Here is a 71512-nt window from a genome sequence, read left to right as displayed (position 1 = left end):
CAATTAAGAATAGGCGTGGTAAGTCAGATGCCCATGACTATTACAAAAATTAGGGGACTTGATTTTTGACATGCATGAATGAAATGATAATTGTCGGCTAAATAATTTAAATACAATAGAGTTGGTGAAATTGGATCCCTAGTTTTGTTTATTTGTGTTAATCCTTATTTATTTTGTTTCCATTGATAATTACAAAGAGTTGGAATTGCATATATTTTATATTCAGTCCCTGTGGGTACGACACTCGTATTTGCCACTTCTATACTACAATTGATTCGTGCACTTGCGAGTATAATTTGGGTTTGGAATCGCTATACTTTTAGCGGGTCATAAACCCTACATCACTCACCTTCTCCAATCCATCAATTGATTCTTCACTTGAAGACCAAACGCCATCTTCATCATCATCTTCTTCTTCTTCCATGTACTCCTCATCCGAAATCACGTTTCCTTGTAAAATCTCTACTTCACGCAAACCTGGAGGAGGGTCCACTTGATTGGAGCAATCGAGCGATGCAAGTGCAGCGGATGGAGACGAACTTAAAATACCGCGAGTCACCTGATACCATAACGAGACGTCTTGTCCTTGTGCGTTCAGAGCGTGAATACGAACATGGATTGTTTCATTGTTGTTGTTGCAGGTGGCTGTAAGAACAACTCGCTCCCATGAAGCTTTGGTTTCATCTTGGTCGCTTGACATATTGTTCCAGCTTGAAATTGCAATACAACAATAACTTTGTATTTGGAGTATTGAGCAAAGTAAGTCGGATGTGTATATATATAGGACAACGCGTATTATAATACCACACTGAGGTGATAATCTAGTGGCGAATTTTTCTAGAATCAAACCGTATGCACTAAGAAAGTTCATAGCTCGATTCTCACTAATAACAATACTCTTGCAAAAGCACGCTTTAACTGTGGGGTTATTATGACATGTTGCTTTAAAAAAAATGTGTTGTTGATGGTTAGGAACTGAAATTATCTATATATATATATATTAAAAGTTTAGGCCAATGTACAAATCACAAACTTGCATGTGCCTTTTCTCTTTTTTTTTTTTTGAGAAGTGCATGTTGTCTTTTCTAAGTTGCCAAAAAAGAGATAGGAGTATTCCACGGATTTGGGTGCTTTACAATTAGTTTAAATTGTAGAGTTTACAATTTGAATTCAATGATTTGGAATGTGTGTCATATCAAACTACATTTTTGTTTTTCCATTTTTGAAATTTGATTGACATTTTCTCCACCATTATATTAGAATTGTAGATGTTAGATATATACCACATCGATTGGTTATGTGAAACATATGCTGAATATGAGGGCAAGCCTCCTCTCACTTCAATATGATCTTTTGGGGTGAGTTGGGTAAGGGCCCAACTTTATAGGATAGTATCGGAGCATGCCGCCGGGGTTGAAAACTTCACGTGTGCGTGGCGTGAGGTGCCCAAGTCTGACTCACGACCCACACACGTGAGGGGCAGGGGATGTTAGATATATCCCACATCTGTTGGTTATGTGAAATATATGCTAAATATAAGGACAAGCCTTTTCTCACTTCAATAAGATTTTTTGGGGTGAGTTGGATAAATATCCAACTTTATAGGAGTAGATGGTAGAAAATTGCGGAACCCTTGAATCGGTATTTCCAACATTGATTAGAGATTTTGGATTAGGAAAGCGTTGTCATTGTGATCGGAAAAATCGGTCTGAAAAAAAGGGGGTCCACCACGCAAGGACGCGTGGCCGGCTTTGGGTTATGATGAAGTCCGTATGAAAAGACTTGTCCAAGGCCGGCCCGATTGATCCAAAGCCTTCTCTACTTTTGCTTAGAAACCAAGCACAACCATAACCCAAATCTGGGCTCGCCTAAAGACCCGTCCAAAATTATATTTCAAAGTAATGGGCTTAGCCCTTACTACGCAAACTTATTGAATGGGAGGAGCAGATAAAACATATCCATATCCAACACCTCAGCCCAGCCCACAAGGGAGCGATTTGCTTGTACGAGATCTGGATCACGCGCCGCAATTATTCTCATTCTCAAAGTAATGCTACGTCATCCAAAATAAAACCCCAAAGCTACGTGACATTGAAATAACTGTTGATTACAAATATATATGTAGAGTTCATTTAACATTCAACGCTCTACAATAATTGAAAGTCATATTTTGAAGATTTCAAGCATCATATTTATTCTCGCCCATCTGTTCTTATGATTTTCTGATTTTATATACATATCACGCAAGTGAAAACAAAATTCATAGTGTATGGTCAATTAATCAAATATTGATTAAGAGGAAGTAATAATATATATACCACGAGAAAGTGGAGAAAAAAAAAAAGGTGAATCCGAAACTACGATAAAAATGTCGAAAATGAAATACCATATTGATTACCGAGTGATTTATAAACAAAGCTCAGCTTCTCATATCGAATACATATTTTCATGGGTCTAAAAATCATTGACGATGGTCCATGAAAAACAAATATGATTCAATGTGTTTGGAATGTGAATTTGAACATGATATCGAAATTATGTCTCGGTCCAATTGGACGGGTCTCTACCTGTCCATTTGTTGAGTCTGGCATAAACCAGACCAAAAGTGTGGTAAAGTTAAGACTAAAATCTCACATCGGTCTGACATAAATTTATAATCATGCTCATCTCATCTCGCATCAAAGACACCTTTTTAGGGGCATAAGAATCATTGGTAAATGCCTATCAAGAACAAATTCGTACGGGCCCATAATCCATAGCATACAGTATATTAAATGTGTTTGGGTTGGAAATTTCAAATAAAAAAAGAAGAAGCGAACTTTCTATATTAGTCCCTAAGAAATCCTTAAAATGGGATGAAAAAGCAAACTTACTCAAATTAGGGTTTTAATACAGCATGTCAGTTAGTTCAGTAACTAGTCAAATCAATTAGATCACAAAGAAAAAAACTGATCATCTTCACTTTAAAGTTTCATAAGTTTCCAAAAATCATTCACACAGGTAATTAATTATATGGTGATGACCTCTGACTGGTGGGTAATATGACTAAAAATCAAATGTCTCTTGTGGTTGAGACAAAGCATGGCAAAGGCTGTGCTACACGAAAGAGGAAGAACTCAAGAAGATCATCAACAACAGTTGGTGTCGGTTGCTGAGACAGTGACTCTAATATAATGTCCTTCTGATGGGAAGCTTCTCTACTCTTTCCTTCCGTACGGCATGGCACCAAGGTCCCTGTCAAGAAGACAAAGGAATACTGACAGATCTGTATACCTAATCTAATCTATGACACACATTTCTGTGGATCTTGATCCCCGTATATGACCGTTTGATTTCACATCGTGTCACAAAACTACGCCTATCACATCTGCGCGTACATAAATTTCTCGTTCTTTGATGATAGAATGAGTTAGGTCAAAACTCATAGCTCGAAAATGATAAAACAGAAGCAAATAAAACAATGAGCACACATGTTCAGCAACAAATATTAAATTGAGATGAGAATCGTGAGGAACTTAGATGACACTCATATATGTGGTATCTCATAGAAATCTCGAATTCGAGCCTCATCATCCCCTATATTAAAAGATATATAAAATTGAGATGATAAAGCAGAAGAAGCAGATAGAAATAAACCACCGTAGAGCATCCACTCATAACAACCTGAAAATAAAAGCAAGAAAACAAACAACAAATTACACCCACTGCCTTGGTGAGAGAGTACTTGGAACAATATTGCAATTAATCTGCTACACCAAATTAGGTCTTTTTTAGTAATCGAGAATTTACCAGCCCAACATGTTCATCTGGACTAGCTCTAAACTCGGACAGTCAATCCAATCCACTCCACACTGGCAACATACACCAAATTAAATCAACGTTAAAGAATTTCCCAACGCACTACTACTCAGTCAAGTCTTGCTTACAACACCATTAAGTTGCATTATTTACCCACAGTAAGTAAGTAAGCAAACTCTCACATGGTGCTTTAGCTAGCTAGCTTCTACTGGTTTCCTCCTCTACTAAGCTTCAAACCATAGTCCTCCCACAAATTATTGGTACCTCCATCACTCATCAGAAACCTAAAGCAGCCATCATTCACATTTACAACATTGCTTGTGCTAGGGTTAGAAGGTGAAGACCCATCTTGTGAACTCATTTCACCATAACCTCCTCCTCCTTGGTTGTATAGAGACTGATGATTGCTTGGAAAATAGCTTGAACTCTCTCTCCTTCTCTTGTTATTACCCTTCCTCATCATAATATAATCATTTATACTATCCCATTTGTCTTTACAAACTAATGCACTTCTTTCATACCCAGAATGATCTGCCATCTTAGCTGATATTTCCTCCCACAAAACAATAACATGATCTTCAACACCACTTTGTTGGAACCTTGGTTCCATTACACTTCTCAATTCAATCAACCTTGTGATCTCGGATTCTTCCCACGGGTCGCAATCCACACCCTTGTTTAACATTAATTCATTGATATTTCCATTTTGATCATGGACATGATCAGGAGATGGAGCTTTTACTTCTACTGATCCAGTTATCTTCTGCAATGCCTCCATTAAAGCATTATCGCGAGCTTCGATCCACGCTCTCTCTTTAGCCCAAAACTTGTTATCTCTATCAATCCTTAAAGCCTCTTGTTTCCTCCATTCTTCTTCTCTAATAATCCTATCTTGCTCCTTTTGTTCAAGTGTCCTTGTCAATCTCTCTAACCACTCCTCTTGCTTCTCTACTAACTTTCTCATTTGCGAATCGATGAACTCCTTTATCTTCACCTTCCAACTCCTCATTCCTCCTCTTCTCTTCCTCCTCTTATCGGACGAATCATTTGCTCCGGTGCTGAGATCATTGTCGTCGGACGAAGTAGTATCGAAATCCGACGAATTGGAGAGGCTGAGGCTGTCACAAAAAAGCTTTTGAGAGTGAAACAATGTGTCTTGATTTGTTGCTGGAATGGAAGTGTGAAATCGCATAGTGTTAAAGCTGGCATCTTGAGTTAAGGTTGGAGTGTTTGTATTAGTGTTGTCTCCATATAGAGCTTCAAGTTGTCTAAAGAACCTGTAGTGTTTTCCATCTTGTCTTCCAGCTTTGCCTTCTTTGGTCTTCTTGTAATATTTGTACAAATTTTCAAACTTTTCTCTGCATTTCTTTCCACTCCTTTGGTACCCATATTCCTCAGACATTATCCTTCATAAAATAAAAAAATAAATTAATTCAGCAAAACCCTAGCTAGATAGAATAATTAAGAATCAATTGTGAATTTTAATGGAGTGAATACACAAATCAGAACAAAGATTAAAGGGTGTTTTGGGGGGGGAGGATTCAAATAGCTAGGAGTCTGTTCATTAGACAAACAAGTAGATATATAGGTATATAAACAACTCAGAGGGTCTACCATAATATCCAATAAATTTGCACATAAATGAAGGGAACAGTTTTTCAAATTAAGAAAACTGTTTCAGTAGTACTAAACCAAAACAAGCGATATAAGCCTCTCTTATTTTAGAAATCCAAACTAAAATTAAGTGAAAGAAAACCCAGTTGATGATAATTGAAAAATATATACAAAAAATTTCAAAAACACTGAAGTAGACAGTAGAAATTGTTGATTTTGCTTAAAAAAAGAAACTTAAAGAAAAAATCAGCTGAACTAGGAGCATGGCGGCAGACAGTACTGGTTCTGTTGCCACGACGGCGGCGGCGAAAACAGTTTTTGGCCACTACAGCAACTTAAAAGAGAGTTAGAGTGGTAAAATATGGAGTACCTAGAAACCTCATCCCACAAAGGACCCTTTTGATTAGCTTCCTTAAACTTAGAATCAAGACGAGATCTGATCTCAAGAAGTGTCAAAGTCTCTTGTCTCGGCCATCTCCCACTCCCTCCATCACCTCCGCCAAAACAACCACCGTCACTCATGTCCAACAACCCACCACCGCCGCCGCCACAAGGAGTGGTGGTGGTTTTAGTATCAGCTGAAGACACCAAGTCTTGCAACCCTCCACGTGGCACTCCCACCATCATCATCTCATACTGCGACAGTCCCCCACGATGCCCAGAAAACAACTCCCCGTGCTGAGGTGGCACTGCCGGCCTCCCATTCATCAGTAGATCCGCCATCCCAACAAACTGCTGCTGCTGTTGAACTTGATCCTCCATTTCCATCAAATTCTCAGAAACCAAAGAAAATGTAAAATTGAAGAGAGAGTACGCGATAGCGGCAGAATCGGATCGTGTCGCCCACGAAAGCCTGGAATTTCAAGCAGAGGACTGTGGACCCATGAATTCTGAATAAAGCGAGACTGACATGGTGACTCCACACAAAGTCCTTTTTCTTTCTATGTTGTTTGAGAGAGAGAGAAGAATAGAGAGAGAGAGTATGCAATGCAATGCAACGCAACGCAAGCAAAGGAACTGTTAAGCCGAGAAAGGCCAATGAATGAGAGACACGTTGGTCAAGAGTTGAGGGGAGAATTTGCCAATTTTTTGGTGATGACGTTTGTACAGTGTCTATGATCCTGCCCTTTTTGAAATTTGACCACTGTCTTCTCTCTCTAGCTAGGTGTGTGTGAGACTCATCTTGGCTTCTTTAAGGGTAAGGGTATCATCGACGACTCTCCAATTCCTTACAACCTGGAATTCGCATTCAACCATCTGTCAAATTTGATCTACGATAAATTACTCTTATCAGATTATTTATACACTGTCGATCTGCAAAGTTCCTCCATCCCCTTCAAAGATATACTATTTGTGGCGGTTTTAGCTCAATTATGCATTAAGAGAATTGAGGAAGAGGGCCCTTCTTGAAAGAAACCACCCGAAGAAGCCATGTGTTGTCCCAATAGGCCTGGGGGTATTGTCCAGACAATAATCGCAAATTTGCTATTTCGGGATTATTTATATAAATAGTAACTTCGTAGGGATTTTGTTAAACCCAATTAAGAGAGGACTATTGTTTGCAATTTCGAAACTACTCATATAAATAGTAACTTGCAGGGGTTTTGTTAAACCCAATTGAGAGAGTCACCGAAATAGAGAGAAAACACCTAGGAGAGTGAGAGAGAGCTTGAAATATTGTATTTGGTAAGTTTCCTCTCTTGTATTCTCTCCGACAGAGTGAAATCGATATTTATTGCTCGTGAATATAGGCATATACCAAACCACGTAAATTTCTTGTCTCCCTTACGTTTATTGCTTGACACTATTGAGTTATCTTGTTGGGTCAATTTATTGTGTTCATCCTCCGTGGGTTTGGTGATTTTGTACGACAACTATGCTATATCAGATTTTCAATTTTAATTTTAAGTGGCCGCCTTATTAGTCGTCATCATAATATTTGTGATTGTGTGCCATACACTATATCCCTAAACTCTTGTCAAATGCTATTATCATGAGAAAACAATTTCTAAACTTAAGAGATCAATATATGGCTTATTTCATCCACATATAATGTATTGTATATCACAAATGAAAATAGTAACATATATATATATATATATATACAGTGTATATATATGATATAGGCATGCATGGCCAGCCTTTTGATTTTCTTGTACGTTTGGTCAACATAGTGCATTTGTCAGGCTTTTTAATTAATGTGCCGAGTTCTCTACTCCAAGAGAGAGAGTACTGCGTACTGTTTAATTAAGGATTAAGTATTCATCTGATTGAACTTTCAATTGCCTGTTTATTCTTTATACAAGGCTGCCTGTCAACTTATTTCTCATATTCCCCCAAAAGAGACAATAGAGATATTATTTCCACTATAAACGTGATCCTACCGTCTATAACTCGGATGACGCCACAGAACTCTGAAATTATTTGGAGTTTACAATTCTCATATAATGATGGAGAATAAATTTGATGGAAAAAAAATACAAAAATGTAGTGTGATGTGTCACGTCTCTCAATCATTAGATGAAAATTATACAAATTGCATAGCTCCTAAATACCAACAAAGCAAGATTCAAGTCGAAAATTTTCGTATAATTGACTAACCGTGTATGAACATAAGTAGAGAAAATAAATTCAAATAATATAGGGTTCATTTGGCAAGCATTATTGGATAGCATATATAAGATTTCTCATATAAGGGTCTAATATAAGGGTGTAAGAAGAGTTACATTTTAATGGTGTGGATGAATGAGATGACAAGTGGGGTCCGCTACTCTAGGTACCATATGTTCTAAATCAATGGTATAAATATAAACCTTTATTTTATGCCCTTATATTATATCTTTATATGAGAATTCCTCCTATATATATATGTATATGTGTTATTGAAAAAAGTGTCTGTCAAACCAACTCATAGTCATCATAAGAATAATGTAAAGGCAGAATCACAAGTATTAGTAAAAATCAATAATTGACTAATTGTCTCAACACTATTGAGTACTACACCTCATAATTATGAGGTGGACCCGCACCGATCTTCCTCCAATACTATTATATACTTGCAACTCCGACAAAATATCAGGCGCCCATGTGATCATAGGAAGCAATGAGAGTGATCCATGTACTACGTATAAGCAATCCACAGTAGTATAAGTCGGGTGCCAGCCTAGTTGATTTCCATTCTTGTATTTTTATTCAGTAATCTTTGTGGATAACATTTGTGTGAATTATGTGAGTATATGTGTGTAAGTTGGAGGGATACATGTGTGATACATATGTGTGATTCTATTATCAAAAATTTTTTTTAAAAAAAGAGTTCACTAAATTAGAAGATTTGACATATTATATTTTGTAACTCTTTTTTGGGCGATCACTGTAAAGATTTATGGTCCCGTCTACTTGAGCTGGGTGATACAGTATAATGATGATCAGTCGCTAACTTAGGACAATAACAAATGAGAGAACAACTATTAGTTCATCAGGTAATGTACCATGAGGGTTTTTTTTTTTTTTTGTAATTTAGTTTTGAAACTGCAAATTAGCCTCTCTGTTGCCACTATAGGTGTACAATGAATGTTGACTAAACCTCAAAAAAGAAAAGAAAAGAACAAAGAGAAGGAAGAGAGAGTACAAGAAATTGTAATCAAAACCTTTTGACAATGTTTCATGGTATGCAGCTCTCAAACTCCCAAGTCATAACTAACATCACCTATGAATTATGTCATATCTGTTGTAAATATAATGTAATATAGAACTTAATTGATCTAGTTATTAAATGGAAGAGTAATGGAAGAGAATACTTCTTTCTCTTCTTTCTTCCTTCTTCAACAAATCATCATTACATGTTTTTATATACAAAATAATATCAAACGTAATGGAAGTATTAATTACTTATTAAAGACTAAATTGAATGTTATAATACATTCAGTCTTTAATGAAGCCGTTGTAGCTTTCATTCTCTTCAGTTGGGTCATCCACCTTAAATGTTTCATAACACTCCCCCTTGGATGACCACGGACCACGTACACAAAGAATGTGCCTCATTAAAACCTTTCTAAGGAAAAACCCAATGGGATGAAAACCTTAGCGAAGGAAAAGAGTACATCATTCTTGTGCATCAATTTCGATGTGACCAGTGTGGAGACTGCCTCATTAAAACCTTGCCAAGGAAAACCCTGTGGGAAAAAACCGTTGGTCAAAGGAAAAAGAGTACAATCCACACCACTGTCTTCACATTTTTACTTCCCCTGACTCAAGAAGATCTTTGAGTTGTCGCATGCCAATATTATAGACCAACTTCTTGAATGTTGTAGGTGGTAGTGCTTTCGTAAATAAATCTGCCAGATTATCATGAGAGCGAATCTGCCGAACATCTATATCACCACTCTTCTGGAGTTCATGTGTATAGAAAAATTTTGGAGAGATGTGTTTAGTTCTATCACCTTTTATGTATCCTCCTCGAAGCTGGGTTATACATGCAGCGTTGTCTTCAAACAGGATTGTTGGGATACTCTTAACTGATTGAAGTCCGCACTTTTCTTGAATATGAGAAATCATTGATCTCAGCCACACACATTCCCGACTAGCTTCATGAATTGCCAGTATCTCAGAATGATTAGAAGAAGTTGCTGTTATTGTCTGCTTCACTGATTTCCAAGAAATAGCTGTATTTCCATAAAGAAATACATAACCAGTTTGAGACTTTGCACTGTGAGGATCGGATAGATAACCAGCATCTGCATACCCAACTAACTGAGACTTGGCATCAAATGAGTAAAATAGACCCAAATTGGTTGTACCTCCTAGATAACGAAGAACATGTTTTATTCCATTCCAGTGTCGTCGAGTAGGGGCAGAACTATACCTTGCAAGTAAATTGACAGCAAATGCAATATCTGGCCTGGTACAATTGGCTAGATACATCAACGATCCAATTGCACTCAAATATGGTACTTCTGGACCCAATAGTGTCTCCCCCTCATCTTGAGGTCGAAACGGATCTTTCTTAATATCAAGTGAACGAATTATCATTGGAGTGCTCAAAGGGTGAACTTTATCCATATAGAACTGTTTTAACACTTTTTTAGTATAAGTGGTTTGATGAAGAAAGATACCATTGTTCAAGTGTTCGATCTGAAGGCCAAGACAATATTTTGTCTTTCCAAGATCTTTCATCTCAAATTCTTTCTTTAAATAATTACTAGCTTTAGTGAGCTCTTCAGGAGTCCCAACTAAATTTAAATCATCAACATAAACAGCGATTATAACAAATCCAGATTCTGATTTTTTAATAAAAACGCATGGACAAATCGGATCATTTGTGAATCCTTCTTTAACAAGGTATTCACTTAATCGGTTAAACCACATGCGCCCGGATTGTTTTAACCCATATAACGACCGTTGGAGTTTGATTGAGTACAATCCTTTAGGCTTTGCTTCAGGCAAATGAAATCCTTCGGGGATTCTCATATAAATTTCACTGTCTAGCGATCCATATAAATAAGCTGTTACTACGTCCATTAGACGCATATTTAGTCGTTCAGCGACTGTTAAGCCAATTATGAATCTGAACGTGATTCCATCCATGACAGGGGAATATGTTTCATCATAATCAATTCCCGGTCTCTGCGAGAAACCTTGTGCTACAAGTCTCGCTTTATATCGAGTAATTTCATCATTCTCATTTCTTTTTCTCACAAATACCCATTTGTATCCAATAGGTTGGACATCTTTAGGTGTATGGACTACAGGTCCAAAAACTTCTCTTTTTGATAGAGAATTTAATTCTGTTGTCATAGCCTCTTTCCACTTTGGCCAATCATATCTACATCGACATTCATCGACAGATTTTGGCTCAGGATCCTCATTACTTCTGGTAATGCTTGTAGCTACTGCATATGCAAATACATTGTCGACAATAGTCTTACTTCTATCCCAACTTTCTTCATGAGATATTGAATTCTCATTATTATCATTATCAGGTACTTTTATTTCTTCAGGAAATATTTGTTCAGAAGGTTGGGATTCAGCAAGTATATTCTCTTTAGGAGTAACCTCTGCACGAGTATTCTCTACAGGAGAAATTTGCTCTTCTGGAGTAAGCTCTGCCAAAGCTCTAGTAGAAATTTGTATATTTCTCTTTCGGGGAATTTTATCTTTAGCTCCCAGTGGTCTTCCACGTTTCTGACGTGGTTTCAAGACATCACTTGTTGTTTGTCCTTCAGGGACATTGATACGTGCACTTGAATTTCTAGCTGGAATATGTGATCGTAAAACTTGTGAAGTATCATTAAATGCATCAGGTAATTGATTAGCTATACTTTGTAAATGAACAATTTTCTGAACTTCAAGTTCACATTGTTTTGTTCGAGGATCCAAATGAGATTGTGTCACAGTGTTCCAAGTAATATCATCATGTTTATATGGTTCAGAGTCTTTTCTACCTAATGGAGGAAAAATATACTCATCAAAATGACAATCAGCAAACCTGGCTTTGAAAATCTCACCAGTTAATGGTTCAAGATATCGAATGATAGAAGGGGAATCAAAGCCAATGTAAATACCAAGTTGTCGTTGTGGTCCCATCTTAGTGCGTTGTGGAGGTGAAATAGGAACATAAACAGCACAACCAAAAACACGAAAATGTGAAATATTAGGTTGATGACCTAACACTAATTGCAAAGGTGAATAAGAATGGTGAGCAGATGGTCTAACACGAATTAATGATGCAGCATGTAATATTGCATGTCCCCAAGTGTCAGAAGACAATTTGCTTTTTAAAAGCATTGGACGAGCAATCAATTGAAGACGTTTTATAAGTGATTCAGCTAAACCATTTTGAGTATGAGTGTGTGCAACAGGATGCTCAACATCTATTCCTAGTGACATGCAATAATCATAAAATGCTTGAGAAGTAAATTCACCAGCATTATCCAATCGAACAGACTTAATAGGATAATCAGGAAATTGTGCATGTAAACGAATGATTTGAGCTAAGAACCTGGCAAATGCAACATTACGAGTAGACAATAAACATACGTGTGACCATTTAGATGATGCATCTATTAGAACCATAAAATAACGAAATGGTCCACATGGTGGATGAATAGGTCCACATATATCTCCATGAATACGTTGCAGGAAGTTAGGAGATTCTAAACCTACCTTCAGGGTAGATGGTCTCACAATTAACTTTCCTTGTGAACAAGCAACACACAAGTGATCCTTAGGTAAAAGAAACTTCTGGTCTCTTAACGGATGTCCATTTGTATTTTCAATTATTCTGCGCATCATGGTAGAGCTTGGGTGACCAAGACGATCATGCCAAAGTATAGATTCTTTCGGATCAGAGCACTTCTGATGCATCACGACATGTGTTTCGATCCATTTTATTTTTGTGCAGTATAAACCCGAAGAGAAAGCTGCAAGCTTTTCTATTACAAGCTTTTGGCTTGAAATAATGGAAGTAATATACAGATAATCTGTATTACCTTCACTTCCAGATTCAAAATGATATCCATTTTGACGAATATCTTTGAAACTTAGTAAGTTCCTTTTTGATTTAGGAGAGTACAATGCCTCCTCAATATATATTTTTGTTCCTCTAGGCAATACAATATTAGCTCTTCCGGAGCCTTCAATCATTTTTGATGTGCCCGAGATTGTATCAACATCTGCTTCAAGCAATGTCATGTGTAAGAAATATTTCTCATGTCGAAGGATAGTGTGTGTTGTTGCACTATCTATCAAACATATGTCTTCATCATTTGAATGACAACCACGTAATGCATCCTTGTGAGTCATAATTCTAAAACAAGAAAACCCGATTAATATTACTCATTGATGCAATAAAATAAATAAATAAAAAAAATTTGAAATCATTGCCACTGTAGGGATTTGATCCCGGAACTTTATAGTCGCGGTATGAGATCCCTACCATGTGGGCTATTGATTTCTTGTTAATATTGTATCATTTTAATATATATAATGTACAAAAACTTGAAACATAACACATTGATCATTTATTTCATTATATATTTAACATACTTGCATAAACTTTAATGTAACCCACTCAAACATCGTAAGTTATTAAACAACACACTCAAATAAATAATTCTAATCTATATGGACTTACCATCTTGATTTTCGAAAAAATCAGAAACATCCAAATGTGTAAAATCATCAGAAATATTAAAATCATCAAAATTTGCAAAGTTTGTTTCCACAATTTTTGTTTTTCCTTTGGTGGAGGCTTGATATAGATCAATTAGATGCCTAGGCGTACGACAGGTACGCGACCAATGACCTTGAGCACCACATCTGAAACAAGTCTCTTCATTACCCTTCTGGGGTTTGTTTTGCAAACCTTTGTCATTTTTCTGACTTGGTTCAGGATCATACCTCTTCTGGTGGTATGTTTTATTTTTATGACTTGTTTCAACATGATACCTCTTTTGGTGGTATGGCTGAAGATAATTACCTCCTAGATAATGACGACCACGGCCTCGTCCTCTTCTTCCACCACGTCCACGTCCACGTCCATGATTATTATATACAATCGCGTTCACTTCAGGGAACGGTGTAGTACCCGTAGGACGAGACTGGTGATTTTTCAATAGAAGCTGATTATTCTGCTCAGCTACAAGTAAGAGGGATATCAATTGGGAACACTGAGTAAAATTGCGGTTTCGATACTGTTGCTGTAGGTTTATATCCGAGAGGTGGAATGTGGAAAATGTCTTTTCCAATTTATCCACTTCAGTGATAGTTTCTCCACATAGTTCAAGTTGTGAGACAATTTTGTGTAGTACAGAATTATACTCACTAACCGTTTTATAATCCTGCAACCTCAGGTGCATCCAATCATAACGAGCTTTTGGGAGGATGATAGTTCTATAGTGTTCAAACCTCTCTTTTAAGTTATTCCACAATCGTAGAGGATCTTTTACCATGAGGTATTCAGATTTTAAATCCTCATGAAGGTGGTGACGAAGGAAAATCATTGCTTTTGCCCGATCCTGCTGGGATTCGGTATTTCCTTCAATGATGGTATTACTAAGACCCATAGCTTCCATATGGATCTCAACATCACCAACCCATATTAAGTAATTCTTCCCCGAGATATCAAGGGCTGTGAAGTCTAACTTTGCAATATTTGACATGATAATATTATTATTAGAAATGTAATAGAAAGTAATACTCACTTTGCTTGTTTGAAGAAACAAGGTCTAATACCAATAGAATAGTAGAGACTCGTGCTGATAACGTGTTGTAAATATAATGTAATATAGAACTTAATTGATCTAGTTATTAAATGGAAGAGTAATGGAAGAGAATACTTCTTTCTCTTCTTTCTTCCTTCTTCAACAAATCATCATTACATGTTTTTATATACAAAATAATATCAAACGTAATGGAAGTATTAATTACTTATTAAAGACTAAATTGAATGTTATAATACATTCAGTCTTTAATGAAGCCGTTGTAGCTTTCATTCTCTTCAGTTGGGTCATCCACCTTAAATGTTTCATAACAATATCTACTTGGGCTTTAAATGTTGATCATTATTCATTAGATAGCTATGAAGACTACTACACAATTAATGAATTATCGGATAAAAAAAACTAATGAATTTGTTAAAGACTTATCCCAAATTGAATTTGGGAAATTTAACCGAATGATATATAAGTAAAGGTTCGATATCTCTCACATAAGTAACGTTTGGGCCAAAGAGCCAACAAAGCCTTAAAAGCCACATATTCGGTACCCGTTAGAAGTCGCGTCCTATGTTAGACCAAATAACAATATAAGAAAACAATTTTTTTTAGCGATGAAATTCTCTGGCGGAAATTTCAACCAATTTTCGTCGCTAAAATTGGTTGAAATTTTTATGATCTTTTGCGACAGCATTTTCTGTCGCAAATTCTTGACAAAATTTAGCGATGAAACTAAAATTCCGTTTGGCAAAGCTAAATTCAAATTTTTGACCCAAATCATAAAAAATACTTTTTTCTAACACAAATTAGAGACGGATTGAAAATTCCGTCGCTAAATTCTATCTTCTTATACACGTCTTTAAAAATACCTACTTTCATTGACACAAATCAACGAGGACAATATTGGTTGTGTGGGCCCTGTGAAACCACTACACACTCCGAACCAACATGTTTTTTAAGCCTAAAAGCTTATGACGATCGCCTGAAAAGAACAAAGTTGTGCAAGCATGGGCTTTGATCCAGAACGGACAGTATTGAAACCATTATATGGTAGTTGACGACGAACTGGTAACAAGTAGAGGATTCCTAACTCATAAAAAGCTCGTAGTCAACAGATTTTTGAGTTCCTGATGAGTAGTAGTGATGAGTCTTTCTGTGGAGTCCTCTCTGACTTTGTCCAAGGACAGTGTGCTCTGAGTCCAAGATGTGATTTAATTACTTAGCTTTTGAAAGTAGCAGAACGTTCCATCCATGCACATGCATGCGTAACAGTGACAAACAAAAAAGGTGCACGAGTGATCCTTAATCTACGCTGATCAGGTGCTGCTGCAGCCAATGTCCCTACCCCTGGTCATGCATGCTGACGTGGCTCATCTAAAGTGAGTGATTGGCCAATCGTAAATGACTCAAAACCACCACCACTAAGGCAAAAAAACTCCATTGTTTCCTGTTCAGTATATACGGGGGTGGGGTTTGTCTTGACAAAAATGGGGCATTGGGTCCCACTCTTTTTAGCTGGACGTCGTGTTTAGCTTTGTTTGATGATGATGGTTGATGGATGGATTATGACAATTGAGAGAGAGAGATAGAGATAGAGAGAGAGAGAGAGAGAGAGAGAGGAGAGAGAGAGAGGAGCTGTATAAAAAGGATTCTTTTTCTTTTCTCGATTCTATTAACTATTTGTAGCAATTTTTTCAAAAGCTATGATCTTCAAAAAAAGACTAGATCGAGTTCATAAGATGATAAAAGAATTCTCGGGATTTGATTTGATGGGTTTTGAATTGGTAATGCATCTCAATTATTTGTCTTTCCTTTTTTTTTAAGAAAGAATTACGTTTTATAAGAAAGAGGACAAAAAAAAAATTTCATATCAAATTTGGTATAACTTAAGCGGGTGATTTATAATCAAAGATCTACTCTCTCTTAAACATTCATGGTCTTTTTTGGACTTAAGTATTATGAGCGAAAGCCCAGAATAACAAAGTCGTGAGAGCTCAAGTCCAAAGTGGGTGATATTGATTTGTAGTGTTTGACGGAAATTTCCTAACATAGTATCGGAACAAAGGCTCAGTTCTGTTGAACGTGGCCTCTACATGTTCACCTGTAGGTCTAGCATAATTCGGTCCACAAGTGCGTGGGAATGTCAATACTAAAAATCTCACATCAAATTGACATAATCAAACCGATTGATTTATAAACAAATATTCACTCTTTCTCCTATATTCAAGACCTTTTATGAGCTTAAGTATCATAGAAGACGACCCAAAAGAACAAAGTTGTGCGAGATGAAACTCAAAGTGGACAAATTTAATTTCTAATATTTGGTATGGATTTTCTTACCCAAAATTCCCAACTCACAAAGTTAGAAGGTGTGCATGTTGAGGACCCATGAGTGCAATATTTGGTGCTCTAATGAAAGAAAGCATTGGGATCATATGAGTCTAAGTTTCCAAAGCAATATTGGTTGCTTTTTGGATTATTGTAGTTGAAAAGTTGTCATATCGATATTAGGGAGAATGAGTTGTCATCCCTTAAAAAAAGATTAATAATCATGTAACCAAAGAAAGTTAGAGAGATTTGATTTACATCTACTTATTAAAGATGAAAAAAAGATGCCTTTGTAATCTCTTTATATTATTTATTTATTGTTTGATGGATCCACTCTCTTTGAGAATGGACAAAACTTCTTTATATATGAATCATCATTTAAATCAACCAACCATGAACACTTGAACAGGTCACAGGTGTTTTAAATTAATAATAGCCATCTAGTTTTCATTCATTAATTAAGCACATGTTTATGAAGCTAATTCTCATTAATTTCCATTGTTTCCTTCTTTAGAATGATGACTTAATGGGTAGCTAAAAATTCGCTTTTTCAATATGTAAGAATTTAAATTCAAAGATAATTACTTTTAGTTTGATAATGATATATATATATACACAATTGCATAAAGCATAACCCAATCATTGTTACCATATATATATAGAAAAAAAAATCATTATTTCAACTAATGGGGTCCAAACTGAACTGAACAACTTTTAATAATTTTTTAGGTAGCTTTTAAGATTAATACAAAACTTCCCAAAACATTTGTTTTTTTCCTTGGTTAGTAATACGGTATCATGTTATCCAAAAGATACGTCTACTGAGTTATTCGGTTAACAAAAAAAATTATACCGCGATATCATGTTGTCCAAAAGATTTCTGAGTTACTCTTGGCTAATAAAAAAAAATTATACCATATACTTTGTTGTGCCGCTCCTTGATCAGTGGCATTATGCAATTCAAAAGACACGTTCGCTGAGTTATCTTTGTCAACGAATACGGCGTCTTTGCATGGCTTATGTTTGCAGCTTTAGGTGTGACATGAAACAATCTTGCTTATTGCGCAACCAGTGTGCATTTACGACTTGATTCCAAACACAATCCAGTTATTGAACAGGGTTCTGTGGTCCAAACACAGTTCACTTATCGATTAGAGTTCTATGATCGGTTTGAATCGAGTCAACTAGCTTTGACGGTTATTGAGGTGGTACTTTTAAAAAGCGAAAGAAAGCTTTAGACAAGCAGCCCAGAGGCAGCAGAAATCTCAACGTAGGTTGCGAACACACAGATTCTTGCCGTGTGTTGGAGAGACAACTTTCAACTAACAACTACAAACCACATATGAAGGTTAGCAGGACTATATCGAAGGTTAGTAGGCATCAAAATTCCAGTCATTTTCTTACGGGGTTTTAGTGTTGGTTAGACAGTGATCATGATCTCTGATCTTCCTTGTGCCAGGGCGAAAAAAAACTACAAACCACATGAAAACAGTAATGGAACCTCGGAATTAATGTTAATGGAATTCTAAGGGCGGAACAATATTACCACAATTTCAAGCACCAACTGTTACAACAATCTCATTAGCATCAGATGAGACAATTGACAATTTCCTTTCCAAGATCAGTGATCCTCAATCTTCTTTAAACCCTTCATGTCGGTTGTTTCGACCCTGCAAATACAACAAAACATAAGCAAATGTTGTGATTTTATATCATGGTCGGACTGGCAACGGTTAAAAGAAATCCGCAGCAAGGGAATTCGATGGCAACAAATATGCACAACAGTAACAAAAGCACCATTATTCATTTTCCTGTAACAGACTTGCCTTGCCAAGGGATGTGATATGTGACATTTCAACAAACATGGACAATAAATTTCAATTCCAGAACATGAATGCCAGTAAACCACCAGTTCTATCTTCTATAATTTTATATATCGGCACAAAAACATTTTCAACTTGGTATATTTGTCTTAATTCTTATGGTACTGAAACCACTAAAGACCTGTAAGATCACGTATAATTATTTCAACGGAACCATTCTAATGGCATCCATTTATATTTGATCCTCTAAGCTAAAAAGAAGATCATAAAGTAAAACTGTGCCAGTCTCAAAAGTTAGAGCAATGTGACAAAGTGAGACATCATACTCTAGAGGATGACTCTTTGATGGTCTTTCGTTGAGTCTAGAATCTCTCAAGCCAACTAGCTGTTTTGACGAGCAGCAGAGCAAGTTACTACCTATCCTAATCGAGGCAGACCATCATTCATAGGACATGCAAAAGTCATGATAGTCATTACACTTGAAAAAATATTCTGAAAGTTCCAAGTTATGCCTCAATATTTGGAAGTGACAGTCATAGTTCTCGGATGGAAATTAGTCTTGTTGACTTACGACTTTCTTTTCAAGCTTCTCTCAATATAAGACCAAGTTAAGATGTGAATCCTTTTTCTTAAATGACTACGATGTAAATTCTCAACATGAGGATAAATTACAGAACAATTTTAATAATCTAATCTCACTCTCAAAGATTTAAATCAATCAACTGATCTTTTTTTTCCTCACAACTCAGAAGGTATACATCTCCATCATTATGACATACACCATTAGCCAGTCTTGAATATTTTTAATCACTCTATTGTCAATAAATTAGTTCTATACAATTTAGTAACTATTAATCCACCAAGACAATGACTTCTCACGGTACCTCTTCTCCATTTTGGTACTCTGAATTTTACATTTTCTTAAAAGGAATAGAGAATCAAGACTAACAAGTATGAATTGAAAAGAGAATCAGGAGTCAGGGCCAACAGGTTTTGCTAAATTGAAAATGTATGGAAGAACAATATTTCATCAATTCTAACTTATTCATATAATTAAGGAGCAATCCAAGTCCCAAGATAAATTAACACGCATGTTTTCAACTAAACAATGGTAGTATATACTCTCAGAAACCCAAAGTACTATACAATTGAAAGATTCATTCAAGAGAGACTGAAAAGCATACATATAAAAAAAATTCAAATTTGGATAACAAGAAACAAAATTTTTTGAAGCACAGTATCAAAGCAATTCTACAATTCTGGAAATGTAAGAGTAGTAGAAACAACTTCAAAACTTACGTTGTTCCATATAGAGCAATCTTTTGAACTTTCGTGACTTCAGAATCTGACTGATTGTCCTCAATAAATATTGTCAAGCTGCTTAAGATTATGAAGTAAGATTACTTGCCATAACTGCTACCAATGTATATATAGCATCACAAGTTCTTTAAACATACCTGCGAACATTCTGAAACTTGACATACTTTAAGACCACCGGTTTGCCCTACAAAAGTACGAAAAAAAGAGCAATGTGTAAACATTTTTAAACTCCAGTTTTAACTAATTATGTCATCGAATCTCATCTACTACTGATTCAGAAGAAGATTAATATTAGCAATTTCTACCTTAAGATTTTCAGGGGAAAAATCTGCCGTGTCACTTGGTGGAAAGTCGTTAACGTTACTGCAATTACAATTTACAACATCACAGAACAGAACAGAACCATAAGTCAGAGTTATATACTTTCCATCTAATCGAAAGACATAATGTTTTACTCTCAGCATACCTGAATCCCATATGCTCCTTGTTTGAAAATAACTTTACTGTCTTAGGACCTGATGAAAAACTTTAGGTTAGACAAGTAAAAAAATGCTCAATCTCATCAACTCAAACAGAATACAGTTCAAAGAGTGAGAAGTAAATCGAAAATCTGAAGAAAGTATCGGGAAACAAAAAACTATGAGATTGCAAAAAATATTTTAAAATGGTTGGCACAAGTAAGGATCACATTAAGAATAAAAAGGTGAAGGTCTTGATTGGCAATAGAGGCACAAAAGAGACAATAGACACAATGCTCTTTGTTTTCTTGTCCCCTCCATAAAATTGCATTCTTCGTGAATTTTTTGGGATGTATTATCTCCACACAACACATTAAACACATTATTTCCAAAATATTCTATTGTATCTCTACTTTTATCAGATTTCATGGTTCACAAAAAAATTAAGATTTTGTGGTCCTGTACTCATTGAAATACAAAATTATACACACAACAATTATTATACACAAGTCACTAGTTCATCACAAGAAGATTAACAATAAGTACCTTCATCTTCAGGTCCTTTGATGACAATAGAGTGAAGTTTGATGACTTGATTGAAAGGAATGTAAATTAGTAGCTGCTCATCCGCATCACTCTCCAGATTCAGACCATCGTCTTCTCTATAACCCTAATTCATGCACAGGTATATTAAGTAAACTCTAGTTGAGCCGCCAAGAGATCATTTTATTTCCCCAAACTAACATAAACTGAGGGAGAACCTAGCTGCAGTGGTAAATGTTTCTTATTGCAAGTTTGAAAACTAAGAATCATAGGTTCAAATCACCCAAACATCTTGTCCTCGTATGACTTTAAACCTCCAGCACTCTTGGCTTATATAACACAAACTTCCAAACATGGTCTTTCCACTTGAAGATGTAGAGGGAAATAATACAATTAACCCCTCTTCTCCTTCTCCCTCCCCCAGACACATCGAAAGAACTCCAGATTCAATAAAATCCGAAATCATCAATCACATAGAGGAAAAAATATTTCAATTGCTTATGATATAACCTAATCATCTAAAACAAGGAAAAATAGAATTATCCATTCAAAACCTGAGAAAATTTAAACAGATTTACCTGTTTGAGGGCATTAGAGATAGAGTGACTAGTGCTTTGGTTAAGGCATTCAACTGCAGACCAGTCAATGAAGTCCAATAGATCAACCTGTAGATTATCCAAAATCACATAAATCCAGAATCAGCTATTTTGAATGAATCCTTTGTTTGGCAAACAACAAAATAGCAGCTATTTGAACGAATCTTTTGTTCGTCAGTAACTTTCTCGGGAACCAAACAAAATTAACCGTAAGAAAATTTGTGAAGAACTTGAGAGAGAGTCCTTACTTGGCCTCTTGGGATCGCACTGGCTGATTCTGCAGACATGGCTTATGATGATACAGACGGAGAGCGATTCTTCGAGCAGAGAAAATAGTCCACGCAAACGCAATGGCTCGAGAGAGAATACCGCGACCCGATTTATGAGCGAAACGGTACCGCATTAGGACAACAAAAATTAATAATGGATATAAAGAATAGTGGGCCCTTCATGATGCGCGGCCCATTAGATCCTTGGTCCGGTCCCCATCAAACGGGCCTGGTACCAACTATTTGTGTACAATTATGTCGCTTGAAGAGATCTCATATCATCCAAGTCCGGCCCACGCCTTTTGAGCCCATGGACTCTACATCTGAAAATTGCTACATTTATAGTGCTTTCATAGCTCAATAGAAATAGCGAAAGTGATAAAAATCCCAACCGTTGATTTAAGTGAATTCGTGGGTTTTACATGATGCACATAAAATTATTAGATATATACAACTGAACAGCTAAGAGAATTGAAATACAAGTTGTTGGGATCATAATCGATAGAAATAAGGTGAGCTTTGGATTTCAAAACTTTGACCTCATACCTTTTTAGATAATCAAGTGGCTCCAATAATTTTGGTTGATGACTAGCCTTCTTTTGTCCTCCTTCAGTTTTGTTACTTTTAGAGTGTGTTTGGATTGAGGGATTTGGGGGGAAGGGAAGGAAAGGGAAAGGGAAGGAAGAGAAGAGAAGAGAATGGAAGGGAAAATACATTTCCCTCTCTCATGTTTGGATAGATAAAAAAAAAGAAATGAAAGAAAAGTAGTTTAATTTACTAGTTTATCCTTATTTTTTATGTTTAAGTGTTATGTCCAAGGTTAAAATAAGTTTTAAACTTACAAGTAATTTAATTAGTAATCTCTTCCCTCCAAATGACTCCATTTTGGGAGGAAAGAATTTTGACAAAAATTTAAAGAAATTTTCCTCCCAAATCCCCTCAAATCCCTCCCCTCAATTTTTTATAAACTATCCAAACAAGATAATTGAAAGGAAACTCTCTTTCCCTTCTCTTCCCTCCCCTTCAAATCCCTCAATCCAAACACACTTTTAGGGTCCAAGCAATATGTCATTTAGTCTTATATTCTAAATGCATAATGCATAATTATGCTTCCACAAAAGAATAATGATGGATAGTTCTCTCCTTACTTGCATATGGTCTGATTATTTAGTATTAGATGCAATGTCCCATCAATAACTAATCTTCTACTACTTAACATTAATAATGTCCAACATACAACACAGACTTTGGCAAGCAAGACCCTCCAAAATAGGATTGCTCAAAATATTCTCATTGCCTACTCATTTATTTGAAAGACTAGCACAAACACAGTTTTATGAAAAGACATACCCAACTTGCGTTTCTTTTAATATTTCAGAGACACAGCCGAAGTCTTTTGGAGGTGTCATTTATGAAATATGGTTAGAAATCCAAGTCCAAACACATCAAGAATATTTTTTGCTCTAAGCCATAAGTTCGCACAGATTTGTTTTTTCATGAACTATCGTCATTGGCTCTTAAACCCTGAAAATGCGTCCATGTGTGAGAATTGAGAAGTGCTAGATATTTATTTATATACTACTCAGTTGGGTTTAGTTAATCAAATGTAGGATATTAGTTTTGACACTTCTTTACACTTGGGAACCGAGTTATGCTAGATCCAAAAGTGGATAGATAAAGGTCACGTTCAAATGTACTGACTTTTTGCTATGATACCATGTTAGAAATTCAAGCCCAAACACATTAAGAATATTATCCACTCCGGGTCATGGGCCTACACGAATTCTTCTTAATGGGCCAACACGAATTCATGCCATCGTCATTGGTTGTTAGGCCTAGAAAACGCATCCATAGTACGTGAGAAGTTCTATAATTTTACTTATATAACACTCGATTGAGTTATGTCAATCCGATGTAAGATATTAGTTTGACAAATACACTATGACAGGTGTGATTAGTGTTCTGTTACATCAGCCATGGAAAATAAAGAAGAAAGCATAAAGAAATAAAAAAAATTTAGTACAACAAACTTTAAGTACTAAGGTCTCATTCAAATTGGCAGTCCCCCCCCCTAAGTACATTGATTATGATGATTCATATACAGAGTACCATACTACCATCTACCCCCCTATTTCTCATCCCAAGTTAGACTATATCTATTTACCCTTCTCTTTGACATTTAATTTTTTAAAAAATGAAAGAAAGTTGAATCAAAATTTCACTCAAAGATATCAGAGCTTAACTCCTCCATCAACAATCCAAAGATGGCAACTTCAATATCCAATGCAGCCTCCCCCACCTCCTCTTGACTTCTCTTCCATTCTTCGCTGAGTTCTTGCTCTACCATCATATCAATGGTGTTAGACTCCACCTCTTTCCATGACCCCAATCTCTTATAAACCCTTTTGGCAACCACTTCTCTGTCAATGCAGTAGTTGGTTCTCTCTCGGCTTTCCTCGTCGATGAGATCTGAAACCAAGCTCTTAGGAATTTGCCTTGCATGATCGAATCCAGATTTACTGAGTTGTTGTGCAATAAGACTGTCATCATCTTCTTCCTCTTCTACCTCTACCTTATTCGTATCGCTGTTGTCGTCGTCTTCGATTTCTTCTGATAACATTCTTTTCTCAAGTTCTACTGGATCCAATTCTGCCAGTTTCTCGAATCTGCGAAGCTTGTGCAGTAGCTGCTCCTTTGCTCCTGCAGATACAAGAAAATTAAAGAGAGTATCAGTATTCGCCGCTCATTTGATAGTCTGTAAACTAATTGAATTTCCAACAACACAAGTAAATGCTTCGAAGTATAAACAAACAAGTTTAATGCTATGAATCTCACTGCCATTACAATGAAAGGGACCATGACAATTAGCTAAGGTTCCGCCATTAAAGCATAGGTCACAAGAAATCATATGTCCTGGTTTAGCCCCATTGTCAATTAAATCCCATGAGAACCCACCAAGTTTCAGACAACAAACATTCACATTTTACAGTCTAAGGTAATATAACTGCTTGAAGCAAAGGAGAAATGCAGAGAAGCCTGTCAGAATCTGTTGTATACCTAAAAAATACTATTAACTGAGATGGGTTCCACCATTTTGAAGCCACTGACAAGGTTTAATGAGCAAAAGCCACTATCAATATCTTACTGTTCCCATGGACAAGGGACGAAACATTAACAGAACTCAACGTACACTTATCATCAACAAAATACAAGGACATTTCACCATCTTGACTACTAAAAAAGCAATCTTCAAATGGAACCCACAATGATATCAATCTAATAGAGAAAAAAAAATCATCCATACACAACTGGGCCAGAGCCTAGTGAGAGAAGATAACGCAGGGTGACTTTTGCTCACGTTGTGTTGAACAACTGTCCGTCTCGAAAATTGTGATAATGAATACACCCATGAGACTTAAACTCGCAACCTCTTGCTTGCGCTAAGAATTACTACAGTCAAGTTAAACATCTTAGCCAACAACCCGTTGTTGGCTGGTTGAATGATGAAGGCCACACATGACACAACAAACTGTACAAAAACTCAAAACAAGTACACGAATGGTGGTTGTTACATACTCTGTATAATTGCATAGCTCCGTTCAACGTCGAAGCCATCATCGTCCTCGCATTCATGGCCATCTCCATCGTTATCGTCCTCAAATGGGGGGTCCAATACAGAAACAGGACTACATTGTTCCTTATCCTCCTCCTCCTCCTCCTCTTGTACTTGGGATTTTTTAATGCTCTCCCCATCATAATTCTCTTTGTCCTATTAAAATCAGTCACATAAACTTGATTAAGACCTCATCAATAATTCACTTATTATAGAAATTATGTCCTAAATTTTCTTGACAGAGTCCGCGGATAATCAGAGATTTGCATTTGCATGGCAGAGGCATGGGGTTAGTAGTTTTGACGATTTAGTGGTCAAAAGACATGTATAGCCCTCGAAGGAATTTGGATCTACTAATGTTACAGAAAGTTTTGTGGGGGGTATAATTGTGATTTGATCACGACATTCCGGCCAAAATTGCAGAAATTGACTCTGCTGCCGACAATTCATTGACGTCCAAATTCCAATTCAGCCAAAATTGCAAAAAATAATATTAAAATTAAGGATACAAGACAAACCTCTCCGTTGCGATGAATGGGAGACTTTTCCGGCGAGGAGAGTGTCGGCGTCTGTATACCAGAAGATGGACTCCGTTGAAGCGCAAAACGAAAAGGGCTTTCACAGAAGCGCTTCTCACAAGAAGTAAAATAAGTTTCATCAATCCATTGGTTAATAAACTCAATCTCTGATCCAAGTAATTCCTCACTCTGGTTCGAGGTCTCCAAATCAAAATCCATCGACTGGTCTTCATTGCAAGAAAATTCAATCTCACAATCGTTTGTTTCTTGAGAACTTTTTTGCGCAATCCCCTGTTTTCTTTCACTGATTCGCTCGTTGGGGGACCTCCTTCGCCCAACAGAATCCCACCTTAAAATATCCCTCACGGAGACTTTAACGCCATCAGCACCGATTTCGCGTTTCCGGGTCAGGTACCGGTTCGTTAGCCTCTTCAAGAACGACCCGAATAACCCGAAGTTACCATGGTTTTTGTTCTGGGTTTTGGTTTTGGAGGACTGTTTCTCAATCTTAAGCGCAGCTTCAAGTGTCAGAGTAGCAGTTCTCGAAGGGACGTTAAGGAAAATCGCATTTGGCCTTCTTCCACATGGGCTTTTGGAGACTGGAGATTGAAATTCAAAGATTGGAGACCTTCTTGGCTCATGAGGAGAGTCAACATAGGAGAAAAGGCAAGATTTCTTGCTGAGATTGTGAGGGGAATTCAAAATCGTCTGTTGTTGCTGTTGTGAGATGGAGGTAGGCTTCCGTTTCGTGACCTGTAAATGGGATTTTGGTGAAGAGGAATTTTTGAGCTGGGAACGCCTGTCAGCAATATAGTTCTCGAGAAGAAATGGCTCTTGATCGTCTTTCAGAAGTTCATGCAAGTGCTTTGGAGCAGCCATCACGGTGATGATGGGTTTTTGACAAGAAGAGGAAAATTGGGCAGTACTGCTGCAAGGCTTGAGATTCTTTTATGCTGTCGTGGAATTTAGCACCATGAAAGTGTTGTTGTGAGCTTAACTTTCCAATACTGAAAATGAAATGCAAAAAGCAAAGAGTTGAAGATGGTGAGACCGTGAGAGAGAGAGAGATGAAGGAATGAGGAGACTTTTCGTGATTCAAATATTGAGGTCTCAATATCGAGGTAGAGGCGAGGTGGCTGCTAAAAGAATTCTCTTGTTGGAATTTAAAATAACGATTTAAAATACGATTTTATATTTTCATCATTGATTTGAAATATACGAGATACAAAATATTAGGCTTAACTCACAATCCGCATTTTAAGTCTTTATCTTAAGTCCGTAAGAAAAATTCATATATATATATATTTTATTTTTTTTGTTAATATCCGCAACTTAATAACTTACACATTTATTTTTTAAATATTTTAAAAGGGAAATGAGTTATCCCATGCGGATGTCTGTAAGAATCTCTATTTTAATCTGGCAGTGTCCTTGTAAAATCATATCCAAATCAAGTTTCCAATTGATTTTCCTCGTCAAATCGAATCGTCCCAAATCAAGGTCAGTTCTTCTTCCAATTTCTAAGGGTTTCGAATTATTTATGAATATTTACATCATACTTCGTGGTCCCAGATCGTCGTTGTCTTCCTCCTCATCGTCTAATCAAGAATCCACGAAGTTAAACTCATCGTCCAATCAAAGAACCTACAAAGCTAAACCTGAGAAACCTAGGAAATAAAAAATGACTTAATGGATGTCTTGATTTAACTTGGCAATGTGATTAGAAGAACATACCTTGATTTTGGATGATTTTGCGAGTTTGAAACTATATAAAAATGATTTAACGAATGCCTTGATTTAACTCCGCGATGCGATTTTAAGAAAAACTGACTTTGATTTGGGGTGATTTACGAGTGTGAACGATTTTATTTGGCGAGAAAGAAGAACTAACCTCGATTTGGGGTGGTTTGCAATCACAAACCTGAAATTTTGATATAATTTTAGAAAATGACATTTCAATCTCAGTTGTTGGTCAGATCCAATCGTTGAGATTTAATGGTCCGTAAACAAACGTTCTTACATATGCCCGTATGAGAAAACCTATATATATAAATTCTCACATGCGCACAACTATATGCATACACACTTGAAATTCAATAGTTGTAATAAAGCACAACAAAAGTGAGGAATACATATTTACTTTGGGACCCACTGCATCTATGATTGAAAAACAATTGCATAAAGTTGATGCGTATAGTTGGTGTGCATGTGATAATATACATTTGAGTAATGCTACAAGAGGCACTACTATTTGTTAATCCAAAAGGTTAAAAACTGCAAAACAAGAACCGGCAGTTCCTACTTTGGCTTTGCTGTTACCAAATGCGCGCAGATTCCCACTCGTAAAAATCACATATATTTCCCGAGATTTTAAGGTACATCCATCAACCATGGTTGTCCAGTTTTCTAGACTAAAAAATATGTAACAAGTATCTATTAGTGAACATATCAATCATATTATACTATAGAAATTCAGATGTCTTTGGTTGCAGTTCCTGGTGGAGTAGTGCCCCTTTGGATGAGGGGCCCTGTAGTGATTAAGGGAATTAAATATTTTTTATGCAATACAGACATCACTACCAATTTTGAGCCATCATGACAATAACTTGAGTACAGAAATGCAGTCCCATTACGAATTTTAAGCCATCATGATGATAACTTTAATACAGAAATGCAGTCCCATTACTAAAATGTAAAATTATCACAATTTTTTTTTTAAATTTTGAATGCATGTTTTTATCGAGTTTACAAATTGAACGATATTTTTTTTGTCCCAAAAAAAAATAAAAGAACATTTAAAATTTTTTGACTATGGAATATAAATCCGAAACATTTTAATGTCTCTCTTGTGATAAATTTAACTTTTGTTTGTGACAAAAAAATATCAATGTACCTGTAATATCGTAAACCATACTTATGATTTTGTTTTTTTTTTAAAAAAAATTCGCAACTCTATTTTTATTAGAGTGGGTCCACTGAAAACAATTACAGCAGATCCGTGCACCCAATTGGGTATATTGATTGACAATCATATTTAAATGACTTCGAAATAACCTTAAAGGCAGCCATGAACTAGTGTTAATGAACTATAATTCACCTGGAAGCATCTTTTTCGAATGTCACAACATACCCTTAAGTGGTTTGCTACTTTGCTCTTTTACACGTTGAGGGGTTCGACATGCCGTGATATACGAAGGAAAAAAAGGAAAAAAAGAAAGAAAAGAGCGACAGATATTGGAAGACGCGGCCGTCTCGGCGGCACTAGTTAGTGTCAAGCCACAAAGGTGGTGACGCCGGGACTAGCTAGTGCAAAGCTAGGCCTCATGAGCACTAGGACTACAAATCGTGCGGCGTGGGTGGTGACATCAGCAAAGCAGTGTTCGTATCGATTCGCCGGGACTAGCTAGTGCAAGCCAACCCGCATGAGCGTCAGGATTGCGGAGCGTGGTGGAATGTTTGCAAGTCCCATATCGAAAGTATGTGATTTTGGTGTGAGATTTATATGGACACTGGACTCTCTAATCTTACAAGTTAATTTCTGAGGTGTGGTTCTCCCAAAATCCAAGCGCATGCGTGGTAAGAAACAGAAAATCGGATTTCACTAGATCAAAACCTTTTGTACCTCCTCCAATTACTTTTTTTATTTTTATCTTCTTGTCTTCATCTCCCTCACTATTCTGTAGACTACGTGTACCTCATCTCCCTCACTAATCTGTAGCTTTGCGTACTGTATTAAAGAAAAAAAACACTTTTTCATGTTTGGTTTTCTGGCCCTGGAAAATTTGCATGTAACTTTATGTGTATTGTGAAAGTAATGTGCTCACGCTTGCAGAGGAAACTTGCAGTCTGTCACCTTTTCTTACTTGATGGGTCGATTTCAAAAAATCAGAAAATCCAAACTTTAATTTTGTTACATCGGGGGGGTCCTTTCACGAAAACAAAGAAGAGTGTGTGTGTCCCGCCATAATCAACATTATCTGGAGGAGTTGAATTGAAATTGAGACTGACTGAATAAAAATTTGATATAGACCCGTCACAACAATAACACCGCATATACTTCTCACCGAAAACATCCCATAGTAATTCCGCAGTTAAACGTGCTTCTATGAGAGTCACTATTTAGATGAGTGACCTCCTAAAAGACAAAGTCGTACGGACCCAATATATTCACGGGAACCTGACAATCCAAAGTGAACAATATTATTGATGTGTATTGGACTGAAAATTTCTACAAAGGCCCTCCATTAGATGTCACTGCAGTTTTAAACACAAATGTCCAATCTTTTTACCACATTCAAAAAATTATGTGATCGTAAACAGATTTTCAATTTTGAACACAGGTGTTCAATCTTTTGACCAAATTCAAAAAATTGCGTGGTCGTAAACAAACTTGGACGATTGTGATTAAAATTACAATGACTTCTACTGCCCGAGCCCTTAGCTCCCTTATCACCTCCATCACACCATGTATAACAGAAATTCATCATATTTACCAGAGTTTATAATCTCCAAGAAGGACGAAACAAATGCCCAGAAGCTGATGAATGTGGACCTATTGGTCTTCAGTCTTTACCATTCCACGTCCTTTTGTCTTTCTATATTTCTTTAAATTAATCTCCTATCTTGTTCTATACTTCTATATATATGTACAAATACAAATGAATATATCTCCCAAATTTAGTAATTCATCATATAAATTATAATCAAATCAGCCATGTTGTGCCCTTAGCTTCTCAGTCAGCATTTTTTTTTTAATTTCAATGTAAGTTATGAGAATCTTCGGCTACAAAGAATACACAAATGTTGGGGTGTTTATGGATCCACTGCTAAAATATAATTTCTCTATTTTTCTTTGCCAATAATTTGACACCAACTTTGTTTTATTAAGGCATTAACATAGTATATTGGGGAATTAACAAAAATGGGTGTGATGTTTGTGCCGAAAGCTCAAGAAGGGGGACCCTCTCGATCAATCATTCCCCAAAGAGAAGATGGCATAATTAGAATTAGACTAATGAATTTGACCGAATATATCATGTCATCAGGAAAAGTTGGACGTATTACACTCGGTGAGAATCGAACTTAGAACTTCTCGACTTCATATGGTTTGGTCTCATAGAGATCAAACTCTACTGTACTCGAGGTATTATTAACTACTACTCATGTAAAAAAAAGAAATTGTTTAGGTAGTAGTCGTACTATTGTTGAAAATTTAAAAATAAGTGTGAATTCCTTGCGACATCAACCAATCTACAGTGTAGAGTTAATCTTACATTAGGACTCTAACTTGATAATTGTTTGAGATAATAATATTTAGTGATAATGATGATTTGATATAAATCAAATTAAAGATAATGGTTGGTTATTTGATAACTGCTCAATCAATTAAAGATCACGTACGTTTATTCCTTGATGGTAGGAACAAACTCAAGTGAACCGTGTGTGAGTGGGTCTTGGCCTATCTCCATTTAAAGAGGCATGTGATTCTCCATTAGTCACGCTTTTTGCTTTGAGCGTACAGAGAGGTTAGGCAACAAATCCACCACCAAATATACTGACGTTTGCGTTTGTAGATTGTTTAAGGCTCTCTCACTCAATTCGTGAAGGCTTTCTTTCTGTCAATTCAATTGCTTAAACTATCAATAGTTGGGGGTATGTCGATCAGTCTAGTTTCCACTACATATTTGCTTTCATACAGTCTATACCATATCTATACGGGCCCCTCTCGTATACATCACATTTACATTTACAAAGAAGACAAGATAATGAGAGATAGAGAAGACAAATTACCGATAAATGCACCGTCATACGGCGCACATACAATAAGCTGCCAATCTCGACGGTCCATTTCAGGCGTGTGTATATAGACGTACATTAATCTACGTTCAAAAACGCTCGGATTTTTGTCCATACCTTTTTTGTGGAGCCGACCTATCTATCTCACCTCCATAAGACACAATGCTGCTATTGCACATAGGAGCCGACCTATTATTTCTTTTTCAATTACAAATTGACCCAATTCACACAAAACCACGTCTACGCAAAATCTACATCAATTGTTCAGTCTAATTGTCTAAAGGGTCGCCCACTCGCCCTCGCATGAGACATTTGAAATCACTAATCAGGGAAGAACACTCCTCAATGCTATTCTCTTCACCTAGTCATGAGGTGCTACAAAATAAGAAAGAATAATATTAAGGAGAAAGAAAAGGGTAATCAAACCTAAGATTTGGAGTGGGTAGTGATGATGTGTAAAATTGGACCAACTCTTCGACTAATCGATTTTCTAGCTGCTCGATTCAGTCGACGCATCAATAGATCATATTAGGGATCGGGATGTAATTATCCTCTATCTACACATGTGAAAACGTGAGTGTTGATCTCTGAGGTGTACCATATGGGACGCTTCGACGACGCTCAAATCAGCTCAATAGTCAACAATACTATTGAGATTGCTCGGTGCTTGGAGTTTTCTCTTTAACTAATAGTGAATAGTGAGAGATATTTACCTGAGTGAATATCTTCTTTTATATGAATATTGAAAAATCTATTGCCATTGATTCATACGAGATTTTCTAAGGGATGATCTCCTATAGATTTCCTTCATGTTTGGTGGGGCATGTTCCTCAATACTCCAATGTATTTTGGTCACTTCCCAAAGTTATACTTATTTTCTAGGTTTTACCAAGCAGTTTAAGCAGGTGACATCTCGGTTGGTCAAGATGCTCTCCAGTCCGAACTCCTCCTTTTTTAGTCTGGATGGTGACACGTGTCAGCATCTTATTGGAGAGATATTTTTAGTATTATGAGGTAGATACATAGATTCTCCTTGATCAAAATGTGTTTGGTCCAAAAACAAAAGTTCGAGCATGAAAACTCGAGTTAATTGAGGCAATAATGAGTTATGCGAACTTGTTTTGTTTTGGTCAACATCGGAATGTCATTCCATGCTGAGTATAAAGACGATGTCGTGGCGTGCCTTCGTGGACACGTTTCCGACCAAGTTGGATTATAAAAATCTAATCTCTTTGTACCTTTTTGTGAACATGTTTAGTGCGCTAATTAATTAATTGTTGTCGTGCTTATACATATTCAATCTTATATAATGGAATTTCGTAGTGGTTTCTTTTTGATTAAAGTATTTTGCAGAAAGAAACAAAAGAGTTGGGGAAAACGACAAGAAACTAATTATTGACTGACTCAGTTGATTAATATATTGCAATCGACAATGCTATATCCTCATTTTGTGATCCCAAAATACTTCCGAATCTATGTGGTATTAAAATAGTCATTGATTAAAGACACATATGTATGACCCACTTAACATCTAACACTCTACATCAATTGGAAATGGGAGGGGCTCCAATTCCTGACCCCAATTCCAGCTCCAATTCTGTGTGAAAATGATATATTAGAATTTAAGAGTTAGAAATTAGTGTTTAGGACTTAATTTTTAATTTTTAGGGTTTAGAATTTAGTATTCAGAATTTTGTTTCTTCAAAATCTACTATATTCTAACATTATAAACACCAAAATACTCAATCACATATTTTAATTTACGATTTAACATAATTTTGAGGGAGAATTAGAGCCGGAATTGGAGACCTCCCTATCCCCATTGATTAGGGGTCTTTTGAGAGTCATTTTTTCGAAGTCCAAAGCATTATCTTATTGCAATTTGCAATGCCGCCATCCAATTAAAAACCGAGCCCGAATCGTGAGCCCAGGGCCGGCTCATCACCAAAGTCCAGCCCAAACCAACACATATGAGGTAGACATAGGCCAAAATTCTTTGGACCGTTGTAATTGTGATGCATTTTACCTGTTCAATAGTGGGCTCTTTCGGAGGCCCGTTATCAAATAAATAGTTGGCCTGGAGTTTACTTCAAAGTCCAAAATCAATCCTCGAAGAACGGCCCTTATGTTAAGATAAATTGTCCCATATGGAAAATTGAGGGAAAACAGAACACCTCTCATTTGTAGATGGGACTAGGGGAGCCTCTTAAAATCGTACAAATCTTAAGTCTCAAAACGGATAATACTCTATAAGTTGTGTTGGGTTGAATTTTCTTGCATGGTATGAAGAAAAACCCAATTACGATGTCGAGTTCACTTATCTCTTCCGTTTGGGTTACATGTTGAGTCTTTCGGATGAACGTATAGATAGACCATCCACAAGAACCCTAATTTTTATAGGTCACTTGTTGGTTCTCGTACAACCGAGCCGACAAGTGGATGGGTGGGTGGATAAAATAGAATGTATCACATCGAAAAGTTGAGGGAAAACAAAATGTTTTATAAGGTAAGATCCAAAACCTCTCAATTGTATAGGGCCATTTTAACGGGGAAAAAATCGTGCAAATCTTAAGTCTCAAAACGGACAATACCTCATTATTTGGTTTGCATTTTCTTACACTTTCGGTTGTTTTCAGCTTTCAACACATCCATCATCCATGGGTACTTTTACGAATTCATAAAAGGCTAGCCACGAATCCCTTAAGCATGCAACCGCACCATTATACTGGCTACTCAATGTTGTTTTTGCTTGGCTCACATTATTTGGGCCATTAGTGCTAATCTTTTTCAATTAGCTCGTGATGATGATTTATGACTCCACAATTCTGACAGACTTGACATCAATCATTACCATTTCCGGTCATAAAGAATACAAGCTTTTGTTCACCACTCAATGTTGTTAGGAATTATACAAGCACTATAATTTCCTGCATTGTCTTGCAATTTTAATCACAGATTGTGCAAGCAAATGAGCCATTGGTTGAGTGGCAATGACTTTGCATGTCCCTGACTGAGGTCATGGGTTCTAGTCTCACCTCCTCCGAATATTTACAAGGAGGTGTGTGGGCTTCGTCTGCCCCTATGTGGGCTTGATAGTCTGCCCCTGCGTGGGCTTGATTTGTGCCTCCTGCGTGGGGCCTGTTGACACCTGTACTTTCAGAGGCTTGATCTGGTGGTGTGTCGTATATTGTGTTTGTACTTGTACTCAAAAAAAAAAAAATCACAGATTGTGCAATCTGTTTACGAAATTCAAAAAAGTGTATGAACCCTCACACTCATGAAAATATTGAAGAGTCTGTGATTAAAACCGCAACGACTTCTATTACACAACCCTTCATCTGATCATAGAAGCAACAACAGCGCATACAAGTGGGGATGCACTTTTCCACGCTTTTAACAATTTGTCTTTCTTGTACCTAATAGTCTCATATGCATAGTGGCAATACTACTCCTTTACCAAGAATTGGATAGGAATAAAAGAGAGAGATTTTGATCATTGATCATGCATGTATCCGACCCCAAAAAAGTCTATGCATTCCACGTCAGTGGTCAATCTCTCTCAAAAAAACCTATCAATTCTCTCAACTCCTCCAGATTTGTTTGGAGAAGGTGGAGATCCTTCTTCTCCATTTCCTCCTCCCCTACTACTGTTTCTGATCTTCTTCTTCTCTCTAGCTTTAGATCTCCTCCATCTGTCATGGATATTCAATCATCGACATTTCTGGTGTATTCTGGCGACATTATTTGATTTATAGTGATAAGACTTCCAGATCTAAGGAAGATTGGTCTCTCTAGTTGAAGACGAAACCAAAATCCTTGATCTACAACCATGGTGTTTGTTCGAATTTTTTTTGTATTCAGTCTATGTAACCCAACGTAGTCCGATGTCGCTCGATGATTGTCCAGTGTAATATAATGTCGTGCAAGAGTGTCCGACGATGATAGTTGATTGTATTTTTTTTGTTAATTCTTTTATAATCCATCTATATGATAGCTCGAGTGTCTTGTGATCTCAAATTCTTTTAAAATAATCCAATCCAATCCATTATCTTTTCAAAAAAGAAGAACAGATATTTTGAACAAATGGTGGCAGTTGTAGTGGTTAAATCAGTTGGCATGTCAAGGGAGCAGGGATATTAAATTTGGCACCAAAAAAAGATTCCTATCAAGCACAAGGTTTGACATATCGAGCATCAGTATGAACCTTACGTTCATGGTTGTAATGTCAGTTAGGAAGTTAGTCTATTTTGGCTTTTCAGTTAGGAAGATTGGCCGCAATCTGAGCGGTACCACCCACCCCACCCTACCACCTATAGGCGGCCGTCCGTCCTACAGCCGCCCGAAAAGGAACTGCAGTGATCTTGAATAGGAATCCTACAGCGATAGATAGAATCCCCATAAAAATACGAACACCCGGCTCGAGAGGACAAAGCCACAAACCTTAGTAGTACAAGTTTAATGGTGCTGATTGAGGTATCGAGTGATGAAGGAATTAAATCTTTTATCCCACATCGAAGCACATTATATAATAGATCAAACTTCGTAACTCGTAACAAGCATTTTCTCCGGACTCAAACTAATATGGATTGATAATGAGCTGGGAAGACAAAGTTATACGAGCCAATATAGATTGGTCAAAAAAAAAATAAAAATAAAATAATGTTACTAATGCGAAAGAGCGGAATGTTACACCACCAGATTGAGCACACTACTTGATTGAACCTTGCGAGGAAGCCGTTCACAAATCTTCTCCTTAATGATAACGGATATGAAGAATTCTCCTATGCAAACGTTCATAGCCGTTATCAGGAATTCTCCCGTGGGCGGCATTCATTCCCATCGATAACGGCTATGTTAGTTCATAGCACGTTTTGGCATGAATCATTTGACAGATATTTCAATAATAATGAGCCATTAATGTTCTCATACATGAAGATAGGAGAGAGTGCACTCGTGACTAGGTAAGTATAGCTGTGAACCAACCAAACATCGCTGCATATATATATATATATATAGTAACCGACACAAAGAACGTAGTACCTTGCAAGACTACTGCATGCACTCCATGCTAGCAATTTTACGAATCCCAATGTTTTTTGTCACACTTATCACAAATATTGAGATAGACGCATAAAATTTCACATGGATATATGCGGAACCCATCATGAAATTATGGATCATGTATGTTCATCTTAACATTTGAGATAACCGAGACAATATACACTAGAATCCTTAGCATTTTTGCAGTCCGCCCCGCATCCCAATCAATTGTACAGTTTTTGAATCAGTGTGATATCAAACTTGACAAATTGATCAACCTTAAGAGTATATTCTCAGTGACAGTAGTCTCTGAACATGATAAATACATCCCTACTTAAGAGCCACCCTTGAAACCAGAATATGAAGTACAAACAAGATGAATAATAGATATGCCCATGCAACTCTCAAAAACCAAAATCAACAAGCAACAAATGCTTAATGGTATACCATGATTGCATTTGCAATTTCAACAATCACCATAGTCAACAAATTACAATCATGAAATGGACACAAAACAACCCATTTCAAGAATCAATCAAACAATCACCATAGTCAACAAGTAACTTAGCCCTCGTTAACCAGAACAATAATGGATTCATCAACACGGAGATTGGAAGAACACAAATTGCAAATTACACATAAGGTAAAAAGGTAAACAACTTTCGTGCACAAGATACAAGATTTCTGTAGTGGGAGAGGTCGAGGATAGACGTCTATAGACCTTACCCCCAAATAGTAAGTAGAGAAGCTGTTTCTAGGTATTGAACCTATGACATCTAGGTTGCGTCCCTACAACTCTACCACTAACCCATATGTTCAACTCTAAGAAATTAAACAAACTCTAGTGCACAAGACTACCACAGAAGCTTGAAATAAACAAAACAAGATGAGTGAACAAAAGGCCAAAAGAACAAGAAAAAAATGACAAATGCAGTCGTGATGCATTTAGTTTAGCTACAAACTTGTTTAAAAGGGTTTTTCCCTTCCTAAATCAGCCTCACAAATGATGCTAATAAAACCAACAAGAACATAGAATACACCCAAACCCAAAAGACACCCATATATAAATATCAAAGTAACCTTAAATACATCACACAACCTAAATGAGTTAACAGCACTGGTGGCTATATGTATTAGTTCAAGGAATCAATGTTCTTACTCAGCTCCTCCAGCTTTTTAAGCCGCAACCTCTCACTTTCACTCACCAACTGCACAAAATGAAAAATCAAACAGAAACCCAACATGAGAAAACAATCATCAGAAACAAATGTAAAATTTTCTTTTCATATATTGCTCTGTAAATTATGAAACCCACCTCCATTAATTTGGTGATTAGCTGTACTTTCTCCCTGTTCTTCTCATTGAATACCTCAAGGGCTTCTTTGTATTCTCTCTCCTGTGACAACAGATTACAAATCCAAAGTCAGTAATGGACCTCTTTACCTATACTGGTTTTAGAATGGAAAAAAAAAATCTATAATCATCAGAATTTGAGAAAAATTTTACCTTCTTTTGGACGGTATGCCCAAGTGGCTTTAATTCTTTGTTTACTGAATCAATCTTCTTACGGACCAGAGCAACATCTTTTCTCATGGGATCTGCCATGGCTTCTAGTTCCTGATAGATATCAAGTTCATGGAAAACCATAAACACCTTCAACAATAACTACTGCTATTTTTTCAACAATAAAAGTTCATGGGTTTTGAAAACTTGAAGTCAAAACCTCTCAATCTCATGGTTGACCCAGAATCCTCTGACAAGTTCCACAATAAGTGGCGATGAATCTTGGGAAAACAGAGATATCTTTCTTTTAATCATCTTCCTTTTGCTCTGAAAATTCAAATTAAGTCTCCTAGATTTATCAAAATCACAAGAAAACTTGACACCTCTCTTAGTTTCAGATCAGCGCATTTTTATGTGTTTTTCTAACAAATAATCACAAACCCACATCAAAAATTTAGTCCAGAAGTCCTAAAATCAAGAAATTACGCTATTTCAACCAAGAACACAACATAAAAATGTAAACTTGGTAAGCGTACCTCTCGAATCATGGCCAATCTTTTGGTCTCTTCTTCAACCCTACCTAGCTGGACTTGAACCTTCTCTTTAACCTCCATCTTCTTCCTCTCAATCTCTTCTTCTTTGGCTCTAAAGGTAGAAAGTGCAGACCTTGACATCTCCTCATCTTCTTTTGACATTTGGGAGCTGAAGCTCAGACTCCCAGAGGTTTGAACCACTAACTGGTTCTGAGGCTGCTGCTGCTCGATTGTCTGCATCTTCTTCTTCTTCAAAGATTTCACAGAAACCCTTCACCTTCCTTGAATTCCTCCCTTTGTTATCTCTTCTTTTTTTCCGTAGCTTTTGCTTTTGATATGATGGTGGGAGTGCTTTCTTTATTTTCTCTCTTTTAGCCCCCCTTCTGTTGCAAGTGCTCTTATAAACAAGCCTGGCTGGCTTTAAAAAGTACCAATCCCAAGCTCTGCGCTGTTGGCTGTTGTTTTAACCAAAATTAAATTAAATTAATAAATAAAAACCCAAAAAAATAAATAAATAAAACCCAAAAACAAAAAGTAGAAGCTGAGATGACCCAACAGCCAAAACCCTGATAGAAAGATGAGAATTGTTTTTTAACTTTACTGAATCAAAATCAAAGGATGTCCCTCCTAATTTTAAAATCTCTCTTCTACACTTATTTTTTTTGAATCCATGTTCATAAAAGCCCCAAGAATTTCAAAATTTCCATTAAAATTTTATTGTATTAAAAGAGGGAGAAAAAAAAGAGAGAAGGCTTTAATCCCCATAAACGATAGAGATTCCAGTAATATGATCCTAAAACGAACATGTCACTCTCATATTCAATTATCAAATTTTATGGACCTTACACTTAATACGATTAAAAGAGAATGATCAATTGTGAATATAATCCCTTTTAATTAGTAAGTATAAGTTGTGGATATAATGGTCAAGCGTCAGTGTTTTTCTTGGATTTTGTGCACTGATGTTGGCTAATTGACCTATCCTGGTAAGAATTTCAATATTATTTCTAAAAAAGGAGATATTCCAACTATAGTATACTTCTAGCTGCTTCATCCACATGGCACTGTTTGGTAATGTAATATTTGGGAAAAATAAATTACTTTATAAGTTATAAAAAATTAAATTAGTTCATAACCTATCAAATAAGTTTCTACTTATTTGATGAAAATTTTAAAATTATCATAGTTTATATTAGGGAATGAGAAGAGAAATCTGTGCGTTAGTGTAACTGTAAAAATAAATTTCACGTAAGAGCTTTTAATTTTGAAGTGTAATTATTTAGGTCATTTTGAGAAATTTTTAAAATTGAGTAATCGCTCCACCACACAATGTCATAATATGAATGATAACAACAATATTTGTATGCATTAATATTTTATGTGGGGGAGATACACGTAATAACATATACACACATAAGCGTGGATACTTTTTGTAGCCCCCGACTCGAGTGGACGGAGTCACAAGTTTTTGCAGTATCAAGTTTGATAGTGTTGAGCGTGCTATAAAGTGACGAGAGGGTTAACTTTCTTGTCCTACATTACCTAGGCAAAGATTTGAGATACAAAATATAAGAGATCAAAACTTCTAAACGAGTAACAATTGCTTTTCCTCAACTCAAATTAGTATGCGTTGGTGCTGGGCCTAGGAAGATAGAATCGAGCGGGTCAGCATAAACTCTCAAAACCGACAATATCCACAAACCTTCCATCTACTCTAACTATGTTATCAGACGTAGGATTGCAACACCCTGCTGAAAACGGAGTCGTATGAGAAGGAGCAGTTGTGGTGGCAGATTATCTAACTTTTTTTTTGACAAATGCACAAATCTTTCCCCTTCAAAGCAAGAATCCCATCACTTTTATTTTTCTCTTTTTAAAATTCCCTCTCGCTTTTAATTTCTCATAAATAATAATAATAATAATAATTCAATTTTTTTTATTCTTTCTTTCTTTTTTTAGCCCCGCTAATTATGATTGGGTCAACTGGTCAAGGCTTTACTTTCTTAAACCACATTATCGCCTTTCTTCAATGGGTGGTGGAGGACCACCCTTTCATCACATTTGACATGTTCAAACAAACTTATTTCCTCTCTCTTTCTTCGTTCTTTTCTTTTTTTCAACGTAAAACACATTCAATTGTCAAATGACCAATTGATTGGTAAACTTCAGGTTACATAGAAGATTCCACAATCCCATTAACTAATTGAGACCTGAGTCGAGACCCAATGAGAAAGATAACGCACGGTGACTGAGTACGGGTTTATCTCGCAAATTTCGATAACACATTCTAAGTTTTTTAATGTAAAGTAATCAACGGTTAGGATGATGGGATTGGATCAAACGTGTGATGATGGCCCCATGAATCTCTTATGTGTGGGGCCATCCAACGGTGGATGCTCAACCTTCAAAGCACGCGTTTAGCGTCTAACCTAAGCAGTTTGATTAATTAAGGGCCTGTGTGATTGTGTTGCGTCAGGCCCACCCTCAGATAGCTACCTCTATATATAATTTTGGTTATTAAAGTATTGAAATGCAATACCCGGCTCAAGTGGTCAGGGCCACAAACTTCTACAATGTTAAGCTTGATAGTGTTGGACGAGCTATCAATTGACGAGGGGTTTAGTGCTTTGAACCCCATCGCATTTGAGGAAGAAGTAAAATGTAGAATAAAATAGACCAAACACCTAATTAATAAAAAGAGCTTTTCATGGGTTCAAAGTAGCATGAGCTAGTACTGGGTTTAGGAAGACAAAGTCATACACGCGTGGTATTGGTATGAATTAATCCTAACTCCAAAGCGGACAAAAGTGTTACTACCACAGAGAACAACTGTCCCATGAAATAATTTTATTTGGTCAGGAAATACCTCAACAACATCAGTGTCTTGTTGTGTGTTTGTTGAAGAATCTTTGTATTGGGCGGCAGTTTGCCAACTATAAGCCTTAGAATCTCGACCCTGACACACATTATGATTGGCTTTTAGTAATAAATTTTGGACTTTTATCTCTGGAATTAATCGTTTTCTTAGTCAATCTTATAACTCAGAAAATGATTTGTGTATATATATATATCTCTGTGTGTGTGTGGATACTATATCTATATATAGGATATGGACTTTTTACTTCTTGGAAGTTGGACCACGTCAAGAATCTTTGGCCAACCTTTTTTTCTCTCACTGAGTAGGCAAAAGAAAAAACAACGAGAGGAAAGTTGAAAACAAAGAGCAAAGTTGGAGTCGAAGGGCACCAGGAAGCAGTCAATGGGCCAATTTTTCCTGGTCCACAGAAGGTATTTGAGCGTCTGAGCCTGGTTTCTCCTGACTTAAAACCAAAGTTCACCTGTTGAAAATCTCAAGCCCTACTAACATTAGATATATTGTCCGCTTTGGGTTATTTAATTTTCGTGGATACATTAAGTTCGCACGATTTTATTCTTCATGGGTCATCTCACTTAATGGTGTTTGAGCCCATGAAAATGTCTCTTATATGTGGTAGGGACTTGGACATGATTATATACCACATGATTGGGTGATACCCAACCGAACCGACGTGATATTCTAACATGACCAACAATTCTCAGGTAGAATGAGAGAAATTTTCGTGCAATGTGTACATATATTTTGTTACAAATGGCACTATGCAAAGAATTCATGATGCTTGTTTGGCACAGCAGGCCGCAAGTGGTATCGCTGTGGAACTACGAGCGCTCCATGAGCTTCCGTTTGAAGCTTATGGCAAGTGGTTGTCTGTTTTTTCATTTTTTAGTTTGAATTTAAAATAAAATTTAATAATAAATATATATCATGAAATAAACAAAATTTACAAAGAATTAATTTATATACAAATATTTACTTATAATATATTATACTTATACATTTATAATTTATAGTTGTGCTTATAAAAGATTTAAAAAATTACAAACAAAATAGACTTTCTATAGTTTATAAACCAGCATTAGCTATAAATTCACACACACCTGACAACTTACATCACAATTTAATTTACAATTTATAACTTGGCGTTGAAAAAAAAAGCTCTATCAAACAGGGCCATGATATGTCTTGAACAATAGAATAGAGAGTCAATTACAATAGCTTTCAGGAACATTAACATTATTTATATTTGTAAACTCTTGAAACATTGTGTTTTGGTATGCGCACAGCATTTCAAACATTTGATAGTGTTAATGCCATCCTAGGGCTCGTTTCGGTTCCCGTTTGTCAACCTTTGAAACACAACAATTTGCGTCGTAACCCTAAGTTTCGAATGTGCATGTGTTTGGTTGCTCGTTATGTCACAAATGCACCACATCAATTCACGGGCTCAGGCGAAGCGCCTAGGAGATATTGTCAATCTGTGAAAATTGTATTTTTACTGTAAATTTAAAGAATTTATTAAGAGTTTATGGTGTATATAGTTTTAACGGGATCCTAAAATGTACCCAAAAGCCTAGTCTATCACTATCACCATCACCATCAAACAGCATATGTGTGAGTGATTGTGTTTTTCAATAGAAAATGGTGACACTTGTCGCCCACCACAATGGTGTTACATTTCAGTTAAGCTCTAGAGTTGTCAGTTTTTGCTTGACGTGATTTGAACGATTAATTTTGGGGCAATTTAGTTGGCATGGTTACAGCTGCTTGATTGCCACCTTCATTGATGTTTTTTGTATGCTTGTGTTAAATGCTTAGTGAATGTAACTTCTAGAAAATTCAGCACAAAACTATATACCAATATCGTTCTTTTTTTGCCAAACACTCTTACGGTCTTGTTATTTTTGGGTTGTTGTCACTGATTTTTAGGCTCAAAAAACATGGTTGTGCAAGAGTGACTTGACTTTTGTTTATATACCAATCCGATATGAGATAAAATCTTAAACAGTAACATCGTCGACAGTCAATTAGGCTCTTGTGTTTGATTCGTGATCAGATCATTTAGTACTTCTGTTTTTTAGAAATGTAAAATTTGTGATCAGATTGTTTAATCCTTCTGTTTTTTAGAAATGTAAATCCTAAGATCTTTTAAGCAAATATTTTGGCCGTAGTCCAAATTGTTACCATATTATAATTACCAGCCTATTACATATCAACAATATTATCCGTTTTGGGTTGTTCGATTATCGTGAATATAACAAAGCTCGCATGACTTTGCCTTCCAAGGATGTCACCCATCCGAATAGTGCTCACTTTTTCACCAAGAAAATGCATTATTGATGATAAAGAATTGAATCTATCTATATATGTTAACACAAAGCCTGCATTTATAGATGGGCCGATCGATATGAAAATTTAGCCCACAACTTTAAGGGTAGCTTTAGTCATACCCCAATTTTTTCTAAAGACACCCCGTCAATTGATTTTTATAGGGGGTGGTCAACTTAGATTAAGATGTCTTTAGAAAAAATCGGGATGTGACTAAAGCTACCCCAACTTGAAACCAGCTTAACCACCATATGAATGTTGAGCGATCTAATAAAATGCAGTCCATACTTACCAGAATCTGAATGCTGCAGTTGTCTGATGCATCGAAATTAAATCTGCACCACTTTCTTGAGATCACATTTACTTTTTGCCCATCACATTGCTTAGTGGAAATCTCAAACGTAGCTTCAGTTGGATTCAATTTGCTTCAAAATTTATCTCATCCAATACAAATGTCTACCAATGGAGCAAACCTTTATTCAAATTTTCCCAAACAGGTAAAATTGGCCGTCCATTTGAATAGAACCAGGTCCATGATAAACTGATCCTACATGAGAAAGTGCAAACAGATCTACACACGAGAAGGGAAAAAAAAATTATACACAACTATGATGTGCAGAGTCCAGGCCAACCCTCTAGGTTTGATTATGATAATAACCATAACTTCCGCGGTACGTACCGTACACCAGAAACGTTTCCATTAGCTACCCCATAATTTAGATTGCATGAGTTTAGCATATAATTTACAGGACGTGAAGACGAGACTTTTTGACACATTCAAAGGCGAAAATTTCCCTATGATCTGCATGAATATGAAATTCTATGCAAATGATCTGCCTTCTCGTTCTCCTCTCAAGTGTCTTGTCACGGGTTTTGCCTACAAACTACGGCAAAACAAATATACAAGGATTCTATATTGCTGCCATTATTATTAGATGTCACCTTGAAAATTTACTTTGAGCAGCAGTACTGAATCCTTCACATTATTGTTTCACCAGGAGCATCTGTAGCTTAGAGTTGTACAGGTTCCGGATCATCCTCTTCCAGGGAATAAACAACTGCTGTTCTACATGGTGCATAGACTAAGATGGAATTGGGCCTGCTATCGTAGAACCCTTCCTGCAAAAGCGCACAAATGCATAAACCACCTAATATTTACGAAGAATAGAGAAAGGGTGGAGATTTATGTGTTTGTTCTCTTACATGGCTGAAATGCTCAGAATCGTGGTCAATCCTATTGAAACCTCCAAATAATGGATCATCTGAATCCAACACAATCTGAAAGCAGTAACAAAAATGACTTAGATTCACAATGGTATCTGCTCTTAATTTTCAAATTGGATGGAAAACGAGACCGACAGAGAACTACCATTATTAGGGGGGGGGGGGGGGGGAGGGAGGGAGGGAGACCATGATTGACCCACTCATTTAAGGAGTGGTCACTATGAAGAAATTGCCATTAAATGAGCATAAAGATTGACTCCACCCATTTAAAGAGTGGGTGTAAGTTCACAACGGAACCACTCTTCACTTTAAAATCGTACTTGCTTGACCGCCTAAAACAAATATTCATGCAGAATCTCACACAACGCGATGGAACTGCTTCGAAAAACTGAACCTCCAGTACAAAAAACATCATACAGCAAATGTTTTCCCGATGATGAAAAGCCAAACAGTAGCATTCTATCAGTAAAATTCCTCAAAATAATGCTCAATCGTGGTCAGCATCCCATTTTGCACAATGACAGCTTGAGGTATCTTGGAAGCTAAGAAAAGATTTACACAGGTTTTTTGTGCTAACAATTTCACAAGTAGTGCTTACTTTTTTTAAAAACAAAATAACATTGACAGGGTAGGGCCCTATTGGTCTGTCAAAATTTAAAGAACAAAATTTTTGAAAGGCGGAAAGAGATTTGAAGATGCAATATCAATAAGTAAAACATACCTTGTACTTTCCTGGCTTTAAGCAGCCAACTCGGTAGTCTGAATAGCTATTAGTCCAATGAAAGTTGAAGACAAAAACCAGATTCCCCCTTTCAAAGACAATAATTCTACCTCCTTCATCCTTCCGTGATATATATTGGTGCTCAGAAGTCATAAACTGTTTCAATAATTGTCCCATGTATCATATGTCAGAAATTTGAAAATATCATGAATGCAATGAATAGTACGACTCTGCATATAGATATATTTATCTATATCATAGAAGGAAAATAATAAAGAAACCACGCAGTAATATCTAAAAAATAACTCAAAAACTCCATAAGAATATCTACATAATAAGTTATACACGCTTTTAGCTGATAATCCACCTGAAATAGCCATCTGGCATTCATGAACACGGTGGCACAAATGGAAAAAACCTAGATCTAGATTTCCACTTCTTTTCTTTTTAAGTACCAAAGTTGACACTTCTCATAGGGTCCTCTGCGACAAAAGCCACCCCAGTATATATGTTAACCATCAGATTCGATTAAAAAAGTTCTCTCTATTCCCCCATTTGAGGAATGGCATTTGAATGATGACATCCCTAACATATCACTCCGATGTCTATTCTCTATAAGACAACATTTTTTTCTGCAACAGCTTCAGCAGACCAAGGACAAATAAATTACAAAAAGCTTCTCATATCTCAAATACTTCAAATATTATATCATAGTAAAAGCAAAAAGAAAATATCAGTCCTATAATTTTATAAAATAGGTATGGATCGGCAACCAGAAGATAAGCCGTGAAGCCAACAAAACAACACAATCAAGACTTACACCATAGGTTTCCTCAAGATGCTGCATTGCCTGATCAAATTCTTGCATCCCGCGATATCTTAGATAATCTGCATCCCCCTGTATAAATTACTCTGGAACTTCAGATAGATGCAGTTTCAAGAAGTCTCCCCGATAAACTTAACAGGTTTTGAAACACAAAACTACAGATTAATGTTTTCTAATGACATAAAGAGCACTCTCAGCATAGTATTTCAGCTAGCAGTCACTAATCTAGACAAGCATCAGGAACTAGTGATTTGGGTCAATTGACAACATGATAATTATCATTATGAAATAAAACTTACGAGATCAAATCTACGTCGGCATTTGTCAAAGCTGGAATTGTTCCCAGGAACTACTTTGCCATTAGGAAGATGTTGATCACCCCTAGGAAAATCAATCCACTCTGAACAAAACAATTTCCTATGAGAATATGCACAGTACCGTTTCAATGCAATTATGATGGAAAATAGGATGGCATCAAATGATAGTTACTATTATAGTAACCTTTCTTACCAGGATGTCCAAATTCATTTCCCATGAAATTCAAATATCCTTCTCCACCTAATCCCATGGTAATGAGCCTAATCATTTTATGTAATGCTATACCACGATCTATACGAGGAGTCGATGGTCTATCCAGAGCCATGAAGTCGTACATATCCTGAAAATGGCATTGAAATAAAATAAAATATCCCCGTAATATAAGTTACAAATTTAAAGATAATGTTCAATTTTTTTCCATAAACACAGGAAACATAATGGTTATGTGGAAACAGATAAAATCCTTGCCATTCTCAATCAAATGATAATCTATAGCACAAATACCTTACAATTATATTAATTGTAGTAGAGATGTTTTGCTTTTCTAGCACTATATGTATAACGTCTTCTCCATATTTTCATCTTATTCCAGAACCTACTAGCTACTATACAGATTAAAAAATGCTTGATCATGTAAGTCCTTGAACCAAACTTGTAACTTACAGGTAACCGGTCTTAAAATCCTTGCAATTAATTTTACAATATTTTAAGTTACAAGAATTTGGCATCCTTTCTTTCCAAGTCCGACCGTCATCCCAAGCACCCACTATTTAATGGATCTTGTCAATTCTTATCATTTTAATATCCAAACCATGCCAACAATAACAAAATGTACATCAAAAGGGTTACATAACTAGACCACACAAACGGTACTGACGGTAATTGATACTGTATTTCATGCTCAAATATCTCATTCATGTATCCGTATAAAAATATCATTCATCAGAAGTTAGTCATCAGATATTATAGACTATTGCAGTAAAAAAGAAGTGATAAACCCATCGAAACAATTAAATTTGGATTTCAGAGTACTTCATGGTGTTCTCACGTTTTCGTGAAGTCACGTTCAGAACATATATAACTCAACAACAAATGTGGAAATATTAAGGTATAAATGATCTCTAAAAGGAGATGCATGCGACACATTCCAGCAGAGAAATATCCATGATCCTTAACCAAATATTCTGCCCAAATACGTCTTCCTTCAACTAGTAAATCAGTGCATGTAAATGGAATGTGTAATACTAGTAAGAAATTGTATACCTTGTCCATCAACCAGAATGCAATTGTTTTATCCCCAACTAGAGCTTGGTCATGACTCTCAGCATAAGCAACACACTTTTCCGACCACCTTCTGTTGGTAAGAGTGTACACAATATCCCCCATTTTCCAATTTTCATCGTTCTTCCTACATAAGGTAAAATTGGCCAAACAGCAGATCAGGCTGAATGTCATTTATTACACTTCCATTTTTTTGAATGCAATTGGACTTGCATTGATATATAGGAAAAGCTTTTTTAAAGGTTACTAAAATGTCGACAAGTGTAGGGAGCTTTAATAGAAACATACTGCAGAAGTTCTATCCATTTATCAGCTACGGCCATGTGTAGGCGGTAATCGAATCCCACACCGCCATCCTCAACTGGAATGCCAAATGTTGGCATTCCACTAACCTGTAAGGACAGAAATAGTACTTTGAATCAAACAATAAGGAGCAAATACTACCCATTTACTCATTAAGAGAAGACATTTGCTGATTTATCCACCATCATGTTTATGGTTTTAAGTTTATCGCGTAAGGCTTTATTTTAGCCACTACGTCTTCTTAGTTGGATGCATGCTCAATTGTGTCCATGCATTTCACCAAGCACTTCCTTTCAAGAATATAATAGCGAAGTGAACAAGGCAAGAACTAAATATGAAGTTGGCGAAAAAGAAGTCAACACAAGTACATGTGCCAGCAGATAGCTCCATCTGTGTGTATATGAGCAGAAACTTTCATAAAACATCTTTCAAACTCGAAATGTTTACGTAGTTTGTCGCAACATGTTTGGACTAATCTCCAACTACTTAAAACTGTATAATAGGTTGCTTTAGTTTGCCATGCTATTAAATCTGATAACACTACTCCACAACAAACTGGGAAGAATTGGAACTACCAACATGACATTGAAATGGGAAAAAATAACATACATCTTCACCAATGGTAACAGCTTCAGGGAAAAGTCCATGAATCATATCGTTAACCAGCATTAAATAAACCAGTGCATCGACATCAGTCTCAAGTCCGAAGTACTCATTGTAGTTTCCAGTAAACGCTACCTAATGCAAGATCAAAATAACAAAAACAAAACAGGACAAAGAAAGCAGGGTGTCATCTGCCAATAGAATAGAACAACAAAGGAAAAAGTCACACCATTTAGAGCCCTTAATAAGTTGAATGCTGAAACAATCTATAAGACAATTACAAGAAATTGTTGGGACAATTCTGTTGAAATAAGAGAAAATCCGATGTCACTACCATCCCTCTATTTGAGTATGCAAACCATCCAACAACAATCCAGTCACAGTAAATCAACAAGATACTTCATATATTATCTTTTTGAAAGAGATCAGATGTCACCTGCAATCCATGATGAGAGTACATCATTGAAGTAACACCATCAAATCTGAAACCATCAAACTTAAATTCATCCAGCCACCATCTTGCATTTGACAGAAGAAATCTTAAAACCTAAAACAGTTAAACAAAAATTAATTTCCACCATTAGGAGGGAAAAACAAGGAGGCGAAAAATTATCATATCACATGAAGCACCCACTTCCCAGTTTCCATAGTTGAAAAGGCGTGAATCCCACATCCAATGATAACCTCGTGATCCAGAGTGGAAGTAATGGCCATCAGTTCCGTCAAACATGTTCAATCCATCCAAGACATTATTTGACGCGTGGCTGTAGTCATTTAATAAAACAAGAGGTCAAACATGGCTGGTGGTACTGTTTTTTCCCTTCGCAAAATTTTCAAAATAACATCGAAAGTAACTCAGCACTGTAAGAAAATTTGATATGGGCCTCACATAAAAATACACTGAATCTAAGACTAAAATCTGCTATCCAATCCAAACGACAGACAACATAAAGAGTGCAAATTTTTAAAAATTTCTTTTATTGACATTGTATTTTCAAATAAACCAATAGCATCACGTAACACCTCAATTTAACTTCAAGAAAATTGATGATTTAAAAAATCACAATAAGAATACAACAGTTATTTGTTTTAAGGTTCTCAAAAATGCATTATAATGTAAATGCTACCATATACCATATTGTTCAATTAAATGAAAAGAGCTAAAAACTTGTTATACTTGGACTTTCCAACAGAAAACTCATGGCATCTCCCAATTTTAGGTGACATTCATGGATGATCAAGGAATTTCTAATAATTTCATACATCCAGTATAATTGTATTTTTCTAGTTATTAATATAGGTCAGGCAATCCCATCAAAGGTCGATTAACATCATAAGAAAAATACGAAAATCTGTGGAATTAAGTCATATGATTGTTTAGAAGCAAAGCAACGTAAGAGCTCTCAACTGACCAACTACATCAGCTTCCACAAAGCTTAAATGCATCCCCCCAATTTCTACCAACAATAATACAAAACTAACTTATGCAAGAAAAAAATTAGGCAAATCTAAGAATAGGAGTCATCAACCAAAAAGAACAAAATGGTATTCAAAAGCACCCAATGATTAGCCTCCATCTAGTGTAAGTTCTTCATCAAAAACTAGTTCTTACCTATGAACAATATCCATGAGAACAAGCAGACCTAGCTCATGAGCTTTATCTATAAGAGACTTGAGATCATCGGGGGTTCCACATCGACTGCTAGGGGCAAAAAAGTTTGTGACATGGTACCTAAATCACATAAATGAAACTTAAGCCTCTTCATAATGAAACAACAGCCAATTCACATCAAATAGTAAAAAAAAAAATATGAAAAGCATAAAAGCATAACAGGAGTTTATCCTAAAAAATGAATATACCCAAAGCTGGCATAATATGAGTGCTCTTGGATAGCCATTAGCTGAACAGCATTGTAGCCGAGCCTTTTAATGCGAGGAAGTACATCATCTCTAAAGTTGGCATATGAGTTAATCATTGGCTCCTGCATCTCAAAATTGGTATGAGTCTAAGGAGTAAAAAGAGGGAAAATGATCAAAATAACTACAATATGAAAGAAGAAAGGGTGGAGAGGCTGTAGAAAAGTCAGTACATAACTTGACCAGTTTACATTTTTCTACCTTTCTATAAGCTTAGAGATTTCGTTTTACTTATAAAATGAGGAATTTTGGCAGGGTTTGCACAGACCAATGCATGTGTGCTTTGCAGCACAAAACAATCAACATAATGGCTGGACAAATGACAACAATGCAAGCATCGCCAGCATCCTAATGGATTTAGAGTCTTCTGCAGAGAGAATATTTTGGAGTAGGTCATAAGGAAAACATATCAGGAGGACCACATGTTCAGTTGTGGGATCATTGCCATCATGCCCTGAGGGTAGGCATTTTGAATTCCCACATCCCTGTTGAATACACAAACTGAAAAAAGAGAGAAAAGCACTCATTACTTGGTGCATCAAGTATTTATGTGTTGCGTCTAAGTAGCACCACCACCTAGAATGGTCGATTCAGTTTGTCAGATTTTGAGACATGGAGACGCCCATGGTGACCGACGAAGATTCTTCACTAATAAGCCTTGAGGAACTCTAGGATCACTTTCCACTATACTAGTGAAGAAGCATTGTAGAATTATAGTTCCATGTATCAGGGACTTTTAGAAAAGCTTCAAAGGGGTGTTGCTTTGACAGAGTCGCCATCCAAGGATTTTGTAAATATTACAAACCATAGAGAATCATTCATAAAATAATTATTTAGAGAGAGGGAAAGCCGCACCGTACTACTCATTCCAACGTGAGCCTCATAAATCCTTAGAGATTCTGGTCTCTTTGGCTGAGGATGTTGAAATATATATTTTTCCTGAAAAGAAACTAAGAGCACCATTACCAACAAAACATAGTGGCAGAGTAACATGACAAGTAGACTCAACTAGGTTCACCATCATGATCATTTGACAAAAGCAGTGCACCTTTAACTACTTTGTTCCTCTATGAAGGCTCTATAATGGTTTACTGTTAATAGGTGGATCACTCTTAATGTTACATTTTCAAAGGGGTTAAATAAAATTTCATCCCAATACTCACGGAACTGTAGTATAATACGGGAAGATGGTGGGATGATAAATTGGTAAGCCTGAAAAATTTCATGGTGCCAATAACAGGCAAAATGGTAGAAGCTTCAATACCAAACACACAAATTAATGCTTGGATGCAACCATTTTATGTGGATGTGGGTGCTTGCATCATACTTTGATTGGAATTCAAAATAAGGTTAAAACTTCATATTAAAGGCTGTCACTTCCTAGAAATATGTTTCAAGGTTAAAAGTATTAAGCCATTGACTAACACAACTAGAGCCTTCCACATCACCATCTCATCCCAACTAGAACAATGTTTTATTACAATTGGCTCCAATTTATACCCTTTTCTGTGTTTTGGTGATTGCAAATGAAAATTTTGATTGTATTTCAGATCGTTAATCACATAGCAACTAGTTTTCGATGTGAAGAGTGGCCCCCTTTCACCTCAAACTACATCAGTTTTATCAAAAGTTCTCTCCAATCTAAACAATTCAAGAGAGAGAATATCAAAATCATACCTTTTCCGGAGGATCATAGTATATGCCATTGTATGGGATTTCACCTGGAGCCTGTACCGAGAACTGAATCCAAGCAGGAATGGAATCTTTGATGCCAGATGGTGTATCCATGCGTATCTAAAATACATGGTCAAGTCAAGAGTTTTGAAACCTCACATGACAAGAAAACACAAAATGTGATAGTGGATGAACTGGAATTTTTATATAAGACAATATATGTACTTAACCACCATAAGTCACAATTAAAATCAAGTTTCCTAATGAAAGGACGAAGCAAGAACACAACACATTAAATTCTCGACAGATTGCAAAGTTAAAAATCAGCAGCAGTTGATATTGCAGTAAAAAAATGACAGTAATTACTATGAGATTTTCTGTAGCCGCAAATAATAATACAAGATTACAGTAACAATAAGAATGAGAAAAAGGGAGAGAGAGAGAGATGGGAAATGTCCTAGATATTTGTGCCTCCGAAAGAAACAAATATTCAATGCCCTGTTATCAAGGTTCAACGAAATAAGAGAAGTAAATAGGCATTACATGGCCCAGGACAAATCCTGACTCCTAAAATACAAGAATTTTCCACTGCAAACTAAATGATTGATATTCAAAAAAATAACTGGGAAATATAATGTATAAAACTTCTAGATACTTGTAAAAGTTACTAGGAGGTGGCCAAATTGCAGATTTGTTCCCACTACATAAAAGAAAAACCAGATTCCACAATGAGGAGCCTGCATCTATTATTGATAGAAGTCATAGAACTTGCAAGGTAGCTTTCATTGCTACCACCACTAGTCAATCAACTCAAGGTCAAGAGAAGACAAATTTATCTGGCCTTTTTTTTATGAAGTACTAAGCTTAGTCACAATTTTTTCTTCTGATTTAGTCTAAACATAGCATTTCAATATGTTTTCTGGTGCCTAACAAATCATCACTATTTCGTCCACCAATACGCACATAATATTTGAACAATTTGATTAAATACTACCTTCACCCTAGAACCATGGGGGATTGCCGGTGAACCATCAGCATTGTTCGGCAAAAAAATCTCCCAAACACCAAACTCATTCTGCATCACATAGAATAAGTTCATGTGTTAAAAGATGACAAAACTTTTAACAGGAAAATATATCTTCATACAACATAATAATGAACAGTTATCAATTGCAAGTAAAATAATTATCAGACTTCTAATACATGGACTAGCGACGTGCTAGCATATATCCAGCCAGCTATAATCGGAATTTTATCAGATCAAAATGACGTTTTGGTCCAAACTGGCTCCAATGCATTAACAAAACTGCTGAGACCTTCTCAAAGCTTCCTAGTGCATTAAGCCAATGCTTAAGACCATCTCACTTGTGCCTGGTACCTTAAGCCAATCCATTATTGAAAAACAACCAGCTCCCAAAGTGATGTACCTAACCAAGCAGTACCACCTACTAGAAGTGCAACGAACAACAGAGAGCCCATGCACAAATACCATATCCTTCTGAGGGCAATTGATAATAAATCTGAATCTCCAGTTTTTTATCAAGCAATGTGATGCTCTTCTAGTTTTTAACTAGAGACTCCAGTATTCGTTATCTGTCCATCTCCTCAAAGTTTTTCTAATTAAGTAGTTAACCAAAGTCCTGGGTATTGTTTATGGAGATTTGATTGTCTCAATTCCTTTTCAAGGAAGTATCTTTGAAATGTGGCCAGATGAACACAGAATTGAAGAAGAGAACAAGGACATTATAATCCAAGCAAGATAAGGATCCTTGACAAGATTAGAACTCTAGAGTATAAACCTATCAATAGATAGCAGAGACATGTTATGGAAGGACCACAAAGTCAATATGCTAAGAAGATAACGCATAGAGTTGGATATACATTTAGCAAAATAACATACCCTTTTCATCACATCTCCATTTGGATTCCAATTGTTAAAATCTCCGATCAGTGATGCTGACTGAAAATGATGTAAATGATCAGTATGGAATGAAGCAAGAGAAAATTAAAAGCTGTGCCACAAGTAACATATATTCACACAGGAGTGTTGTAAAATCTAGTACTTGGATGCTTAGAATGTGTGAGATATTTCATGGACTAGACACTAGCACTTAGCAACACAAGATTTCAACCTGAAGCAGAAGCTAATACTCGAAAAATATTCTGAGTAAGGCAACCTCCGTTTTCAGCATAGGGCTCAACATAAAAACCAGATTGGACAGAACAGAGTCAAAACAAACCTTAGCTCCAGGTGCCCACTCCCTATAAGTTATTCCGGTGGCACTGAAAACCAGTCGAGATTAATATCAGCTATTGCAAAGTTTACAAACCACGAGGAACTATTTAGACACAGACAACGAGTGGAAAAAAATAAATAGACCATTGAAATTTTCACTGGCACTATTCCTCTAACGCTGATGATTAATGAATATTTCAATACCTGCGCGTGAAACCAAACTTCTCATAGGCACGAGAAAACACCTCCAAACCACCTTCATACTTGTCAATTTCCGATCGTATTCTTTTGTACTGTCCATAACTGTAATTGGACAAAATCCAGAGGTACAAAAAAAAAATTGTTTTGAGAATATCCAGTCAAACTAGAAAAAATTACTAATTAAGAGAAAAAGGGGGAAAAGATAAAGAAGAACAAGAAGAATCAGAAACATAGTATACTGGATGTAGAGCTTGAACTTATATATACTTTCTAACACAGAAAGGCATTTTCTGGAAATTATATATCGTGCCTTGTTTCATGCAAATTATAACAGTAATTCAGTATCCAGGATTTATTGTGAAGGTCCCAATCAATAGAAGGATGTGTTCGTCCAAATAGTTTTAGTGTCATGAATCATTTTCCTGGAAGCGCGAAAATTGGCCCCATTGGTAGATGAAGCAAGACATTGTACAATGAGGCTTTCCTTAAGCCCATGTGAAGAGAAGTGTCTGATGCAATACATTAACGGCACAATGGCATGGAGCAACACATGATATGAGTACATGAATTGTATACAAGCTTATTAATATAGCTATCATGACAATTTAAATATGCAATGCCAGAAATGCAGTTGGTAGCTTTTAACCATTAGCACCATCAATTTTAATTGCTCACAACTGAAATGTATCACTTGTACAAAAGGCAGAAGAAACTCACCGATAATCGAGATGGCCACGGTGATCATTCAAAGTCGGATCTATTTCGTATATTTTCTGTCCTGTGCCAGGAGGCGGAACAGACCTTGGTCTAGCTTCATTTTCTTCAATGTTTACTGCCTTAGGAGAAGGAAAGGATGCATCCTTACTGTGAGCTTCAAAAGTATCATCTGCAACTGAAGAGGTCATAGAACTTTTGTTGGTTTCCTCTTCAACCAGGACATCTTCCATTGTCGGACTATCTACATCATGGAGAGCCTATAAAGGCAATGAGAGAAGTGAAATTAAGATTTGAACAGAAACGGACTGTATAGTGAGCAAATAATAAGAAGCAAAACAGCCATTCAGAAAAAGGAAGTCAGTTCAAGAAAACAGTGAACATTTGGAGAGGTATGCTTCTTAAGCAAATAAGATATATATTAATACACAAATTACATAAATACAAAAGCATATACAAATTTAATCAAGCCTGACAACGTACACCATCCAGGGACATATGTGAAATGAATTTAAACTTTTAGAGTGGTAATCACAGACCTGAGAATCTCCCACAAGTGCACCTGGTGCTTCAATTTCATCTGTTGAGCTTGAGGCGCCATCAGTTTGGCCACCAGGAACCGTTAAAGATGAGACATCAGAATCATAAGAAGACTTTCCAGCAAAGATCTTCCCTACAAGCCAACATCCAATCAGCTCTACACGTATCATGATCATTAACAACGAATAGACTAGTCTAGATTTCACAAAATACATAGAATTAAGGATGTTTTTCCAGTAATTTCTATAAAGCTCGAGAGCATTCCTTCAAACAACTTTCAAATTAACCAACCACAAACGAAAATCTGAGCCATAATTAAAAAAACACCGACTGTCCCCTCACAAGATTCAGACACAAGCGCAGCGGATAATTCTTTATTCGTTAAACAATTCACGTTCATAAAGCTCCTATAGTGGAGGCACAGAGGATGTCAAAATTTGCAACCCATTGTCATCATTTACCAAGGATTCATCCTCCAATCAAATCCAACAGTTTTTTTTAAATAGAAAATAATCTCATTAAGGCACGTACACAAAACATTACAAGGAGGCAAGATTAACAGCCGATTGTTGCTGTGAACAAAAACAATACAAATCATGGATACTTCTGCATTGCAGCTAATTAGACAATGCCTACTCAATCACATTCGTTCTTCTGTAGAGCTAGTCCATGAAACACTGGTATTGGTTCATTCGCTCAGAATAAAACGAATCACTGGTGCTAAAAACGACAATATAAGGAAAAGACAATCATTAGATAACAATAAAAAATCAAAACCACAGAAGCGATTCATACACACAGGAATTAAACAGAGGAACTCAAAAGAACAGTGAGAAAGAGACAATACAAGAGAGCGGTTCCTTCTTCAATAAGAAAGACAGATTGGAAACATTCCTCCGATCACCATGGTTGACAGAATGAGACGGCTTGTGCAGCGATGGCACCGAAGGAAATCGAATCCCCGATATGGCGTACGCCATATTTATTGGTAGGGTTTATAAGAGAGTGAGAAAAAAAACAGCAGAATAGGCTTCGTTTGACTACAGAGAGAGAGAGAGAGAGAGAGGTTGGCTGAATTAGAAACACTGGCGAGAGAAGCGTGAAGAGAGAAGGAAGAAAATATCAGGAGAGAGTGGCGCTTGCTGCCAAGTTTGTGTGTTTGCTACGTGTGCCGTGGGAATTGCATGGAGATGGGCAAGTAGGGTCCACAAGAAAATCATTACTCTCAATATCCACCGTCCATCACTGAATGATTTTTCCCATTTGGGGAGAGGAGATGATGGGCCCCCCACGTGGGATCTGTTACTGTTCTAATGTAGATTTTTATTTAAGAAATAAAATAAAAGGCCGTGGATCTTTAATAATTTATTCGAATTTCATCTCCAGTTAGCCAATCAGATATTGACACGTAACGGAAGGAAGAAAGAGCGTAAAAAGAGTGATAACTTTTTAAATACTTGCTTTTTAAGAACCTATCGAACACGAACAGTTTGACATCTGAGTTGACTCGAAAAGATTGTATAAATATCTCAGTGACTCGTCTCAGCTTGCGGTAAAACCACGCGCAGAAGGAGGGTTAGGGATAGCCGGATGGGGATAGCCGGGATAGGAATGGGTTGTGCTGAAAGACGCGAACCATGCAAGTGGAGAAACTCAAAACAATACCACTTGTCAAATAAGGCATATCTCAATCTCCAAGTATATTCCTATTCGTCAGGAGATAGGACGATAGGGGCTTCAATTCTTTGTTCTAATTTTAGCTCAATTATTTCTCAAAAATCATGTTAAACCATGATTTTTTTTTTGAAAATGTAATATTAGAGTTTAGAAATTAGGAATTAGGGTTTAAGGTTTAAGGTTTAGGTTAATTATCAAAAAAAATTATGGTTTTTAGTGTTTAAGATTTAGGATTTATTATTTAGGGTTTTTAGGATTTAGAATTTATTTTTTCAAAATCAATTATATTCTAACATTGTGAATGTCAATTACTCAATAATAACACATTTTAATTCATGATTTAACAATTTTATAGAGAGAATTGCAGCAAGGAATTAGAGCCCCTATCGTCAATGTCTTACCTTTTATTGGATTTGAGATTTAGACGCAACCCAACACCTTTCTCCACATGGATTGGGCTTTAGAGCAATGGACTTGGGCCTTGTACGGTACACACCGATGATAGGAATATCTCTGAAAAAAATAGTTCATTTTGCATCATAAGGGTTGTTAAGAAAATAATCATAATGGAAAATCGACCGATTCTTTAAAAAATTTACCGTTCGATCGGTCAAATTCAAGTCAAGTGATTAGATTGGCAAAAAAGGTCATCAAATGTTGTTTGACCCAGAATTCTTATCCTAGGCTTTAGTGGTTTTCCTCTCTCTACTAATTCCAGTTCTTTTTGGACCCTGCTATTCTTGTTTAGCGTTAAAGGAATTGTCATTTCACTCGAGGGGAATCGGATTATCAACCATCAAGATGAAAAGCTCCATACTGATAAACATTACACAATTTCCAGTTAATCACATATTAAACATCAAGACAGAGAAATTGATCCAAGCACTTGGGGATTTAGGTGAAATCTATAATCTAAGGACACATTGTAATGCCAAAAACATAAAATGAGAGTTTATTCTAAGAAATTACAGAGTAATTTGTGTACAAACCACACAGCATCCCCTTGTTTCTATATTAAAAAAAATAATGCAGATGACAAAAGAAAACGAGCAAAATAAAAGCCAAAAGGAGGTGAACTTGTTCCCCTGAATCCTCAACTGATAAATACAATAAGTGACTTTCTATTGACCTACAAATCAAATACAAATACCAACATGTTTAGATTGAAGCTGCAAGTCTTATCTCCTTTGGAAATTGAGGAACCTAATGCCATAGACAAAGACAAGGAAGAACGCCAACACAAAGCAAGCATCAACAACGGCAACTACCGGGAGGAAATCATAGTCAAATCCCCAGCTATCTTTAAGGAACTGCTTCATGGCCACATTACCCGAACCAGGCACTTCAATCATAACGTCTCTTTTTCCCACCTGAGATGTGACAAGGCCGTAGAGTGTCCAAGCCACGGGTGAGCCCCAATAGTACCACCTCCACCAAATAGGTATTTGCTGCAATGGACAAAGTAAATTGGATGTCGGGTCATGAACAAAGAGGTAGTCATAAAGCTCTCGAATTACGAACGAGAAGTGCACAGAAGTATGGGAAAGAATAGACAACTTAAAACAGCTTGAAGTCTATTCTCTGATGAACTTATTTATGTCAAGGTCATAGCTTGTGGGAAAATTACAAGGCAAATAACTATGCCATCAAAATTCCAATATTTATTTTGTTACAAAACTTGCTCGTATAGAGTTGTTATTTAATGAACAAAACCACGAGACTACAGCATAGCTGATGTGACGAATGGTTGAAACCATTTCTGGTATTATGAAGGTTATTCAAAACTTGTAAAGATTCTAATATGAAACTCACTCCTAATTATGATGTGGATGATCACATGATGAGCTGTGCAATTCTGTAATTTCTATGCATATGCATATATATATATATATATATATATAAAGCTTAGAAACTGTACCGTCCGAGGAACGAGAAAACCAGAGAACAAATTCCAGAAACTCAGTAGGAAGGACATAACTATGGCAGCAATTTGGGCGCCTGGAGTTAGAGCAACAACCATCATGCCGTACAATGTGAAGGTCATGAAACACATAAATATGCAGTAGTAGAACCACACGAATCTTTCCACTTGCCACCCAAATCCAATCATGGCATAAAGGATAACGCCATAAATAATAGTCTGAATAAAAACATAGATTCCCTCTATTGCCACCTGCACAAGGACAGAAGTAGTTCTTTAGTAAAATAATCACCTGCTTTACAAATTTTCTTCTCGTTAATAATCTTGTCAGTTCTACCAATAGTATCAAGCAGACCTGCTTGAAACTGCTAGCTTTAGATAGAGAATTTCTTTATTGTCCATGCTAATCGTATCAAACAATTTAGATAAATCCTATTGGAAGATATTAAAGGCCAGGGTGTGGGGTGTGAGAACGAAATGAGAAATACGAATTAAGAAATTCCTCTAGGAGGAGGATTACATGAAGTTACCTGAGCAAATGCATATGGAAGTGGAGAATACATCCCAGCTGCTCTTTCACGGTAGAAAACTGTCCTTTCAATAGCGACAACAGACTGCACAGAATTTGCATTGCCTGCTCCAAGAAAAAGGACTGCGGAATACATGGCTCCCAATATATTTAATAAATCTTGTTGTCTTGTTCTGTATAAAAGAACAAATTTGATGAGACAGTGAAACTGCCAACACAAAACCAAGATTAAAATCTTTATTTAACAACCACATCCAACGAATAAAGTGCACATTGGACTGTGATGGGTCCACATACTCCTATCGCAGAATTAATCGCGCTAAAAGTTCAAAATGAAGTTTCTCAAGTATCCAAAATACCAATTGATACAATAAAGAATTTGAAACTTACATGTTTTTTCCTTTGTCCCAAAAGATAAGACCAAATATAAAACCAATGCAAATTGTCATGAAAAATCGGATGGCATTATATTGAGGGTTCTTCCAATAAGAATTCCACTGTTTCCAGAAGCAGGCTCTCAACTGAACGGGAAAAGGTTGGGAGTATTGAGTTGGGAAGTATAGATCCTTGGAGCCCGGTGGTGGAGTACTGAGCTCTTTGATAAGCTCCTGATTCCTCCTAAAAAATTGCCCAAATAAGAAAAATAAGCATAATAAAGCCAAACAATGCAGTCCAAGCAAGAAAAAAATTACCAGAAATATAAGTCCAATAACAAAGAAATATGTGCAATATCCCATTTTCACTTACTGATAAAGTGATGAGTTTGCAAAAATTTCGGCGAAATCCACATTAAGTTGACCCTCAACTGACGTAGCTGTGACGTCAAGCATCCATGTCGCAGGATTGTATCCTTCCTTGATCTTAGGAACCCCTGGGACAGCCTGTAACAAGTTATGGAATTTAGTCGAGATTGCAATTTGCATTAGCAGAAAGACTTGCAAGTCTATGGCAAACAACTGCATACAGCTTCAAGAAGAATTCGTATCCTTTTATGCCAAATGAAATATGGGAGAGGAGGATTTTAAAAAAAAAAAAAAAAAACTTACCTCAAAGTATTCTACAAGCTTGTGAGAACGACGTCCAAGTGGTCCAGCATATATGACTTGCCCTCCTCTTTTCATTAATAACAGCTGCAGTATGCGCAAATATCCAATTGACAAGGTGAGATAAACATGCATAGAACTTTCTACGTTTTTTGCGTACATACATATAAAGAAACAAACCTCCTAACAATTTTGAGAGTCCACTCATACCTCATCGAAAGCCTCAAAAATGTCTATGCTCGGCTGGTGAATTGTGCACACGACAGTTCTACCTGTATCCACAGTATTTCTCACTGTGCGCATAACAATAGCAGCAGCTCTGGCATCAAGGCCAGATGTCGGCTCATCCATAAAGATGATTGATGGGTTAGCAACTAACTCTACTGCTATTGTCAGCCTCTTCCTTTGCTCCGTTGAAAGACCATCTACTCCTGGAAGGCCAACGATAGCATCCCTCAATGGATTGAGCTCAATCAAGTCCATCACCTCATCGACAAACATCTGTAGCACACATGTAAATAAATAAATTTTGAATGGAGGAAATAGTTCAGACAGAGAGGATGATGACAATAATAACAATAACAATAACTACTATCACATATAAGGTATTTCAGAACTAATTCAACATACTTTTCGCTTTTCCCGGCTTATGTCTTTAGAAAGACGAAGCCATGCTGAGTACAAGACAGATTCATAAACTGTAACATGTGGTGAATGAATGTCATTCTGTTCACAGTAGCCGCTCACACGAGCAAATGTTTCTTGTTTCTTTGGGTAGCCAGAGATGTTTATGCTTCCTTCAATATAGCCACCAGTCTTCCTTCCTGCTAACACATCCATCAGGGTTGTCTTCCCAGCACCACTAACGCCAACTAATGCTGTCAGTATCCCTGGTCTGAAAGCACCACTAACATCTCGTAGCAATTGAAGTCGGTCTTCATCAACTCCTTGGGCCTTCATTTCCTGTTACAAAAAGACAAATCTTTTTGCCTCAATGATGGCTTGTAGAATCACGAAAATTTTAAGATCTTAAGCTGACAAGAGCTTAAAGATTGTAAGAAGAAAGCATTAGCAGTTTCAAACCTTCAACGGGGCTCTCAAGAAAAAGTTCAAATTAACATATATACTATGGGCACCAAGATGCAAACTGTTCACTTGCACCACTCTAGCAGGGTTCCAAAGTAGCCCTGTTGTGGTAGACCACAGTTAAAGACCATGCATTTTGAATTAGGGTATAATGTGGGTTTAACCTTATACAAGGTAATGTCTCCTAAGTGATTCAGAAGCGTTAAGAAGATAATCATTGACGAGGAAAAAATGCTATTGAATGATACTGCATTCATGCTGTTCCTGTATCCATTGCAACACAAGATTGACCAGTAAGATACTCAATTAGGTTAAGAACATTTATATTGTTGCATCCTTATTTGAACAATGCACAGAGTTGCATCCTAATAATACAACTTGCCAGTTGCCACAAGCTGGAAACCCTCTGAGTCCAAGGGCAAATACACTTTGTTTATGCATCACTATTTTAACTTGCATGAGAAAAAAACTAATATCAAGCACAGTAATTCATACAAGTCAGAAAAAGAATGAGTGACTTACAGCAGGCATATCCACATAGTAGTTCACATGATTGAATGCAAGTGAAAGGGGCTGGAAGGGTAAGACCATTCCTTTTTTGGGTCCATGCTCTGATGCTTCAACCACTTCTGAAGAATTTCTGACCACCATTGCAGTACCTGTCCCGATTCATACAAGTTTAGATACCTCAAAGAAGATGCTTTCACTGGCAATGGTCTAACCTTTGGACAAGTTCAATTTCTAAATTCCTATTTTACATTCAGTTAGAGACATCTAGAGATCACAGGTGAACACATGGCACAACGGTAGAGATCACAGGTTCAATTCCTACTTCCAAGAAAGTCTTTCCACAAGTTATGTGGGGTAAGGTCTGCGTACAACCATACATCATACCTGTCCCCGACCCCGCCCACTACGGGAATCTTGTGCACGGGAGTTGTTTTTTTTTTTTTACCTTTAGAGACACATTTGAGCATTCTTTCAATAAGCCATGCCTCCTTGAATGCAAAGTTCTCTCCCATTCTCTCTCTCTCCCCCCCCCCCTCTCTCCTCTCATAAGTCTTTTCTCTGCCATGAGTTAAAAAAGAAAAAAAGAGAAAAGTAATAGGAAAAGGAGGCTGACTGAATAGGATTGTGACGATTGTCTATTTTCACTCTACAATTAAAAGGCCCACTTCCATTATTTTTTCAGGTACAAGCAAACTGCCCACTAAGGATATATATTAGAATAGGGTTGGGGAATGAACCTTCTGTGGATGACTTCCTTTTCTTCTGGCCCTCATCCTCATCCGGGACAACATGTTTAGAGTCTCCCAAAGCTGAAATTGATTTCACAAATATAATGACTTGTCAGCATTACATTACAATTTCACCACAAAGCAACCTCACAAATTAGAGGAGAACTTACGATTCAAGAAAGTCAATGCCGCAATAAATAACAAGTTGAAGATTACAGAGAAGGCGAATAGTGCTCCAATGCAAATCCAATACCAATAGTTCTTCGTAAAGAAGCCCCTACTCTTGAGAAGCGCTTGCCCGACTGTAGGTGCGTTAATTCTTGGGTCTAGATTGGGCTGCATAGGACCAAAATGTTAAACTCTGTTACCATCACTTGCATCCCTAGAATTTTTATTTTTAAAAAAAAATGTATAGTGCATGAACATTCTGCAGATGCGATATGGATCCAAAAAAAGAAAATCGAAACATTAAGAGACTTACTCCGCTCCATCTGTCATCAAGAAATTCGTTTATGAGTATGGCATTCTGTCCATACATCATAGGAGAACTATAGAAGCCCCATATCATCCATGGCTTGATGTCATCTGCAGGCATGGCAGGGAATGATTTAGAGGAATGGTTCATAATATAATTCAATAGGGTCAGAAACAACAAGCTTCAAATAACAATTTAATAAAAAAATGGAACCAATGACGTACCTTTGGAAACAATGAATCCTCCAAGCACAAAAACAATCAGCAAAGCAAAGGAACCCAGCGTGTTGGCAACGACTGCTGTTCTTCCAAGAGCGGCAATGAACCGAAAAAGCCCCAGAGCCATCTGATGTATACCTAAGAATGCCAAATATTGTCGGAAAAACCTGAAGAAATAAAGGTAAAGAAACTATCAGTACGAAAAACTTACTGCTGTAAGTATCACCAAGTCATGGCCATCATTAAGCCTGTGATATGCAACATCAATTGAATAACCAGAGTCTATATCAAGGGATGAGAAAACCCTAACAAAGAAAATTCAAACACTATAAGCCACTCTACCTGCTAGCACTTGGAGCAAAACCAATTGTGTAGTATGTAAGAATGATCCAAATAGCTGATTCCATGAAGGATAAAGGGATCCTAAGGACCCATATAGGTAAGGCAAATGCCCAAGAAGGATAGAACAAGGAATCCCTCTGTTTATAGAAAACGGGGAGCCTGAAGACAGTCATTGCAAGTTCTGCCATGCCATTGAACATGACATTAATCAAACTGAAAAAGAGTGCTCCAAGATATTTGCCACCACCTTCAAATGTGCCTACTGTCATTTCTGTCCTGAAGAAAACTGTCATACAAATTAATGACATGATTGTAATCTGGGTAGTCTTGAATATGTACACAAAACTATTGCGTTTCATTAGCAGCCACTCTCTATCAAAGCATGCCTTGAGTAATTCCCAATTGGTAATGCCAAACTTATCCTTCACTAATGCTGCTGGATGGGCTCTGGATTTATCATAAGGAACCCTCAGATCTGATGCAAGCTGTTGGCCAATGTGGAACGACTGGAAGCCTTGCACAAAGTCAGGAACCGAAATGTATCTATATGTCTGGTTCTTCTTGTACCAATATTGTTCCTGATCCTTCTTAGAAGTTACCTCTTGTAGAAAGTCAGCAACTCCTTTTCTTTCAGGGCACTTGAAACCCATGTATTCAAAGAACTCGAGGACATTCTCTCTCGGACCTTGGTAAACAATTTGGCCTTCTGAAAGTAGGATAATGTCATCAAAAAGATCATAAGTCTCTGGTGCTGGCTGGAGAAGAGAGACAACCATTGTTACATCCATTATATGAACCATTTGCTTCATGAATTTGCAAATCTGGAAAGTGGTGGAACTGTCCAGTCCTGTTGATATTTCATCCATAAAAAGAGCCTTTGCTGGCCCAACCAACATCTCTCCTGCACTCAGTTCAAATAACAATTTTTAGTCTGATAACATAAAATCATCAATGCTCAAACACCAAGAACTAAGAAATGAAGAATTATATAAAAAATAAGTAAAATATGTGAACGTTCGGATAGTTGATAAAGATAACTTGAATACAAGCCGTCTTTGCAACATATGTGACCTATATCACTGACTGACCTCAATAGATGTTTCAAAGTCCATGAATGCATATACACAAAATCCAGATGCATCTAAATGCGAAATAGACACACGTTGAAAAAATAATTTAATAAAGAAATACGAAATTAAGCATTTCTATTCTAGAATGAGTGAATAATACTAGTGATGCAATAACTTTGAATAGATAAATAATACTTGTTAAATGGTTACTCTTGTCCTGGAAAGACATACCAGTTGTCACACGCTTCTTTTGTCCACCAGATATACCTCTTCTCATTTCATTGCCAACCATAATATCCGCACAAATATCCAGCCCCAATATCTGCAAGATATCCATAATAAGTCAATCTCTGTAAGTATTGCGTTCAACAGAGAATAAGAAATTTTGTTGTGACTTGAAATACGGAAGACAAACCTTGAGAACATAATCTGTAACCAAACTGGTTTCCTGGCCTGCCATTGATGTGTTCTTCATAAATGCATCAATCTCTGGATCTGGCTTGATTCCTGCCTCTTTTTCACGTCTCGAGAGTTCAGCCAACATTTCATATCTTGTCCCAACACCTAAGCAACGCCCTGAGAAATCCAGTGTCTCTCTCACTGTCATCTCTCCATAATGAAGATCATGTTGACTAATATAAGCACAGGTCCTTTGCGGAAAAAACTCATTCAGTTCATGACCGCAGTATGTGATTTTCCCAGATGACTGTACAATCAGATTGATTAGAAACCAATATATCTGTTCTGCGTAATGATAATAGAAAAATCAAATTAACATTGTAATAGAAGTATCAAACGCACCTTTAGGTCCTTCTCAAGTTTCCCTGCAAGTGCCATCAAAAATGTTGTTTTACCGGACCCCGGAGGACCAAGAAGAAGGGTCATCCTGCAAAATTGCCAGATGCGAGTAATTAGTGTAAGTGCATATTCCAAAGTAAACTATCTACTTATTCCAATATGCAAATTTAACTTTCAGCATCGATTTTGCGTTTATACCAGAAAAATACAAACCAATTTCATGAAAGTACCTTGACGGTTTGATCACGCCACTAATATCTCGAAGAATCTGAATTTTTCTTTTCTTGGAAGGGGCTAGATGAATGGCTCCAAGAACAGACTGTTGTTCACAACAAATTAAAAGAGAGAGAGAGTCAATTTCACTAAAAGCATTAAATCACTCACCAAAATACAATTAACTGCTTATACTAAGACCAAAACAGCATGCAACATATCAAGAGAGAAAAAAATAAACAACAAATCAATTTCAACACAAATATGGTCGGTCCTTTAACAAGGATAGAGTATATAATTTTGGGTATCGGTTGTTCTTTTTCTTTTACTTTTTTTTTTATTTTTTGCAAAACTTTCACTGGAAAACAATAAGCCCAGGCTAGTAGATAAAACAAATTACGGACACGGACCAGCCAGAAGTAATAAAGCTAATTATGTACTAAAATAAACAGGGACTATCTCCTTGTCTCAAAGAAATTTCTCTTTCAACATCACAAAAGGTATTGAAGAAAGAACGAGTTACCTCCGCTGCGTTCACAGCGGCGTTAAACAAAGTAGGAAGTGCTCTGCTCCCTACACGCACTTCGCCCTGTACCGATAGATGCTCGAACCTGACCTCAATTTTTGGAATCTCAATTCCGACTCTGTATCAATAGCCACAGCAAAATTTTTAAATAATCAAACTAAATCGAAGCCAAAAAAAATATGCAAATAACCTTTGTTTCATAAAGAAAAGGCAATCACGAGAAGAAAAGTTTTTCACCTATCAGTCCTGTCCCTCAGTCTCCTAAGGAACCTTTCATTATCATCCTCAACAACTTTGAGCATACTCTCCATCAATTGCTTCTTATCTTGCATACCAAGTTTCGTCACATCCACTTCATGATGAGCGATTCTTCCGTTCTCAAGAACTTGCGACAGCATCCCCTTCCTCAGCCGATCATAAGTCGGTAGCCGTTCGATGGCGGCCCACCGTAGCTCGTCCTCGTCATCGTTCTCCTGTCTACCGCTCCTACTGAACACGTCCGGCGGAGGCGTCCAAGCTTCCCTTAAGCTCGCCGACGCCCAACTCCGTTTGCTCCCGGAGTTCCAACTCCCTCGACTGCTCATAGATCTAGCTAAATCATCACCGGCCAAAGCCGCAGCCATCTTGTCGATCTAACAAGACCTCCGGCCAATATCAACTCCGTAACTGTCTGATTGCCCTTCCGAGGCCTTACTTAAACCGAATTGAATCGGCTTAATAAAAATCCGGGACAACTACAATCACGGCTTCTTGCCTAATCACACAATCAAGCCAGTTCTCCACTATCCAAATATAAAACTCAGCGAATCTCGATCCGATCGTGCCGCGAAAAGCGTTAGCCCTGGTTGCGTGAGCTTTAAGACTTACTTGTTAGTGAGCACATACAACTGAACTCACACGACTTTTGCGCTTGAATCAATGGAAGAATAACAAACTTCTGCAATGATCCCTGAGATTTGGACTTCGAAAGAGAGAGAAAAGGTGAGAAAATGCAAGAGAGAGAAGAATTCATTCGAAGTTGATGATATTGGATAGGCTATTAATAAAGGGATGGGAACAATACATGGAGCCCGTTTAGGAGTCAAATTGAGGATTTAGTCAAAATTGGGCGGGCCTGGCACCACCAAAGTTTGAATAAAGACGAAGAAGTCTGCTTTCAATTGAAAACTTTCCCTGGATAAATATATAATATAATAAATAATAAATATGATATAATTATTTTCGAAATAATTTAAATAATGAGACTAAGTCCCTAAGATATGACCTGTAATTTTACCAAACTAGGCAGAGGCTGCTGCGTTGGGAGTAGAGGTAAAACATTCGTTCCGGGTCGGTTCTAGGTCAGACAATTTCATGTGTTTACAAAATATTTACATGTTTGTAACCTAACCTAAATTGAATTTTAAACATACTTAATTGATTAAACCCAGATTGATTTTAATTCAAACAAATAAACCGGACAATAAACTAATCTATTTGTCCGGTGTGTGGACCCGGATCTAGTTTTAAATCAGACAAAAAAAGTTGTTTGGAGTCAAATTTCGAACATATAACTTATGCTCAAACTTAATTTAATCCAGATCGAACAAATTCGATCATCTGAATCAAACAGCATTTTACCACCCTAATTGTGAGCTGTGAGTTGCGAGCGCGCCATCTAGAAGGGGTAAAAATGTATTTTGATTGAATTATATAAATACAAATAGTTTCCTTACTTTGGGGGTGCATTTGAAATTGGGAAACTTCCTTGCCTTCTAGAAAACAAAAAGGATATGCGTGTATAAGATCGTATATTGTATTCCATTGTCATCTTTTTTTTAACCAACAACCTTGCCTTCTAGAAAAACAAAAAGGATATATATGTGTAAGACATTATCGTATAGTGTATTTCATTGTCATCTTTTTACTTTAACCAATAACCATATTACCCCGCGTTGCTAAAGTAATAATTATGTTTATGATATTTCATAGAGATCTTGAGTTCGAGTGTCCCTCGTGATCAAAAAAAAAATGATCATATCATTGAAGATCTTGGCCTTTGAAATTCGATATGGGTCAAAATTCAGAGCGCGATTACAACCATATTACTCCCAATGAAAATCGAATTCAGAGCTTTTCAATTATATATGGTTTGGCTCTGGTTCTGGTTCTATTGTCATCTAACATTAATGAATGAGAGGCAATGACTGCGGTAGGCTGCTCAAGGACAGCCCCTCTTCTTCCTCATTGTTTTAGCCAGAAAATAGTTTCTAAAAAGTTTTAACCGTAAATTACGTTATGTATTCAACTATTGAATTTTTCAGGAAAATATGACATGTTACATATTTTACATCTAACGGCTTAGAACCACACAGGTTTTTCATGTATTTTATAAATAATTTAATTTTTTATTCAACAAAAAATACAGTATTATATTCAAAATTATTGATATTTATTCTTTTTTAAAAATATAAAAATTATTAATAGAAAAAAAAGGAGGGGCTGATTTAATTTTTTTTACAAGAGGGGATGGCATATCCCAATCCGTGAGCTATTGCCAACAACTCTTTGCATAAGTTTAGTTATAGCAACCGCAATGGTGCAATGTTACTGGGGATAATAAAATGCATTAGGAAACGTGTTGCGTTGAGGTGACTGAAATGAAAATGAAATGCTACATATATTAGGGGTGTGCATGCTCTACTTAATCGGACCATTAACCATACCGAAAGTAATGGTTTTGCCAATCCATAACCACTAAAATCAGTGAATACGGTTAACTGATATTGCCGGTTCGATTTCAGTCTGGTTACGATTTTATGTGACTTCAAGATTGACCTAAAAACCAAAGCCCAAAAATTCAACACCTGTTGAACAAGTATCAAAGTTCACTACTACAGTCATCCATCAATGATTCAAAACCATCGTTGACAGTTCAAGACCTGTTCCATGTAAATTCAATTGTAAACTTTACAGTTCAATACTTCAATTACATGTCATCCAATCAAAACTACAAAGTATAATTATTACAGTAATCCAACTAAGTATCAAAGATTCACTATTACAGACTTACAGTCATCCAGTACTAATTCAAAGCAAAGGTCATTGATTAACTGTTACAGTCATCCAAAAGTTCAAAGATTCAAATTTCAAAGTATCAAATCACTCCATGTAGCAAAGATCAAAGTATAACATTACAGTCATCCAAAAGTTTCAAATTTCATTACAGTGACAAAATTTAAAAAAAAATCCATGATTGTCAAAATCCAAATGCATCTAACTCTGAGTTTTGACTTCTAGTTATGTTCGTTTGTATAGTAAAACTGAGTCAGTAACAACAATAGAGTGATAGACATTTGGTCATCTGCACTCTGCAGAACTTTCATAACAACAGTAACAGCCACGTGCATTTGGTCATCCGTATAAAATGATACCTCACTTTGAATTTACAGGAGCAGTGGCAATAGAAATACCTCTAGAATTTTACAGTGCTTCCATTTCTACAACACATTTTAATAGAACATTAGAATTAGTAGAACATTATAATTAATTGAAGTATTGAACATTATAATTAATACAACATTAGAAGTTTTGAACGAACCTTTGACTTAAATACTAAATATTGGGATCTTTACCATTTTTCAATATTATTCGACATGTGTAACAAATCTA

General features: G+C 36.6%; 6 protein-coding genes across 6 annotated transcripts; all 6 read right to left on the bottom strand.

Moving 5' to 3' along the window:
- Nucleotides 1–3625: 3625 nt before the first annotated feature.
- LOC119998172 (trihelix transcription factor PTL-like) lies at nucleotides 3626–6430 on the bottom strand. Its single transcript, XM_038845416.1, has 2 exons — nucleotides 5783–6430; nucleotides 3626–5204 (listed from the first exon to the last, which is right to left on the bottom strand). Exons 1-2 carry the CDS (start codon nucleotides 6178–6180, stop codon nucleotides 4004–4006), a joined length of 1599 nt encoding a protein of 532 aa, XP_038701344.1. The 5' UTR covers nucleotides 6181–6430; the 3' UTR covers nucleotides 3626–4003.
- Nucleotides 6431–18421: 11991 nt separating this feature from the next.
- Nucleotides 18422–22078, bottom strand: LOC119998418 (PITH domain-containing protein At3g04780). Its single transcript, XM_038845747.1, has 8 exons — nucleotides 21941–22078; nucleotides 21675–21761; nucleotides 21100–21223; nucleotides 20562–20610; nucleotides 20401–20458; nucleotides 20233–20279; nucleotides 20075–20152; nucleotides 18422–18622 (listed from the first exon to the last, which is right to left on the bottom strand). The coding sequence occupies exons 1-8, from the start codon at nucleotides 21977–21979 to the stop codon at nucleotides 18574–18576; spliced, it is 531 nt and encodes a 176-aa protein (XP_038701675.1). The 5' UTR covers nucleotides 21980–22078; the 3' UTR covers nucleotides 18422–18573.
- Nucleotides 22079–23940: 1862 nt separating this feature from the next.
- LOC119998299 lies at nucleotides 23941–27234 on the bottom strand. The gene is made up of 3 exons (XM_038845593.1): nucleotides 26093–27234; nucleotides 25538–25730; nucleotides 23941–24661 (listed from the first exon to the last, which is right to left on the bottom strand). Exons 1-3 carry the CDS (start codon nucleotides 26969–26971, stop codon nucleotides 24180–24182), a joined length of 1554 nt encoding a protein of 517 aa, XP_038701521.1. The 5' UTR covers nucleotides 26972–27234; the 3' UTR covers nucleotides 23941–24179.
- A 10539-nt stretch (nucleotides 27235–37773) lies between these two features.
- LOC119998697 (probable DNA double-strand break repair Rad50 ATPase) lies at nucleotides 37774–39358 on the bottom strand. Its single transcript, XM_038846070.1, has 4 exons — nucleotides 38968–39358; nucleotides 38435–38545; nucleotides 38244–38324; nucleotides 37774–38136 (listed from the first exon to the last, which is right to left on the bottom strand). Exons 1-4 carry the CDS (start codon nucleotides 39202–39204, stop codon nucleotides 38062–38064), a joined length of 504 nt encoding a protein of 167 aa, XP_038701998.1. The 5' UTR covers nucleotides 39205–39358; the 3' UTR covers nucleotides 37774–38061.
- A 5262-nt stretch (nucleotides 39359–44620) lies between these two features.
- LOC119998696 (1,4-alpha-glucan-branching enzyme 2-2, chloroplastic/amyloplastic-like) lies at nucleotides 44621–57831 on the bottom strand. Its single transcript, XM_038846068.1, has 22 exons — nucleotides 57573–57831; nucleotides 56725–56858; nucleotides 56189–56445; nucleotides 55475–55573; nucleotides 55275–55317; nucleotides 54935–54994; nucleotides 54029–54109; nucleotides 53038–53154; nucleotides 52216–52299; nucleotides 51304–51425; nucleotides 51056–51175; nucleotides 50078–50207; nucleotides 49880–49990; nucleotides 49450–49578; nucleotides 48826–48929; nucleotides 48520–48664; nucleotides 47449–47596; nucleotides 47238–47338; nucleotides 46933–47010; nucleotides 46113–46268; nucleotides 45371–45445; nucleotides 44621–45286 (listed from the first exon to the last, which is right to left on the bottom strand). The coding sequence occupies exons 1-22, from the start codon at nucleotides 57703–57705 to the stop codon at nucleotides 45179–45181; spliced, it is 2535 nt and encodes an 844-aa protein (XP_038701996.1). The 5' UTR covers nucleotides 57706–57831; the 3' UTR covers nucleotides 44621–45178.
- A 1500-nt stretch (nucleotides 57832–59331) lies between these two features.
- On the bottom strand, nucleotides 59332–68874 carry LOC119998909 (ABC transporter G family member 34-like). The gene is made up of 20 exons (XM_038846384.1): nucleotides 68099–68874; nucleotides 67859–67979; nucleotides 67353–67441; nucleotides 67126–67210; nucleotides 66740–67030; nucleotides 66556–66646; nucleotides 65255–66155; nucleotides 64919–65079; nucleotides 64701–64804; nucleotides 64390–64555; nucleotides 64229–64300; nucleotides 63504–63640; nucleotides 62526–62858; nucleotides 62106–62396; nucleotides 61899–61982; nucleotides 61600–61733; nucleotides 61243–61470; nucleotides 60854–61025; nucleotides 60321–60575; nucleotides 59332–59850 (listed from the first exon to the last, which is right to left on the bottom strand). Exons 1-20 carry the CDS (start codon nucleotides 68482–68484, stop codon nucleotides 59581–59583), a joined length of 4371 nt encoding a protein of 1456 aa, XP_038702312.1. The 5' UTR covers nucleotides 68485–68874; the 3' UTR covers nucleotides 59332–59580.
- Between the last annotated feature and the right edge of the window lie 2638 nt (nucleotides 68875–71512).

Source organism: Tripterygium wilfordii, chromosome 5 (assembly GCF_013401445.1).
Source record: "Tripterygium wilfordii isolate XIE 37 chromosome 5, ASM1340144v1, whole genome shotgun sequence".
NCBI classification, from domain to species: domain Eukaryota; kingdom Viridiplantae; phylum Streptophyta; class Magnoliopsida; order Celastrales; family Celastraceae; genus Tripterygium; species Tripterygium wilfordii.
This window is presented reverse-complemented; position numbering and strand designations above follow the sequence as displayed.

What these genes read in the sequence shown, in the direction of transcription:
- LOC119998172 (XM_038845416.1), bottom strand. Translation starts at nt 6,180, where the DNA reads ATGGAAATGGAGGATCAAGTTCAACAGCAGCAGCAGTTTGTTGGGATG. An exon ending in TTGTGGGATGAGGTTTCTAG is followed by an intron (nt 5,205 to 5,782) that starts GTACTCCATATT and finishes TATTTTATGAAG; the next exon opens with GATAATGTCTGAGGAATATG.
- LOC119998418 (XM_038845747.1), bottom strand. Translation starts at nt 21,979, where the DNA reads ATGTCTGCAGAATCAGCCAGTGCGATCCCAAGAGGCCAA. An exon ending in AAGGAGCATATGGGATTCAG is followed by an intron (nt 20,459 to 20,561) that starts GTATGCTGAGAG and finishes TTGTAATTGCAG; the next exon opens with TAACGTTAACGACTTTCCAC. An exon ending in TTTCCCCTGAAAATCTTAAG is followed by an intron (nt 20,280 to 20,400) that starts GTAGAAATTGCT and finishes GTACTTTTGTAG; the next exon opens with GGCAAACCGGTGGTCTTAAA.
- LOC119998299 (XM_038845593.1), bottom strand. Translation starts at nt 26,971, where the DNA reads ATGGCTGCTCCAAAGCACTTGCATGAACTTCTGAAAGACGATCAAGAG. An exon ending in CCATTCATCGCAACGGAGAG is followed by an intron (nt 25,731 to 26,092) that starts GTTTGTCTTGTA and finishes TGATTTTAATAG; the next exon opens with GACAAAGAGAATTATGATGG. An exon ending in GAGCTATGCAATTATACAGA is followed by an intron (nt 24,662 to 25,537) that starts GTATGTAACAAC and finishes TTGTATCTGCAG; the next exon opens with GAGCAAAGGAGCAGCTACTG.
- LOC119998697 (XM_038846070.1), bottom strand. Translation starts at nt 39,204, where the DNA reads ATGCAGACAATCGAGCAGCAGCAGCCTCAGAACCAGTTAGTGGTTCAA. An exon ending in GATTGGCCATGATTCGAGAG is followed by an intron (nt 38,546 to 38,967) that starts GTACGCTTACCA and finishes GATATCTATCAG; the next exon opens with GAACTAGAAGCCATGGCAGA. An exon ending in TAATCACCAAATTAATGGAG is followed by an intron (nt 38,137 to 38,243) that starts GTGGGTTTCATA and finishes CATTTTGTGCAG; the next exon opens with TTGGTGAGTGAAAGTGAGAG.
- LOC119998696 (XM_038846068.1), bottom strand. Translation starts at nt 57,705, where the DNA reads ATGGCGTACGCCATATCGGGGATTCGATTTCCTTCGGTGCCATCGCTG. An exon ending in ACTATGATCCTCCGGAAAAG is followed by an intron (nt 52,300 to 53,037) that starts GTATGATTTTGA and finishes GTTTCTTTTCAG; the next exon opens with GAAAAATATATATTTCAACA. An exon ending in CTCATGGATATTGTTCATAG is followed by an intron (nt 50,208 to 51,055) that starts GTAAGAACTAGT and finishes AAATGACTACAG; the next exon opens with CCACGCGTCAAATAATGTCT.
- LOC119998909 (XM_038846384.1), bottom strand. Translation starts at nt 68,484, where the DNA reads ATGGCTGCGGCTTTGGCCGGTGATGATTTAGCTAGATCTATGAGCAGT. An exon ending in CTGAGGGACAGGACTGATAG is followed by an intron (nt 67,980 to 68,098) that starts GTGAAAAACTTT and finishes CTATTGATACAG; the next exon opens with AGTCGGAATTGAGATTCCAA. An exon ending in TTCCATATGCATTTGCTCAG is followed by an intron (nt 60,576 to 60,853) that starts GTAACTTCATGT and finishes GTCCTTGTGCAG; the next exon opens with GTGGCAATAGAGGGAATCTA.